Below are 71,682 nucleotides of genomic sequence, written 5' to 3' on the forward strand. Positions count from 1 at the left end.
CAGCAAGGCTTGTTCTTCTATGTGCTTAGTTAATCTAGCTTTAATCATACTTTCTACCAGTTTTCCAGGGACAGAAGTTAAGCTAACTGGCCTGTAATTTCCGGGATCCCCTCTGGATCCCTTTTTGAAGATTGGCGTTACATTTGCCACTTTCCAGTCCTCAGGCACGGAGGAGGACCCGAGGGACAAGTAACATATTTTAGTTAGCAGATCAGCAATTTCACCTTTGAGTTCTTTGAGAACTCTCGGGTGCATGCCATCCGGGCCCGGTGATTTGTCAGTTTTTATATTGTCCATTAAGCCTAGAACTTCCTCTCTCGTTACCACTATTTGTCTCAGTTCCTCAGAATCCCTTCCTGCAAATGTTAGTTCAGGTTCAGGGATCTGCCCTATATCTTCCACTGTGAAGAATTCATTTAGCTTCTCTGCAATCTCCTTATCGTTCTTTAGGACACCTTTGACTCCCTTATCATCCAAGGGTCCAATCGCCTCCCTAGATGGTCTCCTGCTTTGAATGTATTGATAGAATTTTTTGTTGTTGGTTTTTATGTTCTTAGCAATATGCTCCTCAAATTCTTTTTTAGCATCCCTTATTGTCTTCTTGCATTTATTTTGCCAGAGTTTGTGTTCTTTTTTATTTTCTTCATTCGGACAAGACTTCCATTTTCTGAATGGGTAATAAATCTTAGGATTATGTCAGGCCCTAAGATGACGGAAACCTGTCATTTACCAATACAGAACTGAGCATTTAATAAGAAAAAGTTAGGTGAGAGAAAAAGACAAATCAGAATGCAGAAATGTTTGGCTGTCTCTGGAGATCAAAAGAAGACTATACTCAGTGCTAGAACTCACTATTATTTGATTTAGAACACCTAAACCCTGCTTTTCAGCCAAAAAGGCTCCCAGAGTAGCATAGATACAATCAATTAGATACAGTCCCTGCCCATAGGCTTACAATTTTAAAAAATTACACACGAGGGAAGAGAGAAAAAGCAAACTCAGGCACCAGTTCTTAGTTCTTGCGATACTCTTACAAAAAGTTCTTGCTGCTGCTTCGCTTCAGTATATTTTTGCTTTAACTCCAGGTTCTTCTACTAGATTTTTGGTTGTTCTGGGGCCTTTGCAACCCAGCTTGGCTTTTGCCTTCTCTTTCAGAGAAGGGATTTCTTGGTGTGAACCTGTCCCGTCTTCATTTTTGAAGTTGTTTGTGGCCAGCCTCCTCTAAGTCCTTTGGGGCTGGAGCTTTGGCTAGATACTGCTTTTCTAGTGTTCATATATATAAGTTTCTTATATTAATCTTTTTTCTTAATCCCAGGTGAGGTTTCTATTTTGCTCTTTTATTTTTCCAACCTTTCCCTTTCATCTCTGTTTTTCTGGATCCAATCCATAGGACCCTACATTCAGCTGGGTCCTTTGAATGCCTGCTTGGGTAGGTAGCTATCCTATTCTTTCTGTTCTCTTAATAGTGAGGATGAATGCTTATTTAGCTGATATATAGTAAAGCTTTACCTACTTTGGACTGGTGGAAGGAGGTAAATAAAAGTAGAATTGCATAATAGTTGAAATGATTGCTAGCTTTGTATGCTGTAGGGGGGGAAATTCTTCAAGACATCTAGATGTAAAACCAAGGAGCTTAGTGTGGCATGCCCCATTCCCCTGTCCCATAATTCTTGCCTCATACCCTTGCTCTATATGGTTCATTGCTTTGGCAAACTGCTTGCATAGTACTGGAGTCAGAAAGCTGTTCAAGAAATTGCAGGCTTTCTGAAAAGCTGGGAAGGATCTTGTTTGTCTCGGCTGATGCTGACAGCAGAAGGTGGGACAAGACAATTTAATTAGTCAAATCAAACAGCATGAGCTCACACTAGGGTTGCCAGGTTCAGGGCCTGAGACTGATCCTGTATCTTTAGGAGAAGGGAAAGTCAGCCAAGTGCAGGTGTTCTTGCAGCTCTGTAATGGGAAAAACCACAAGGTGGAATTCTCCCTTCCGCCTACCAGGAGGGCATAAGGAAATTTCTGAAACTATTCAAGGATTGCTGAAGGTGGGGGGGTATTAAACCAGCAGTATTTATTTATTTATTAAATTTCTATACCGCCCCATAGCCGAAGCTCTCTGGGCGGTTCACAACAGAATAAAACATCAATATACAATTAAAACCACATATATAATTCAAAACACACAGAAATACAAAATATTAAAATACTAATATATTAAAAATACTGAAAGTATTAAATGTGAAAAACGAATATGTTATAATGTTACATAATTAAATTAAAATGCCTGAGAGAAGAGGAAGGTTTTAACCTGGCGCCGAAAAGATAATAACATTGGCGCCAGGCGTAGTTCAAGGGGGAGATAGTTCCATAGTTCGGGGGCCACCACTGAGAAGGCCCTTTTTCTTGTTGCTACCCTCCGAGCTTCCCTCTGAGTAGGCGCCCGGAGGAGGGCCTTCGATGTTGAACGAAGTGTACGGGTAGGTTCATATCGGGAGAGGCGTTCCATCAGGTATTGTGGTCCCAGGCCGTGTAAGGCTTTATAGGTTAAAACCAGCACCTTGAATTGGGCCCGGAAACATATAGGCAGCCAGTGCAAGCGGGCCAGAATCGGTGTTATATGTTCGGACCGCCTGGTCCCTGTTAACAATCTGGCCGCTGCATATTGCACGAGCTGCAGTTTCCGAACCGTCTTCAAAGGCAGCCCCACGTAGAGCGCGTTACAGTAATCTAATTTAGTGGTTACCAGAGCATGTACAACTGAAGCAAGGTTGTCTCTCTCCAGATAGTGGCGTAGCTGGGCCACCAACCGAAGTTGGTAGAAAGCATTCCGTGCCACCGAGGCTACCTGAGCCTCAAGTGACAAGGATGGTTCGAAAAGAACACCCAAGCTACGAACCTGCTCCTTCAGGGGGAGTGCAACCCCATCCAGGACAGGTCGAACATCCATCATCTGATCAGAAGAACCACCCACTAACAGCATTTCAGTCTTGTCTGGATTGAGCCTCAGTTTGTTAGCTCTCATCCAGTCCATTGTTGCGGCCAGGCACCGGTTCAGCACATCGACAGCCTCATCTGAAAAAGATGAAAAGGAGAAGTAGAGTTGTGTGTCATCAGCATACTGGTGACAATGCACTCCAAAACTCCTGATGACCGTACCCAGTGGCTTCATGTAGATGTTAAAAAGCATGGGGGATAGAACTGACCCCTGCGGAACTCCATACTGGAGGACCCAGGGTGCCGAGCAATACTCCCCATGCGCTACCTTCTGGAGGCGACCCACCAAGTAGGAGGAGAACCACTGCCAAGCAGTACCTCCAACTCCCAAATCAGCGAGTCTCCCCAGAAGGATACCATGGTTGATGGTATCAAAGGCCGCTGATAAATCAAGGAGAATCAACAGAGTTACTCTCCCCCTGTCTTTCTCCCGACAAAGGTCATCATACAGGGTGACCAAGGCTGTCTCGGTGCCAAAACCGGGCCTGAAACCCGATTGAAATGGATCCAGATAATCGGTCTCATCCAAGAGTGTCTGGAGCTGATCCGCAACCACTCGTTCCAGGACCTTGCCCAGGAAGTATCCCCTTTTAATTCCCCCATTTGGTCCCTCAAGAAGGCGGATTTGACTTGGAGGGTCACTTTGGATTTTTGCCAGCTGAACAAGCAAGCCCCACCCCTAGCGGCAGCTGTGCCAGACATGGTAACCTTGTTGGAGCAGATAGAGGAAAATGCTGGCCCCTGGCATGCAGTTATAGATCTGGCCAATGCTGTCTTCTCTATCCCAATTGACCCTGCCTCTCAGGACCAGTTCGCTTTCACCTGGGAGGGGCAACAATACACATTCCAGGTCCTCCCCCAAGGGTACTTGCACAGTCCTACCTTGTGCCATGGGGTGGTAGCAAGGGATCTGAAACAGGTCACTTTGAGCCCAGCCTTGTTTCTGGCTCATTACATAGATGACATCATGATATCTTGACCCATGGAGGAGGAGGTGCAGCAAAGGTTACCCACTGTGATTGGCCACATGAGGTCCCAAGGATGGGAGATCAATCCTAAGAAAGTACAGGGGCCTGCCCAACAGGTGCAGTTCCTAGGGGTGGTCTGGGCAGGACCTGTGAGGCACATACCTGAGAAGGTACTCAATGTAATTGCTACCTTGCAGACTCCAACATCCAAGGTTGAAGCCCAGCGTTTAGTCAGTCTGATGGGCTTCTAGAGACAGCACTTTCCTCATCTAGCCCGGATTTTGCAGCCTATTTACCAAGTGACACTTAAGAGGGCTCAGTTTGAGTGAGGGGAGATGCAGCAACGGGCCTTGACAGCGGCTAAAGTAGCAGTGGCAGCTGCTTTGCCCTTGGGCCCCTACATTAAAGGATATCCTTTTGAACTGCAGGTCTCTTCCAATGCAGAAGTGGCTGTGTGGAGTTGATGGCAGACAGGGCCCACAGGCAAGTTAGTGCCTCCGGGATTCTGGTCCAGGCGGTTGCCTAATGTTAACTACACCCCTTTTGAGAGGCAGCTGCTAGCATGTTATTGGGCCCTGGTAGAGACTGAGAGAATGACTGGGCAGGACTCAGTCACTTTAAGGCCTTCTATTTCAATCATTGGAGGTCACTGATTCATAGGGTCGCCATAAGTCGTAATTGACTTGAAGACATATAACAACAACAACATTCCAATCATGTCATGGGTAAACGATGAGTCGGCCAGGCCTCCACAGTCAAATGGAAGTGGTATATTGCAGAAAGGGCAAAACCAGGCCCTCAGGGCATGAGTGCCTTCCAGGAGCAGATGTTAACTTTGATACCTACAGGGGAAGAGGTTCAGGAGAGTCTTGTGCAGGAACTTAAGGATGCTCCAGTGAAGGAGGCTCCACCATATGCTGACATGAGACATAATGAAACATGGTTCACAGATGGGTCAGCCCAATATCAGGGGAATGAAAGAGTATGGTGCTCTGCTGGCATCAATCCTAAAAAGCAGGTCACATTGTCTAGAGCTGGGAAAGGAAAAGCCAGTCAGTATGCTGAACTCATGGCAGTGCTGATGGTGATTGAGCATGCAGTGGGACAACAAGCTGATGAAGTATATATATATAATATACACTGATTCATGGGCAGTGTATCAAGGGTTAACAACATGGTTCCCTAAATGGAAGCAGGATGGGTTTTGCATTCACAACTGCCCTCTGTGGGGCCAAGAGTTGTGGCACATGATCAGTAATTTACTGCCACATGTACAGGCATTTGCAGGGCATGTAGATGGGCATGCTACAGGAACACCTGAAGCTTTGTACAATCAGGCTGCTGACCAGTTGGCAAAAGTTCGGGCCACCTTACCTGCCCCAGAGCAAGGAGAGGAGAGGTTAATATTAGCCAGATGGGCTCATGAAAAATAAGGGCATCGGGGTCAAGGCAACCAGAGAGTGGGCCTTGCACTGAGGTATCCCCTGCTCAGTGGATGCAGCAGCCAGTGCAGCTACAACGTGAGAGTTATGTTTAAAGCTTAAACAGATGCCTCTGTCAAAGGTTCCCATGGGCCAAGTGCATAGAGGCAAGCAACCTGGACAAATATGGCAACAACTGGACTATGTCGGACCATTGCCACAGTTTGGGAGGTGGCAATACCTGCTAACTATAGTGGACACCTATTCAGGATATCGTTTGGTATATCTATGTGCCAGGGCTACACAACAGAATCATTCATTCATTGGCGATCACTTGTGGCCAAGTAAGATTGTCTTCCAAGATAAGGTCTTTAACAGTGGGTCCGTAAGTGACTGTGGAGGCCAACACACAGCCTCCCACAGTGAGGACATATCCCAGTTCTCGATGCTCATGTTACATTTTTTTAGATTCGCTTTAAGAACATCTTTAAACCTCTTTTGCTGTCCACCAATATTCCGTTTTCCATCCTTAAGTTGGGAGTAAAGTAGGTGCTTTGGAACACAGTGATCAGGCATTTGAACAACATGGCCAGTCCAGTGAAGTTGATGTTGAAGGATCAATGTTTCAACACTGGGAGTCTTTGCTTCTTCCAAAATGCTAACATTAGTCCGTCTGTCTTCCCAAGTAATTTGCAGAATTTTTGGAGGCAGCGTTGGTGGAATCTTCCAAGAAGTTGGGAGTGGTGTTTATAAATGGTCCATGTTTCACAGGCGCACAGTAAGGTTGATAGTACAATGGCTTTGTAAATAAGCATTTTGGACTCCCTGCGAATATCCCGATCCTTGAACACTCTACACTTCATTCTGGAGAATGGGGCACTCACAGAGCTCAGACAATGTTGAATTTCAGCATCGATGTCAGCTTTTACAGAGAGATGGCGGCGAAGATAGGGGAAGTGATCAACGTTCTCTAGCGTCACACCATTAAGCTGGATTGATGGTGCTACAGAGGGACTAGTTCGCACCTGTTGATGAAGCACTTTGGTTTTTTTAATATTAAGTGAGAGCCCAAGCTTTCCATATGCTTCTGCACAGACATTTAGGATAGTTTGAAGATCTTCCTCTGAACATGCGAAGACTACATTATCATCGGCATATTGAAGTTCTACAACAGAAGTTGACATTACTTTACTTTTTGCTTTCAGCCTACTGAGATTAAAAAGCTTTCCATCTGTTCAACATATGATTTCCACACCAGTAGGAAGTTTCCCCTCAATAAGGTGTAGAATCATAGCAATGAAGATAGCAAATAAGGTCGGAGCAACTACACATCCCTGTTTTATGCCTGATCCGAATCTGAATGGATTGCTCTGAAAGCCATTGTTATCCACAATTGTCGCTGTCTTGTTGTCATGAAGGAGTTGCAAAATATTCACAAATTTAAGAACATAAGAACATAAGAAGAGCCTGCTGGATCAGGCCAGTGGCCCATCTAGTCCAGCATCCTGTTCTCACAGTGGCCAACCAGGTGCCTGGGGGAAGCCCGCAAGCAGGACCCGAGTACAAGAACACTCTCCCCTCCTGAGGCTTCCGGCAACTGGTTTTCAGAAGCATGCTGCCTCTGACTAGGCTGGCAGAGCACAGCCATCACGGCTAGTAGCCATTGATAGCCCCGTCCTCCATGAATTTGTCTAATCTTCTTTTAAAGCCATCCAAGCTGGTGGCCATTACTGCATCTTGTGGGAGCAAATTCCATAGTTAAATATGCGCTGAGTAAAGAAGTGCTTCCTTTTGTCTGTCCTGAATCTTCCAACATTCAGCTTCTTTGAATGTCCACGAGTTCTTGTATTATGAGAGAGGGAGAAGAACTTTTCTCTATCCACTTTCTCAATGCCATGCATAATTTTATACACTTCTATCATGTCTCCTCTGACCCGCCTTTTCTCTAAACTAAAAAGCCCCAAATGCTGCAACCTTTCCTCGTAAGGGAGTCGCTCCATCCCCTTGATCATTCTGGTTGCCCTCTTCTGAACCTTTTCCAACTCTATAATATCCTTTTTGAGATGAGGCGACCAGAACTGTACACAGTATTCCAAATGCGGCCGCACCATAGATTTATACAACGGCATTATGATATCGGCTGTTTTATTTTCAATACCTTTCCTAATTATCGCTAGCATGGAATTTGCCTTTTTCACAGCTGCCGCACACTGGGTTGACATTTTCATTGTGCTGCCCACTACAACCTCGAGGTCTCTCTCCTGGTCGGTCACCAGTGCCCAATTTATCAGGGCATCCAGTTTTCAGGATAGTCCAGAGAGCTGTTCGATTCACAGTGTCAAAGGCCTTAGTCAGATCAATAAATGCCATATATAAAGGTCGATTCTGCTCCTGGCATTTTTCTTGTAGCTGTCATGCAGTGAAGATCATGTCCACTGTCCCCCTGGAAGGGCGGAAACCATGTTGAGATTCGAGGAGGACTGTGATGTTCCTGTTGGTTAAGCATCTGTAAATATGGTAAGTTCGGGTCTATTAGGTGATGTATGGTAATTGACTGAGAGAGAAAGGGGGAGTACATGGGTCAGAAGCTGAAGTATGCTGGATGATGATTGGCTGAGTGGGTAGCTGGCTGAAGGTATAAATGGAGGTTTGTGAGTGATGGGGGGGCGGGGGAGTTGTTGAGTTGGTTGGAGTGAGGTTGTTTGGTGAGGGTTGGTTGGCAGAGTTCTGAGGGAAGTTTGGATTGTATTTGGCTGATATTTAAAAAGTATATATATGAACAGAAACATAAAGAGTGACCATATATGAAACCGTACGCTTGTGAAACATTCCTAAAGTAATCTTGTTATTTCCTGTTGTTAGTAAATAAATACTTATTTGGTTTACCAAAGGCCTGATCTTTGGCTGGGGGAATATACAGACCAGAAGGGAGGGCAAGGTAATTACCAAGGCTGAACAGAAACTATATCTAATGGTGGCAGCGGTGAAGGGAGATATTGTAGCAAGTCAAGTATCCAGAGCAACCCAGAGTTGTATGCTTTATATATAAAGATACAAGGGGGTTGGGAACAGCATAGGCACAGTCACAAAAGTAACAAGCTATAGAAAGACTTAGGCAAAGTCTCTGGGAGTATTGGTTACAGGAAGTGACTGGTGGTGCTGCCTAGCAGTGGGATCTAGTGAGATCTGTGCTAGAGTGGAGTGAGAAACCATATAAAGGACAGTCCTGACTGGTGGTGTTCCTGGTGGTGCCTAGCGAAAGGCAGTAGCCACAAGCAGGTGGGAACCTGACAGGGAGAACCAGGGAAGGACGTCACAATGACATCCTCTGAGATCGGCAGGAGGGGATTTGCGAGGATCCTTGCAAGGATTTTACCTGCGGTAGCAAGAAGAGATATACCACGATAGTTCCCGCAATCTGTTCTATCATCCTTCTTTAAAAGGGTGATAATTATGGCGTCCATAAAGTCTTCCAGGATCTCCTCCTTCATCCAGATTTTTTCGATGAGTTTATGAAGTTGTTGTGTAAGTTCAGGCCCACCTTCTTTAAAGACTTCAGCAGGAATCCCATCAGGTCCACTAGCTTTGTTCTTCATTTGACTGATAGCTTTACTGACTTCATCCAAATGAGGGGATACTGCAAGCTCGTCTCTAGTTTGTTGCTGTGGAATTTGTGAGAAGACCTCATCAGCCACAATAGAGTTATGATTAAGGAGGTCGTGGTAATGCTCTTTCCAGCGCAGTGCAATAGACTCTTTATCCTTAAGAAGTTTGCTACCAATCAGTGAACGTAAGGGATTCGTACCGTAATTTGTTAGTCCATAGATGGTCTTTGTGGCATTAAAAGAGCCCTGTGCATCGTGCGCATCTGCATAACCTTCTATTTTAATTTTACCTCTTTAGTCCCTTCAGCACCACTCCCCTATATATATGTGTATATGTATATATTTGTATGTGTGTATTTTATGTATTTTAATATTTTATGTATTTTAATTTGTTTTAATGTTTTTGTGATCTTTATTGTCTACAATTTTATTATGTATGTGTTTGATTTTATTGTAAGCTGCCCTGAGTGCCCTATTATGGGGTAGAAGGGTGGGATAGAAATATAACAAATAAATAAATAAATAATGGGCTCAAGGTACAGGAAGCCAGATTTTGGCTGAACATGAGGAAAACCTTCCTAACTGTTAGAGTGGTACAACAATGGTTCCAATGACCTAGGGAGGTGGTGGGCTCTCCAACACTGGAGACATTCTAGAGTCAGCTGCACAGCTACCTGTCAGGTATGCTTTAATTTGGATTCCTGCACTGAGTGGGGGGGGGTTGGACTCAATGGTCTTATAGGTCCCTTTCAATGCAACTATTCTGACTCTATGAAGTTTGTTTTTCTCTGATGAACAACTGATCACCTCTATGGTGTCAACACATGTGCCAAAGTTGAGAATGAATTTTCACACACAGCTGTAGATGCACCAAAGACAAGTCCTGCAGCATACAAAGTGTATTCCATTCTATGATACTATCAAGGGGGTTGTATTATACTGTTTAAATGGTGCTTTTATCCTTGGGACCTTCTGGTGAAATGCCAGTAAAAAACGTTCATAAGAATTCTGCTTTTAGGCTGCCATCTTAAAGAACATGTACGAAGAAGTAGAGTTAAGACTCTGAGGTCTTTATTGACCATTTGGTCTGATTTGTTTATGGGCTGGTGATATAACAAGTGATCATCCAGATTTGCTTGCAAGGGGTTTACAGGTTTTAGGAGTGCAGTGTCGGTGACCAGTACAGTAACCTTATTCAGAGAAAAAGGGGATTAGGTGGGAAATCTGTTTTTGGACTGCATCACTTCAGACTCTGGCATTTAGCCCAACCAAAACTTTCCCCTGACAACATGTTTTAAAATGTGCATATTTTTAATATGGAGTGGCACTTTTTAATGTTCAGGGGATTTAAAAACTATTGTATCCATTTATATCTATATGTATAGCTATATTATTATTATTACATTTATATCCCACCTTTCCTCCAAGGAGCTCAAGGTGGTGTACAGACTACTCCCCCTCTCCATTTTAGCCTCACAACAACCCTGTGAGGCAGGTTAGCCTGAGAGGGAGTGACTGGCCCAAGGTCACTACATGGGCTTCATGGCTGAGTTGAGATTTAAGTCATCTGTTCCCCCAGAGATGTGACCTAGTCCTGTATGGATTATTCAGCATGCAACTATTCAAATGGTTGCATTGTTGTTGTTGTTGTTGTTATTATATTAATAAAAATTTATACGCTGCCATTCCTCCCATTTGGAGTCCAGGGCGGCAAACAAAAACACTAAAAGCACTATTTTTAAAGCTTATAGTTTTGTGTGGCGGGGTTTACTTGTATTCTTAAAATCTCGTTCTTTCTTGTACACTGCTTCAACAGCTTCAGAGCTGTTCACATGTTTTGAGGAGGAGGATGATAATAATAAAATATAACAATAATATCTCTATATTATTTATTTTCGTTAGATTTATATCCCTCCATGTCTCCCACAGGAGCCAGGGCGGCAAATCTATAGGAGTGCCACAGTCCAGAAACTTGCTGCGCAACTCCCTTTGCTCTCAGCGTGAACCCTTAATGGTTAACAACAACGATAGAGTTGCTGTTCCTAGAGCGGAAGGGATGATTGTAAAATTGGGAGCTCCCTTTCCTGTCCTGGCTTTCCGGAAGAAAGTCGGCGAGTGAGTGCGTGAGTCTCCGTGTGCTTGCAGAGATGGGGGGGGAGGCTGCATGGAGGAAATCCCAAGATCAAGGGGCACAGTCTGGGGGAGGGGTGCGTAGGGAGGAGAGGGATGTTGAAGGAAAGTTCCCCCTCCACCCGATTCCCGGTGTTTGGAAATGCAACCCGCCCCGGTGGATCCTGGCTCTGCCCTACTGCTGGGTCCTATCTGCCTCCTTCCCCAACTTGCCGTGTTTGGGGCCAGGTTTGAGTATAGTGCAGAGGGGAGGAGAGCTTGGCTGGGAGTCTAGAGTCTGTGAGTTCAAATCCCCGCTCGTGTCTCCTGGGTGTCAAGGGCCACAGGGAGTGGCTCAGGGGTTACGTGCCCTGCCACCTGTGCAGCCGTGGGCAAGCTGCAGAGTCCCAAGGAACCCAGTTGCCCCAAAGCTGGCAGTTGAGGACAAGGAAGGGGCTGGCTTGTGCAGCTGTGGCAAGCTGAGCAGGCCCTAGCCAGCTGGGGAAGACTAGTCTCAGAGGGAGGCAATGGTAAACCCCCTCTGAATACCACTTACCATGAAAACCCTATTCATAGGGTTGCCATGAGTCAGGATCGACTTGAAGGCAGTCCGTTTAATTTTTTGTTTTGCCCAGCATTATTGACTTTTCCAGTGAATCACATCTTCTCGTGATGTGTCCAAGGTACGATAGCCTCAGTTTCATCATTCTAGCTTCTAGTGATAGTTCTGGATCGACTTGAAGGCAGTCCATTTTTTTTTCTCCCTTGCCAACATCTCCTAAGAACATAAGAAGAGCCTGCTGGATGAGGCCAGTGGCCCATCTAGTCCAGCATCCTGTTCTCACAGTGGCCAACCAGGTGCCTGGGGGAAGCCCGCAAGCAGGACCCGAGTGCAAGAACACTCTCCCCTCCTGAGGCTTCCGGCAACTGGTTTTCAGAAGCATGCTGTCTCTGACTAGGGTGGCACAGCACAGCCATCACGGCTAGTAGCCATTGATAGCCCTGTCCTCCATGAATTTGTCTAATCTTCTTTTAAAGCCATCCAAGCTGGTGGCCATTACTGCATCTTGTGGGAGCAAATTCCATAGTTTAACTATGCGCTGAGTAAAGAAGTACTTCCTTTTGTCTGTCCTGAATCTTCCAACATTCAGCTTCTTTGAATGTCCACGAGTTCTAGTATTATGAGAGAGGGAGAAGAACTTTTCTCTATCCACTTTCCCAATGCCATGCATAATTTTATACACTTCTATCATGTCTCCTCTGACCCGCCTTTTCTCTAAACTAAAAAGCCCCAAATGCTGCAACCTTTCCTCGTAAGGGAGTCGCTCCATCCCCTTGATCATTCTGGTTGCCCTCTTCTGAACCTTTTCCAACTCTATAATATCCTTTTTGAGATGAGGCGACCAGAACTGTACACAGTATTCCAAATGCGGCCGCACCATAGATTTATACAACGGCATTATGATATCGGCTGTTTTATTTTCAATACCTTTCCTAATTATCGCTAGCATGGAATTTGCCTTTTTCACAGCTGCCGCACACTGTGTTGACATTTTCATCGTGCTGTCCACTACAACCCCGAGGTCTCTCTCCTGGTCGGTCACCGCCAGTTCAGACCTCATGAGCGTATATGTGAAATTCAGATTTTTTGCTCCAATATGCATAATTTTACACTTGTTTATATTGAATTGCATTTGCCATTTTTCTGACCATTCACTCAGTTTGGAGAGGTCTTTTTGGAGCTCTTCGCAATCCCTTTTTGTTTTAACAACCCTGAACAATTTAGTGTCGTCAGCAAACTTGGCCACTTCACTGCTCACTCCTAATTCTAGGTCATTAATGAACAAGTTGAAAAGTACAGGTCCCAATACCGATCCTTGAGGGACTCCACTTTCTACAGCCCTCCATTGGGAGAACTGTCCGTTTATTCCTACTCTCTGCTTTCTGCTTCTTAACCAATCCCTTATCCACAAGAGGACCTCTCCTCTTATTCCATGACTGCTAAGCTTCCTCAGAAGTCTTTGGTGAGGTACCTTGTCAAACGCTTTTTGAAAGTCTAAGTACACTATATCTCCTATGAGGTTGATGATAAATAAACTGGCGCATGTAAATAGCCAGCGCCGTGTTTTTCTTCTTCAGCTTGGAATTTGATGTTGAATATAGCCCAGCTTTGGGTATATACTGTAGAATAGTTCGACTATATCCCAGTAAACAATATTGAGCTTAGAAGGTGTGACTCTATATGCTTATGATCGCAGGTGGAATTTTTTAATGTTTATGTGTTTATTAATTTATGTATAATAAACTATACTACTGTTGGTCTTCCCAGTTACCTTGTTATAAGTATGTCAATTATTGTAATTTTATAAATCCATTGGTGTTGGTGACAGAGGGACTCATGGCAGGGTCAACAAACAATGATTTCTTGAACAAGATGTAGCTTAATAGATGATGCTCTAAGGTATGCATGGGTGGCATCTCGTAGAACACATGCTCACACGGGACACCGTTCCCTTTCCTGGGGTGTATGATTTGTCCTGGGCCAGAGCAGATTTTGTGGTGGGCACCCCCAGTTACTTACTTATTTATTTATTACGTTTGTATACTGTCCCATAGCCGAAGCTCTCTGGGCGGTTTACAACAATTAAAGACATTAAAAACAAATATAGAAATTTAAAAACACATTTTTAAAAACAATTTAAAAAACAATTTTTAAAAAATTATGTGTTTCTGCATGCTGTTCTCTATTTTGGTTGTGCATAGATGCACTTATTTGTGCCCTGAGGCCAGCACAACCTCCAGGCCAGGCACTGACCAGTGGTATCTGATAGAGGACACCCTCCCCTTCCCTGCGGTGTATGATTTGTCCTGGCACAGTGGTGATTTTCGGATGGCAACCTTGGTTACATTTCCCCCCCTGCATGTTTTTGTCTACTTTGGTCGTGCAGAGATGACTTTATCCATGCCCTGCGCCCAGCAGAAACTGTAGGCCAGGCGGGAAGCGCTGGCATCTCATAGAGGACACATGGCAAATTTGTAGTGGGCACCTCCAGTTACTTATTGTTTTCTGCATGTTTCTGCATCTATTTTGACTGTCAATTGATGCTCTTATCTATGCCCTGCGCCCAACAGAAGGTCTGATCCAGGTGGGAAGCACTGGCATCTCATAGAGGACACCTTGCCCGTTCCTGGGGTGTATGATTTGTCCTGTCCCAGAGCAGATTTTGGGGTGTGCAACCTCAGATACTATTTTTTTGTGATTTTATATCATTATGCTTTAATGAGGATTTCAGAAGCCTGATAATTTTGATGCAACAGAAATTATTATTGTTCTTGACGCGGAGAATCCCCAGATCACGGAGATATGTGATATGAGGTACCACAACATACGTTTTGGGGTTTAGAGACATGTTAACTTTTCTTTGGAGTTGCTGTAGCTGTGAACTTTTTTAGTATTCTGAATGTTCAAGCAAATAAGGGACTGGGAACCAGTAACCAACTTCAGCGTCATTAGCAAATGAAGCTTTTCGTGAAACTGATGCAAATTAGTGGGCAAGACTTCCCACTCTCTCTTCCTACAGGCCAGGTGTAAGAGCCCTGCTGAATCAGAGCCTGCTATCCGGTTTAATGTACATTTCAAGCACATGGCTTCCCCCAAACAATTCTGGGAGCTGTAGTTTATGAAGGGTGCTGGGCACTTGCTGTGTGAGCAGTAAACTACAAATCCCAAGATTCTTTAGGGGAAGCCATATGCTTAAATGTATGGTGCAGCTGCTGATGCAGGCTAATTCAGAATGAATCTATGAAACTCAAGTTCTGTTGAAAGACCGTGAGGTTTGGGAATTCAGATTTTTTCAGTATGGTAGGAGATACTGTTGAGTTAATCGTAATATGTGAAGAAGGTATAATTTGCTTCTTGATCCTAATGTTTTTAATAATGTTTTTAACGCTTTTTTAAAGTTGTTTTTTTATTGCTGTTTTGTTTTAATGTATTTTAAGATCCGTTTTTATGATGTTTTAAAGTGTTTTAATGCTTTGTTTGCCACCCTGGGCTCCTGCTGGGAGGAAGGGCGGGATACAAATAAAATAAATAAATAATATGTCAAGAAGATATAATTTGCTTCTTGATCCTAAGGCTGTTTTCTTGAGTTATGGAAAAGGATGATTGAACTCAAAAGACTGGAAGTTTATTACAAATCTATGGGCTGCAGTTATAATAATGTGGGCTCAGAAATGTTATTTCCTTGTTCCAGGGACCAGTGACCTTTGAAGAGGTGTCCTTGCATTACACCGAGGAGGTCTCGCTGCATCCAGGCCAAAGAGCTCTGTACAAGGAGGTCATATGGAAGATCCATGAGATGGCAACCTCTCTAGGTAAGTCCTTTTGCCCTTAATAGCTATGCACGGTATGAATTTTGGTGGTGGTGTTACCAGTGAGATCGTTAGAAAGGTGCAGATGGACTTAGCCAGGGCATAAGAATATATGAAGAAACCCGGCATATCAAGCCAAAGGCCTCTGTAGTCCAGGATTCTGTTTTCAGAGTGGCCAGCCAGATGCCCCTAGGAAGCAATGCTCTCCTCGCACATGATCCCTATACTGCCTCGGAAAATGGTGACAAATGGATGCATCTGCTATGAGTTATTTCTCTTGATTCTCTTTCTCCAGGCCAAACAGCTCTCTTGTTGGGAATGGGGAGTGGGAAACTTCCCATTCTTTCAGAGTACACAGCACAAAGACAGACAGACACAAGTGGCCGGCAGGAAGAGGTAGGGGTGAGGCAGCAGGTTGTTTGGGGCTGTGTGGGCACACCAAGTGGAGCACCAGATTGCCTCCACCAGTGTGCATGCGCAGCCCTGCCTCTACCTTGGTTCCCTTCCTTATGGAAATTGGCAGCAAAGTCACTGGTGAGTGACACCCCTCTGAGTTGGTCCTGGGTAGTGCAAAAGACTGATGCTTTTTGAAGCAAATTCATGTTTATATGTTTTTTCATTGAAAAAGGACATCTGAGTTGAAAACCTAACCTCATCTCCAGGCTGGAAGAAGATGAAGGAGATGACCCCTTTGTAAGAGATGTTTCCCCCAACAGCACTGCCTAGCACAGAGGTTCCTAAACTTTCTGCCCCCAGGGCCGGCTTGGAACACCAGAAAATTACTGAAGCCCGCCTGTCACAAAATGGTGGCAGATGGAAGTAAAACATGGCATAATGAGTTAGTACTTACTGCCATTAGCAACTAATCCATCTTTGGAAATAGCTAGATTCTTTGAAATAACACTTACATTGTGGCAAGGAGTTCGATTTGCATTATGTCAATGAGTTTCCTCAAGCTGACATTTGCTATGGTGATAGAAAAAACACAAGACATGAATAAGATGGTGGAACAATCCATCTCTTTAAAAAGGCTGCAATGTCAAAAAGCCTCCAAAACCTGAGAGCCAAATGCTTGGGACAAAAGGAATATTTTTGTCTAGCACCTAAATATAGATAGTGATGGTGCTAGGCATGCCTCTCTGGAGAGAGTGTTCCATAACCGGGGGGCCACCACTGAGAAGGCACGTGCTCGTGTTGCCACCCTCCACACCTCCCTTGGCGGAGACACACAAAGAAAGACCTCAGATGCTGAAAGCAAGGTCCAGGTTGGTTCATATGGGGAGAGGCGGTCCTTCAGGTATTGGAGTCCTGAGCCTTATAAGGTTTCATAGGTCAAAACCAGCACTTTGAATTGCGCCCATAAAGCTAATTGGTAGTCAGTGCAGTTGTGCCTGAATTGGTGTTTTGTGCTCAGACTGTCTTGCCCTGCTGAGCAATCTGGCTCCTGAATCTATCACCAGCTGCAGTTTCTGAGCTGTTATCAAAAGCAGCCTGTCACCCCAGCTCAGATGTTCCTCCCGCCTTGTGTGGTCAGTGCTGCTGCTGCTGGGTGTCCTTGAGTGCAGACAGATCCACCTGTGCCAAAAGCCTACTGGCAAATCAAGCCAGAGTCAGCCGCCTTACACGGCTAGTAGAGAAGCTGTTGTGTCCCCTGATCCCTCCTGGGTTTGAGGCTGTGGTATCTGCAGTGATGGCTCTGCAGTGCGGTGGAGCTCAGGACAGGAGTTACTTATGCTTATGGGATGACTTCTCACCGGGATGGGGTCCTTTGAGGGTGGATAAGATTTGCTCTTACGTACTTTAGAGCTTTTTGGCTATGAGAGTAAAGTGTGTCTTCCAGCTTCAGCGATCGTTTTAAAAACACACACATGCACTTCAGGTATCATTCTAAGTCTGGCGAATAAGGATCTTTAGACATTGGCAATAGTGTGTCTTGGCGGAGTTACCCAGTCACTTACACTCACAAAGTGTAAGTTCTTAAAAATTGGGATATTTATTGAGTACACAAACACGGAATCAAAATATACACATTCCTTCATGGGTAATAGCTCAGTAACAATTCATATCTATTAACATCCGTGGGGGAAGTTCAGTAAAAATATTCTCAGTCACCATAACTAAAGTCACGCACACACACTCAACATTCGCTCACACGAAGGAGCAAGTGCACAAGGCATGAAAGGAGATGGAGGAGGGGACTGAGTTCAGCGCGACTGAGGAAGGCACACTAGGCTGCCCTTTCTCCGGGCTCCCTTTGCAGACTAGGCCTCAGTCATGTACAGCTGGGCAGGGAGGAGTGGAGGGCGGCTCCTGAAACAGTCTCTCCCACATACAAAGATTGGTACAGGGAGTCAGATATGGAGGCTACATATTTTAGGGAAAGGACCTCTGGAAGACTGCAGAGAGAACAAGATAGGCCTTTCCCAGCCCTGGTGGGCAATCTGGAAGTGGTAGAACAGGGGTGCATTGAAATTCCTGGGTCAGTCAGGAAGACAGCAAAGGCAGCAGGCAGGCCCTATGAATGGCTTCTTGGATCTCTGCTTCAGCTGGCAAAGGTCCAGGATAAAGCAGGAGAAGTAGTGGAGCCCTGAAAGGGGCTTTTGAAGCAGCTGCAGCAAGAGGGGACCTCTGCTTCAGCATCAGGGGCCAGAGGTAGTGGAAGAAAAGCACGGGCGTCAGACCGCTGGGTTCTGGCTGGCCAAGTGATTGAGCAAGTGACCTCGGGCAGAGCAATACTCAGCAGAGTGGATCTAGGGAGCCAGGGCCTGCACAATTGATTCAGCAAGTGATTTCATAGTGGAACTGGATAACCAGAACCCAGAACCAAAAAATGGTGCCAAGGGTCTGGTTTTTATATCCTCTGGAGAAAACCCCCAAATGAAATTCCAGCGTTGATGGGCTCAAGGGAGTGTCATTTCGCCTTTCTTTCTTTCTTTCTTTCTTTCTTTCTTTCTTTCTTTCTTTCTTTCTTTCTTTCTTTCTTTCTTTCTTTCTTTCTTTCTTTCTTTCTTTCTTTCTAATATGTATATCCCGCTCTTCCTCCCAGTAGGAGCCCAGGTTCCTATACCTAGTATGAGTCATGTGGTCAGGCAGGTGGTGATATTCACCCTTCAGCTACTTTGATTAGATCTAGATTTTAACAATGGGCTCCTCTCCTGAGGGCCAAACTCTTACAATTCTTTTTGGATTGCATTGATGGGGTTGCCAAAGGTCATGCCTTGTGCTTATGATCAGTGACATCATCTCAACTGAGGTGACAAACGTAACTCTTTCCACCACTTTTCCCATCGGATCTCAAACAGCCTCTTTGCAAAGCGAACCAAACTGAAGCCATTTTAAAAATCATATTGGCAATGCTGGGGTGGAGTGTCTTCCAGGTTTCTCAGCTAGTAGCCAACTTGCCACCACTCTGGTCTCCACTGTCACCCCAGCTGTCTCTGGCCTCTGCCTCACTCCTCTCTCATCAACTACCTTTCCCAACTGACGGTTAACTGCCCATCCTTTGCTCTCCAGAACCTCCAGCTAATCAGAGCATGTTGTTTTCCAGACCGTCCAAAATGAATTTACTTGATCCAGGCTAAAATAGGTCTTGTAACATAGTAACTGTAGAAGGCCTTGAATTTTGACAATTACACTCTGACATCAAGAGAGCAAACAAATATTATTTCAAAGTACAAATCAAAAACAGACACATATATAAACAGTATATCTCCACAGAGCTATACCAACCTGCTTTTTATTCCCTCAGGAGATCTCCAGGGGATCACAGAAGTGACACGGGGAACAACTGAGCAGAAGAAGGAGTGGGAATTGGGGGGTCAAGATGAAGGAAAGAGACAAATGCAAAAGCTGTGGGATGAATCCAGTGCTTCTCAAGGTGGTAAAAATAAAAGTCGAGGGAGTATTCATTACCTAAAGGAAACAAGAATGTCTCCTGAGTGCAATGCAAACATAAATGGCCAGAACCCCCTAAGTACATATTGGAGAAGGCATACAGGAATGAAACCATATAAATGCTTAAAATCTGGACACACAGGGGACAAACATTGTAAATGCCTGGAGTGTGGAAAGAGCTTCATTGACAGTGGTGCACTTACTGTGCATCAAAGAATTCATACAGGGGACAAGCCTTATAAATGCTTGGAGTGTGCAAAGAGTTTCAGTCAGAGAGGCACATTGTCTAGACATCAAAGAACTCATACCGGAGACAAACCTTATAAATGCTTGGAGTGTGGAAGGAGCTTTAGAGAGAATGGTGCTCTTCAGGTACATCAACGCATCCATACAGGGGACAAACCTTATCAGTGCTTGGAGTGTGGAAAGAGCTTTGCACAGAGTGCAGCCCTTAAAGTACATCAAAGAACTCATACAGGAAACAAACCATATAAATGTTTGGAGTGTGGAAAAGACTTCAGTCAGAGTGGCACCCTTGCTAAACATCAAAGAACACATACAGGGGACAAACCTTTTGAATGCTTGGAGTGTGGAAAGACCTTCGCTCACAGTAACTCTCTTACTCTGCATCAGAGAACTCATACAGGAGAAAAACCTCATAAATGCTTGGAGTGTGGAAAGAGCTGCAGTACACGTAGTGCCCTTGCTTCACATCAAAGTACTCATACAGGGGACAAACCTCATAAATGTTTGGAGTGTGGAAAGAGCTTCAGTCGCAGTAGATCTCTTACTACACATCACAGAACTCATACAGGGGACAAACCTTATAAATGCTTGGAGTGTGGAAAGAGCTTCAGTGACAGTAGCACCCTTACTAAACATCAAAGAACCCATACAGGGGAGAAACCATATAAATGCTTAGAGTGTGGAAAGGGCTTCACTCGGAGTACCTCTGTTACTTTACATCAAAGAACTCATACAGGAGAGAAACCTTATGAATGCATGGAGTGTGGAAAGAAGTTTAAACAGAATGGCGATCTTCAGGCACATCAAAGGACTCATACAGGGGAGAAACCTTACAAATGCTTGGAGTGTGGAAAGAGTTGCAGTACGAATAGTGCCCTTACTACACATCAAAGAACTCATACAGGGGACAGACCTTATAAATGCTTGGAGTGTGGAAAGAGTTGCAGTACGAATAGTGCCCTTACTACACATCAAAGAACCCATACAGGGGTGAAACCTTACAAATGCTTGGAGTGTGGAAAGAGCTTCAGTTGGAATGGTGCCCTTACTGTGCATCAAAGAACTCATACAGGGGACAAACCTTATAAGTGCTTGGAGTGTGGAAAGAGCTTCAGTCAGAGTGGCACACTTTCTAGACATCAAAGAACTCATATCAGCACAAACCTTGTCGCTGCTTGGACTGTGGAAGGAACTTCAGTCATTGCCACCAATTTACTTCACATCTAATTACTCATGTAGGGGACAGACCTTATTAATGCTTGGAGTGTGGAGAGAGATTCAGTGAGCATGGCCATCTTTTTGGACATCAAAGGATCCATACAGGGGGAAAGCCTTACAATATTTGGAATTTGGAAAGAGCTTTAGTCAGTATCACACCTCTGTGACTCATGGAAAAAAACCGCGTTCTGTGGAAAACCATGTAACTGTCCAGAGTGTGGAAGGAGTTTCATTTAGCATACCTGCAACTGTTGTTGTTTATTGTTACATGCCTTCAAGTTGACTTATGGCGACCCTATGAATCAGCGACCTCCAATAGCAATACCTGCTGTATTTTTCATCAAATAATTCATAGGACGAAAAGGCTTGATATTTTCATCCACATTGAAGGATTATTAAAAGGGAGAAACCATAAAATACTGAAATAGTAGAAAGAGCGTCAGTCATAGACAGTATCTTAGATAAGCATCAATACCTCTGTACGAAGAAGAGGCATAATAGTTAATTTTCGAATTGTAAAAACTTTGGCCATTCACCTTTCGTTCCGCCTCCCCTATATAATAGATGCCTCTGGTAGATACCTTTTGATGATTCCTTCAACTGATTTGGTCTCTTGGGAAAGCTGCAGTGAAGCTTATTACTGTTCTCAGTTTTGGGGGCAAATTGTTGTGCGTAGTGAAGGAGACGTGGAATGAAAGAGCTATGGAGTGAATTGGAAGAAAAACTGGTCAAGAAATTTATGCCTAATGTGGGCCTGAATACTTGCATTGAGGGTAGAAATGTTTTTCTTCCTGTAGTGTGAGAAGCAGAAATGCGGACAAGGAGACCTTTGTGAATCTCCCTGCACCCTCACAAGGCTTAGGATCATCATCTAGGAGAAGATGCAGTAACTCAGTCATATCAGGCTAACTGATAGAAAAACAGACAACTCTGTTTGTTGTTAAGACCAATAGGAAATACTTTAATTTGTGGTTCCAAAATGCTTCTCTCTTAAGCAATAAATTAGTGAGTCATGTTTAACTGAAGTTGACTGGACATATTCCAATGCAAAAAATCTTAACAAATCCATGGAATGGTGATGTTGAATAAAATGCCTGGTGAGAGGAGCTTCTGTAGTGTGGGTGCAAATTTTGCTTTTATGCTGTATAATCCTAAGTCTCAAAGATCTTGAAGTCTGTCCCACACACCACTTGGAACAAGACGACTGTACACGTGGACATCACCAAATGGTCAATATAGGAATCAAACTGATTATATAATTGGTAGCAGAAGATGGAGAAGTTACATAGTTTCTGCAAAAACAAGACCAGGAGCAGACTGCGAAATAGATCATGAACTGGTAATATCGAAAATTGGTGTAAAGATAAAGAAGAAGAACAAAGCAATCATAATACCAAAATTAAATAACATCCCAGAAGAATATAAAGATCAAATAAGGAACAGATTTGAGGCCTTGAACTTAGTTGACAGAGAACCAGAAGAGACTTCAGGGAAGAATGTAAAAAGACAATGTTGTTGTTATGTGCCTTCAAGTCAATTACGACTTATGGCGACCCTATGAATCCACAACCTCCAATAGCATCTGTTACAAACCACCCTGTTTAGATCTTGTAAGTTCAGGTCTGTGGCTTCCTTTATGGAATCAATCCATCTCTTGTCTCTTGCCAGTGTTCAGGGATGATTGGGGGGGCTAATCCAGCAACATTTGGAGTTCCAGAAGGTCCCCATCCCTGATAGAACTGATGCATATATACACAATTAACATGTAAAAATGTTTCTGGCTTCCAACTTGTAAAAAAATTCTTTGAACATGTGATAGGTCTGTTAAGCCTCATTAAAAAGTTTTTTGGCAACATTTTGTTTCTATGTTTGTCAAGTAGTCTGGGCTGATAATGTTTTAACTGCTTTTGGCCTCGTATACCTGAATGTTTAAAAACGTGTAATAAACTTCACGACCTAGTGCAGAAAGAAAGCATAGCAGTTTAGAAGGTGCATTCATTTTCCAGGCTGTGTCCAGGCTAGGGTGATTCATCCTCACTTGAGCACTTTCAATTTTACGATACCCAAATCTGGGATTTCCTGTCCGGACTAGTGGGCGGTGCTTGACAGGATGTGTCTGTGCTGTGCGTTGTTGTGCCCTCCTGTCAATTAGTACTTTCCCTGCCCACCGTAAGTTCTCGAAACCTGAAGTCTATTGCGCACGCACATGCAGGTATTTGTTTACCTATGTGCACGCAAGCTTTTATATGTACCAGATTCACAGAAAGACAACTTAAACTTTTTTTTTAACAAGTATTTCCTCCTGTGAGCAAGGAAAACAGAGGCTCCTTGTGGGCACAAACAGGGATACTTGTTGACCTGTGCACATGCACCTGTTTTTTAAATATATGTTTCTACACCTTTTTTGATGTACCGGATTTGCACGAAAGAGTATTCAAATATTTTAAAACTATGTGTGTTGCTCTATGGCAGGCAAATATTTGGATTTATTCCCCTTTTCCTTTCCTGTACCTGCAAGGGTAAATTCTAGTTTTAATTTAGTAAATTCTAGTTTTAATTTCAATTTTTACAGCTGTTTTGGCTAGGATAAGTTCTCTGCAAGAGCTTTTTAAAAAAAAATTAAATGAAATTGCCACCAATGTCCCTTCAGCAACAACCAGTGGGAAAAGGCAGGCGGCCTCCTTTCCTTTAGGCTTTAGGAAACAAAATGGAAGTCGGGGTGAGTGGCAATAGATGGCACTCTGTGAAACACCAACACATAAGTACCCCCCCATACACAACCCACTTCAGTCCCACCACAGTAGGGTAACATGCAATTTTAGATGGGGTTTTTTGCACATTATTGGGTTATCTGCAAATTGGGAAAATCTCATTTTTGCAGGGAAGGGGAGTGCCACTTGGATGAGGAGGAACTTGTGTGGATGCCTCAAATATCAATAATTGAGACACAAGCAGCTTCAAATCTACATTAAACGCCACCCTGGACAAGCTCTGAATTCAAGTGTAGTATAGATCTGACATCTCAAAAATTCCCCACTGGGAAGACTCTGAAGAACTCTTCAGGGTATCTCTAAGTCTAGGTGGTAAAGCTGCGCCTGGGCACTGATGTTTGAGCTTGGGGCTCCCTACTAAGATAAATACATCCTTGCACCTCGTTTTCTTCTATGTGGAGAGAGTTCCTCTTTATGGAGGGTTTTTGGCTCATGGGCTGCATGCACTGTTAGTTGTCTGCAGAGCAGAGCCATTGTGATTAATAGGCATGACTAACTTCAGTTCATTAATACCAATGGGTCTACTCTGAGTATAAATTAGTTGGACACAACTCCACGTGACCTTCTCTACCCCCCATCTGCAGGAGCGGTTTGCCCAGTGGATGGAGCTGCAGCACTAACCGCCCAACAGGGGCAACTTGGCAGGGAGGCTGGGGATGAACTGGCAAGGGATTTGCTGCAGCTCCGCCCCACCAGCCGAGCTGCTCCTGGCTCTCTCCCAAGTTTCCCACCTCAGTAAATACTTTTCCCGAAGGCCCTGCTTTTCCCAGCCTGGAGATAAAAAGTGATGATGAAAAAGAATACACCCAATTCATTGACGTGTGCAAGGCAGAGATCCATGGAGGGCAAGGCTGCCAACGGCTACTAGCCAGAGCGGCTATGTTCTGCCTCTATTGTCAAGGGCAGCGTGCCACCAAATACCAGTTGCTGGTAATCCCCATTGGGGAGGGGGCTGTTGTCTGGAACAGCTGGTCCTCACTGGACCTGGTGGGGCTGCTAGGAGGTCACAGGGACATGGCCACGTTTGGGTTTTCTCCCCACCCTCCTTTGCAAAGATACTGCGGACACTTAAGCACCGCAGTTTTGCCACAGCACCTAATTCAACGGAGAAGCGTTTTACTTTGGTTCAGAAGGGATCCCTGCTGTCCCACTTGCTTCCCTGGCTGGGAGAAAAATTGTGGGGGGGCCCTCACCCATTCTGATTCTCTCCCTATCCTTTGCAAACAAACCAGACACCTAAATACCCGGTGCAGAAGTGGCCACTGCTGTCACAATTTCTAATGTGGGTTCATACTACAATAACTCTCGTCCAGGTCCTGATGCTGGAAAGCATCCCCAAACCATGACTCTCCCACCACCATGCTTGACTGTTAGTATGAGGTTCTTCATGTGGAATGCAGTGTTTGGTTTTTGCAGAAAATTAAGCAACACCCAGTTCCCTCATGTGAGAAAGTAATTGCCCCCTTAGACTCAAAACCTGGTTATGCCACCTTTAGCATCAATGACTGAAAGCTAACGCTTCCTGTAGTTCCTGATCAGTCTCTCACAGTGGTGTGTTGAACTTTTGGCCCACTCCTTCATGCAGAACTGCTTTATCTCAGTGACATTTGTTGGTTTTTGAACATGAACTGCTCCTTTCAGGTCCTGCCACAACATCTCAATGGGGTTTAGGGCTGGACTTTGACTAGGCCATTAAATTTCTTGTTCCTCAACCATTCTGATGTAGCCTTGCTTGTGTGTTTTGGATTGTTGTCTTGCGGCGTGACCCAGCTGTGCTTCAGCTGATGGACAGATGGCCTGACATTCGCCTGTAGAATTCTCTGCAGAATTCATGGTTCGTCCATGTCCTGATGCAGCAAAGCATCCCCAAACCATGACTCTCCCACCACCATGCTTGACTGTTGGTGTGAGGTTCTTCATGTGGAATGCAGTGTTTGGTTTTCGCAGATATAACAAGGCCCATGTCGCCCAAAAAGTTCCATCTTTGACTCATCTGTCCATAGAACATTGTTCCAGAACTCTTGAGGATCACCCAGGTGCTATTTGGCAAACTCTAGATGAGCATTCATGTTCTTAGTGAGCAGCAGTTTCCGCCTTGCTACTCTGCCATGAATCCCATGTTTGCACAGTATCTTTCTGATGGTGGAATCATGAACACTGACCTTGGCTGAGGTGAGAGAGGCCTATAGATCCCTGGATTATGTTCTAGGGTCCTTTGTGACTTCCCGGGTAGTTTTATGCCTTGCTCTTGGAGGGATTTTGGCAGGAAGGCCACTCCTGGGAAGATTCACTACTGTCCGAAATCTTCTCCATTTGGTCAATATGGCTCTGTCTGTGGTTCGGTGGAGCCCCAGAGCCTTAGAAATGGCTTCGTAACCCTTTCCAGACTGATATGCATCAACAACTATTTTCCTGAGGTGTTCGGGAATTTCTTTTGATTGTGGCATGATGTGGCTTTGGAACCTGTATGCTGGCAACTTCAATTTGATGGCAAGGGCCAAAATTAGTCAATTTATATTGGGAAGGGCTGGCCCAAAGCAAGCCTGATTGTTTACCAAAGTATTCAAACACCTGGCCCGAATAATCCCCTTCATTGGATTGAGTTCATAGCGGGGCAATTAGTTTTTCACACAGGGGCTTTGGGTGTTGCCTAACTTTCTTTAATAAATAAATGAAATGAGTATTTTCTGTTGTTTGTTCACTCAAGATCCCTTTCCCCTAATACTAGGTTTGGTTCAAGATCTGACAACAGTCAGTGCCAAAAATACGCAACGATGCAGAAAATCCGACGGGACAAATACTTTTTCACGGCACTGTAACACAGTCTCTTATGCCTGAATGCTGTTTTAAAGCATCTATAATAAACCTCACGACCTTGTCAAGAAAGAAACCATAACAATTTAGAAAGTGCATTCAGTTTCCAGGCTGCATCCACGCTACGGTGTTAACATATAGGTGTGTTTCTGTTTCTGTCTGCATTTGTGCACATTCATCCACACATGAGCACTTTCAGTTTCATTCCTGCAAACTCTATCTGTAAAAGTACCACACAGCCATGGCAAAATTAAGCCATGTACATACTACATACTAACGTCAGCAGTGTAGTGGATTGGAGGAATGGTGACCAGTTACGTGAACCTTCACAGTGACATATCATAGCTGCTATAAAGATATATTGATAGTCAGGCCTCTGTAAAAGGCCCTCTGGAGTCTCTTGTCTTCAGAGTAATTGTGTAGAGAAGGAGGTAAGCGGCAGGGAATGTAACAATTTGGCTGGTTGCCTAGCTCTGCTGCAAGTAAGGGGGAGCTCATGAAAAGTTCAGACCCTTCTCTTGAGAAATAAATGCCCCTCTTCTGGCAAAGGTGTTTGTGACAGACTCCAGAAGAAGGGGGAGAAAGAGATGAATTAAAATCCTAAACGCAGCTAACTTTTCTTGGTTCTCTGTTGGCAGGCGGATTGAGCAGCTTACTTGTCTGCAAGGCAGGCGTCAGGGGCAACAAAATTCAAAGGGATCTTGATAGGCTGGACCATTGGGCTGAAAACAACAGAATGAAATTTAACAGGGATAAGGTCAAAGTTCTGCACCTGGGAAAAAGAAACCAAATGCAGTTATAAGATGGGGGATACTTGGCTCAGCAATACTACATGCAAAAAGGATCAAAAAGCTGAATATGAGCCAACAGTGTGTTGTGACTGCAAAAATGGCAAATGCTATTTTAAGCTGCATTAACAGAAGTATAGTTTCCAAATCCCATGAAGTATTGGTTCCCCTCTATTTGGCACTGGTTAGGCCTCATGTTGAGTACTGCATCCAGTTCTGGACACTGCACTTCAAGAAAGATGCAGACAAACGAACGAGTTCAGAGGAGAGCAAAGAAGATGATCAGGGGACTATAAATAAAGCCCTATGAGGAGACACTGAAAGAACCGGGCATGTTTAGTGTCCCATTTGGAACCCAGGGTGGCAAACAAAAACATTAAAATCACTATTTAAAGCCTGTATGAATAGTTTTGTGGGTTTTTTTACTTGAAAGCTTAAAAATCTCATTTTTAACCTCTATACAGCTTCAACAGCTTCAGACCGGTTTATCTGTTTTCAGGATGGTGATAGTATTAACAATAATAACTCTATATTATTTCTTTTCGTTAGATTTATATTCCTCCATGTCTCCCACATGAGCGCCACAGTCCACAAACTCGCCGACCACCTCCCTTTGCTCTCAGCGTGAACCCTTTAATGGTTAACAACAACGATAGAGCTGCCGTTCCTAGAGCAGAAGGGACGATTGCAAAAGAGGGACTTCCCTTTCCTGTCCGGCCTCTCCGGAAGAAAGGCGGCGAGTGAGCGAGAGAGGCAGCGTTTTATTGATTTTGTAGGGGTTCTTCTTAAGGTTTGTAATCTTAGCCCTTTTGTGGTCTCTGCCATGTGGCAATTTTTCCGTGATTGTGGTTTGGTGGGTCTTTTGTGATTGCTGTATGTTTATGTGTGTGAGACTGTAGTTCTCTCTTGTCAGTAGGTGGCAATAATAGGGCCTTTGGCCTTGCTTCGCCATTAAACCCCACTAGATGAAGAAGAAGAAGAGAGAGTCTCTGTACGGTTGCAGAAATGGGGAGGGAGGCTGCTTGGAGGAAGCCCCAAGATCAAGGGGCACAATTTGGGGGTCGGTGGGTGGGTAGGGAGGAGGGGGTGTTGAAGGAAAATCCCCCCCACATGCAACTCCCAGTGTTCAGAAACGCAAGCCGGGTGGCTCCTGGTCTGCCCTACTGCTGGGTCCCATCTGCCTCCTTCCCGAAGGCTATCGTGTTTGGGGCCAGGTTTGCGTCTCTCTTGCCAACATCTCCTATGTTGGGTGAGGAATAAACTGGCGCATGTAAATAGCCAGCGCCGCGTTTTTCTTCTTCAGCTTGGAATTTGATGTTGAATATAGCCTAGCTTTGGATATATACGGTAGAATAGTTCGAATATATCCCAGTAGCCAATATTGAGCTTAAAAGGTGTGATTCCATATGCTTATGATCTCGGGTGGAATTTTTTAATGTTTGATTTATGTATTGGTCATTCCTGTTACTTACCTTGTTATAGCTCAATTATTATTTTAAAAAGTCATTGGTGTTGGTGGCAGAGGGACTCGTGGCAGGGTCAACAAGTAATGATTTCTTGAACAAGATGTGGTTTCATACATGACGCCTAAAGTGTGCATGGCTGGAATCTCGTAGAACACACTCTCACACAGGACACCTTTCCCTTTCCTGGGGTGTATGATTTGTCCTCGACCAGAGCAGATTTTGTGGTGGGCACCCCCAGTTACTTATTTTTTTCTGCATGCTTTTTTCTATTGTGGTTGTGCATAGATGCACTTATTTGTGCCCTGGGCTCAGCAGAAGCTCTGGGTCAAGCAGCGAGCACTGGCATTTGGACACCCTCTCCTTTCCTGGGGTGTATGATTTGACCTGATTTCCGGGTGGGCAATCTCAGTTACTTATTTTTTTCTGCATGTTTTTGTCTATTTTGGTTGTGCAAAGATGCCTTTATCCATGCCCTGTGCCCAGCAGAAACTCTGGGCCACGCGGAAGCGCTGGCATCACATAGAGGACACCCTCCCCTTTCCTGGGATGTATGATTTGTCTTGGCCTAGAGCAGATTTTGTGGTTGGAAGTTACTTATTGTTTTCTGCATATTTTGTCTATTTTGATTGTCCATTGATGCCCTTATCTATTGTCCATTGATGCCCTGCGCTCCACAGAAGGTCTGGGCCAGGCAGGAAGCACTGGCATCTCGTAGAGGACACCTGGCCCTTTATGTATGGATGTGAAAGTTGGACAATGAAAAAAACCGGTAAGAGAAAAATCAATTCATTTGAAATGTGGTGTTGGAGGAGAGCTTTGCGCATACCATGGACTGCAAAAAAGACAAATAATTGGGTGTTGGAACAAATCAAGCCAGAACTGTCACTAGAAGCTAAAATGATGAAACTGAGGCTATCATACTTTGCACACATAGTGAGAAGACATAATTCATTAGAAAAGACCATAATGCTGGGAAAAACAGAAGGGAGTAGAAAAAGAGGAAGGCCAAAGAAGGGATGGATTGATTCCATAAAGGAAGCCACAGACCTGAACTTACAAGATCTGAACAGGGTGGTTCATGACAGATGCTCTTGGAGGTCACTGATTCATAGCATTGCCATAAGTTGTAATCAACTTGAAGGCACATAACAACAACAACAAGGATTTTGAGCAGATTTTGGGGTGGGCAACCTCAGATACTTTTTTGGGTGATTTTATGACATCATTATGCACTAATGAGGATTATGCACTAATGAGGATTTCAGAAACCCGATAATTTTGATGCAAAAAACTATTATTGTTCTTGACGGGGAGAGTCCCCGGATCATGGAGACATAGCATTTGTTTTGGGGTTCAGAGACATGTTAACTTTGCTTTGGAATTGCTCTAGCTGTGAACTTTCCGTGTTTTTGGTATTCTGAATGTTCAAGCAAATAAGGAACTGGGAACTAGTAACTGACTTCAGTTCATTTTCCTGAAACCTTAGAAGGCTTTTCCTGAAACTGATGCAAATTGGTTGGGCAGGACTTCCCACTCTCTCTTCCTACAGGTGAGGTGTAAGAGCCCTCCTGAATCAAAGCCTGCTATCCAGTTTAATGTACATTTCAAGCACATGGCTTCCCCCAAACAATTCTGGGAGCTGTAGTTTATTAAGGGTGCTGGGCACTGTTGCTGTGTGAGCAGTAAACTACAAATCCCAAGATTCTTTAGGGGAAGCCATGTGCTTAAATGTATGGTGTGGCTGCTGATGCAGCCTAATTAAAAATGAATCTATGAAACTCAAGTTCTGTTGAAAGACCGTGAGGTTTGGGAATTCAGATTTTTTCAGTATGTAGGAGATACTGTTGAGTTAATCATAATATGTCAGGAAGATGTAATTTGCTTCTAGACTGGAAGTTTATTACAAATCTGTGAGCTGCAGTTATAATAATGTGGGCTCAGAAATGGAAGCCAGCTAATGCCCAGCACCACTACCTAGAGAAATAGGAAGTTACCCTATACTGGGTCAGATCATTCGTCCATCTAGCTTAGTATATTCTATGCCACTGTTCTTCAATTTTGGGTCCCCAAATGTTGCTGGACAACAACTCCCATAATCTTTGACCATTGACCATGCTGGGATGATGGGAGTTGTAGTCCAACAACATCTGGGGATCCAAGGTTGAAGCGCAGTGGTCTGCACTGACTGGCAGCAGCTGTCCAGGATTTCAGACAGGGAGTCTGTCCCATCCCTGCCTGGAGATGCCGGGGATTGAACCTGGGATCTTCTGCGCGCCAGACAGATGGTCTACCACTAGGCTACAACCTTTCCCATAGAACTGGTTCACAAGCAATGGAATGGAACCAATTACCTAGAGAGGTAGTGGGCTCTCTGACACTGGAGGCATTCAAGAGGCAGCTGGACAGCCATCTGTCGGGAATGCTTTGATTTGGATTCCTGCATTGAGCAGGGGGTTGGACTCGATGGCCTTATTAGACCCCTTCCAACGCTACTATTCTATGATACCATAGAATATAAACAGTCAACAGACAAGTGGACGTTGTTGATATGATCATCTATCAACATAACACAAAATTAAAGGCTCAGGCATCTTAAGATTTCTTTCAGTAACACTGTTGACTACAACAACCCAGCCACAATGGCAAATGGGGTGTGTGGGGAAAAAGCTGGAACCCTGGCCAAAACACCATGATGAAAATTGGTGCTGATCCTTGCACTGACTGAGGCTTTCTGTGAGCAAAATGCAAGTCAGGGAGGGAGGTGGGGGCCCAAGTTATTGGAACATTGGGTGGCAGGCGCTGGAAGGGTGCTGCTGGCAGACCACGCCAGAATAGGGGAACAGGGGATAGATGTGTTATACCCATCCCCTGTTCCGGGTCTGTCCAGAACCAGACGAAAACTGGGGGACGTAAGGTTCCTGCCGACCTTCGACTGTTGTTGTGTAATGCCAGGTCTGTGGCACAAAAAACTTCGCTCATCCATGATATGATCTTGGATGAGCGTGCAGACCTGGCATGTATTACGGAAACTTGGCTGGACGAGGCCTCTGCTCCCATTCTCGAGGCCATGTGTCCACCAGGTTTCCGTTATGCACAACAGCCGAGGGTAGGCAGGCGGGGAGGGGGTGTGGCAGTCATCTTTCGAGAGTCTTTGGTTTTTGCCAAACTCCCTCTCCATAGGACTCAATGTGTTGATTGCATGTACTGGAGGTTGGGCCCGAAGGGCAGTTTAGGGATCCTGCTGGTGTACCGCCCACCACGCTGCACAGCAGACTCCCTGGCCGAGGTGCTGGAGGTGGTCTCGGCTGTACGGGTGTTGTCCCCAGAATTGTTAGTACTGGGTGACTTCAACGTGCATGCCGAGTCCACTCTCACTGGAGCCCCTCGGGATTTCCTGGAAACCATGGCTTCCTGGGAACTGTGCCTTAGTAATAGGGGACCCACCCATGTAGCCGGTCATGCTCTCGACCTTATGTTTGTCCTGGGAGGGGAGAGAAGTGCTCTGAAGTTGGGAGCGGTTTATTCCACCCCCGTGTCATGGTCAGATCACTACCTGGTAAGCATAGACTTCTCAATGCCACACACCCTCTGCAGGGGTAAAGGACCTATTAGAATGGTCCGCCCCAGGCGCCTGATGGATCCAAAAGAATTCCTAACTGCGCTTGGGGAATTGGAACCTGCTGAAGGCCGCCCGGTCGAAACCCTGGTGAGGGAGTGGAATGATGGGATCATCAGGGCATTAGACCGGGTGGCTCCGAAACGTCCTCTCCCTCTGAATAGAACTCAGTTAGCACCGTGGTATACACCACGGTTGCGTTCGCTGAGACAGGAGTTGAGACGACTAGAACGCCGGTGGCGGAAATCCCACTCCGAAGATGTCCGGACACAGGTTAGAGCAGCAGTAGCTGCCTACCAAGTGGCAATAAGGGCAGGAAAGAAAGCGTTCTTTGCTGCCTCTATTGCGTCTGCGGAGTGCTGTCCCAGGAGGCTGTTCCAGGTGGTCCGAAGCCTGGTCGGTCCAGTTGCTCAGGAACCCTTGGAACAGTCAAAAGCCTCCTGTGACAGATTGGCAAAGCACTTCACCGATAAAATCGAACACTTGCGGAGCTCGATCCCGTGCGCTGTGGACACAGTAAATGAACTAGAGTTGGCCAGTTGCAAGCCGGTAAGTTGGGATCGATTTCAGCTTCTCCCTTCTGAGGATGTGGACAAGGTGCTCTCAACTGTGAAGCCTACCACTTGCCTGAATGATCCTTGCCCATCATGGCTCCTTGTGAGCTGCAAAGAGAAATTGGGCACGGGGATTAAAGCGGTGGTAAACACATCCTTGCAAGAGGGTGTGATGCCATCAGCTTTCAAGGAGGCAATTGTAAAGCCCATCTTAAAGAAGCCCTCCTTGGATCCTCAAGTTCTTAATAACTTTCGCCCAATTTCGAATCTTCCATTCTTGGGCAAGGTCATTGAGCGAGTGGTGGCCAACCAGTTGTCAGCACACTTGGATGAAACGGATTATTTGGATCCATACCAATCGGGTTTCAGGACTGGTCACGGAACTGAAACAGCCTTGGTCGCTCTGGTAGATGATATGAGGAGGGCATTAGATAGGGGAGAATCCACCTTTCTTGTCCTCCTTGATCTCTCAGTGGCTTTTGATACTGTCAACCACAGTATCCTTTTACATCGCCTGGAGGGATTGGGAATTGGAGGCACTGTATTACAGTGGTTCCGTTCCTTTCTCTCCGATAGGTACCAACAGGTAGCATTGGGGGAGGAGGTTTCAGACCCTTGGCCTCTCAATTGTGGTGTGCCACAGGGCTCTATCCTCTCTCCCATGCTATTTAATATTTATATAAAGCCGCTGGGGACAATCATTAGGAGATTTGGGCTGCAGTGTCACCAATATGCAGATGACACTCAGCTCTATCTCTCATTTAAATCTTCACCAGAGTCGGCTGTGGAGACCTTGTCCAAGTGCCTGGAGTCCGTGAGTGGTTGGATGAGGAGGAACAGGCTGAAGTTGAACCACGATAAGTCCGAGGTATTGCTTGTGGGGGATAAGAGAAGGTTGGGAGATGTTGACCTGAAGTTCAACGGGGTAAGTCTACCCCTGAAGGACCAGGTCCGCAGCCTCGGGGTTGTACTTGATTCCAGGCTGTCCATGGAGGCTCAGATTTCGGCAGTGAGCCGGGCAGCCTGGTATCAACTACACCTTATACGAAGGCTGCAGCCCTACCTTCCTGATCATCAACTCCCACTAGTAGTACATGCCCTGGTCACCTCTCAACTGGATTACTGTAATGCGCTCTACTTGGGGTTACCCTTGAAAACGGTCCGGAAACTACAACTTATACAAAACGCGGCGGCTCGATTACTTACGAATAGTCGCCGCCGGGATCACATCACGCCTGTGTTGTTCGATCTACACTGGCTTCCTGTTGTTTCCGGGCCCAATTCAAGGTGTTGGTATTAACCTTTAAATCCCTATACGGTATCGGCCCAGTCTATCTAAAGGAGCGCCTGCAACGCCACCAATTATGCCGCCCGACAAGATCTGCCACACAGGGCCTTCTCTCAATCCCGCCGACAAAAACAGCTCAATTGGCGGGAACCAGAGAGAGGGCATTCTCAGTGGCGGCCCCCACTCTTTGGAACTCCCTCCCACAAGATCTACGGCACGCCTCTTCCCTAAATACATTTCGTAAAGCCTTAAAGACCTGGCTCTTTCAATAGGCCTTTGGGACTTCCGGGGAGGGTTAACTGTTATGATCAAATGCCTTATACCCTTTGTTATTATTATTGTTGCTGCATTGTCTTATTTTATTATTGTATTTTATTGTATTGTATTTTAACTCTTCATGTACGTCGCCTAGAGTGGTCTTTGGTCAGATAGGCGACATATAAATTAAATTTATTATTATTTATTATAAATTTTGAAATTAACTTCATTTTGAGACATGAGGATGCAAGATACTGACAATTTTACAAAATGGGCAACTTTAGCATTTTTTTCCCCCGTAGAAGAAGTTACTTCAGTTAATGTCTGTGCAGTTTAGCTTCCTTTGGGTAGGGAAACGGTAAACAAAATAATGCCACTGATGATATTGAAATTAAGGGCCTTTTGTTGGGGTCCAAGCTAGCAAAAACCACAATTCTTTTTCTATGTTTACTGCTCACCCTGTACTTGCTGTAGCTAACAATTATATTGTTGTTGTTGTTATTATTATTATTATTAAATTTTATATACCACCCTTCCTCCCAGTAGGCTATGACTTCCAGGCTATGAGGAATAAAACCTCTTTTGGCTGAAGTTGATATCATGACAACAACAAAATAGAAGCAGAGAAATTAAAGATAATGCAAACTTTTGGGGCTACCAGTTTTTAGATGACCCCCCTTTCTAACCCCCTGTGTTTAACTGTGTTTTTGGTGTCTCAACGTGGGTGGGTATTTTTTAGAATTGTTTTAAAATGATGCAGCAACTACTTATATTCAAATCCATTGAAATCTACTGGAATGACTCCTGCGTTTGCCTGGTGTTCATTAGTTTGTAATTATAACATGTCTGCATGGTGTATAATGTTTGCCTGAGACAGAGGGTTTAGCCATGAGATGTGTGCCTTTCCTTATAGGGCAGATGCTCGGGTGGGTGCCATCTGGACTTCAGATGATTTGTAAACAATGAAAAATCCCCACTTGCCATATCTCTCTTCAGACTGTGAGTTGAGGGCCGGTGATGTCCACACCTTGACTGGGAGCGTTTATGAGGAAGGCAATTATTTTCTTCTTCCAGGGACCGGTGGCATTTGGAGAGGTGTCCTTGCATTTCACTGAGGAGGAGTGGGTCCTGCTGGATCCAGACCAGAGAGCTCTGTACACCGAGATCATATGGGAGATCCATGAGATGGCAACCTCTCTTGGTAAGAGTCCTTTTGCCCTGAATAGCTATGGAAGGTTAAAATTCTTGGTGGTGGTGTTACTAATGAGATCATTAGGGAAGTGCTGATGGACTTAGCCAGGGCATAAGAATATATGAAGAAACCTGGTGGATCAAACACTTAATCAAGCACTTAATAAAATAATAGCTTGACAGATACGAGAGACTGGGCCTTTTCTTTGTTGGCCTCTCAAATGTGGAATCTGCGTCTGTCAGTGGCTACTAGCCATGATAGCTATGTTCTACCTCCACTGTCAGAGGCAGTATGCTTCTGAATACCAGTTGCTGGAAACCACAGGAGGGGAGAGTGCTCTTGCACTCAGGTCCTGCCTGCGGGCTTCCTGTGGGCATCTGGTTGGCCACTGTGAGAACAGGATGCTGGACTACATGGACCACTGGCCTAATCCAGCAGGCTCTTATGTTCTTATGTAATACTTGGTTATCCTTCCGAAGAGAAACTTACAGCTGGTTTCATTAGGGCTTTCCAAAAGGTTTAATTTTATTTATTTATTTATTTATTTATTAAATGTATTGGTTACTTTTCTACATAAAAATGAACCCATTACAAGAGTAAACCCAATACAAAACTAACAGAGATGTGAAAAAACACAATACACCAGAAAATTACTGAAGCCCGTGTGACGTCCTTCCCTGGTTCTCCCTGTCAGGTTCCCACCTGCTTGTGGCTACTGCCTTTCACTAGGCACCACCAGGGATACCACCAGTCCGGACCGTCCTTTATATGGTTTCTCACTCCGCTCTAGCACAGATCTCACTAGATCCCCCTGCTAGGCAGCACCACCAGTCACGTCCTATAACCAATACTCCCAGAGACTTTGCCTGAGTCTCTCTCTAGCTGGTTACTTTTGTGACTGCGTGCTTATGCTGTTCCCAACCCCCTTGTATCTTTATAGATAACGCATACAACTCTGGGTTGCTCTGGATACTTGAATTGTTATTATTCCTCCCTTCACTGCTGCCACCATTAGATACTGTTTCTGTTCAGCCTTGGTAATTACCTTGCCCTCCCTTCTGGTCTGTATATCCCCCAGCCAAGGATCAGGCCTTTGGTAAACCAAATAAGTATTTATTAAATATCAGGAATAACAAGATTAGTTTTAGAATGTTTCACAAGCGTATGGTTTCATCTATTCCTGTTTTGTACTTGACTTATTAATCAGAACTCCAACTCCCTCTTTCTCCACACTCTTGACCTCCACACTCCCAACATCCCCCCTCAAACACCTGTCATTCTTCCATTTATACTCCCAGCCACTCAAACGCTCAGCCAATCATCCAGCATTCTACTGCTCATGTACTCCCCCCTCCTCTTTCACTCCACTTACCATATGTCTTCTATATAAACAGCACTTACCATATTTACACTAAAGCAGGAACATCACAGCCCGCCTGTCACAAAATTGTGGCAGATGGAAGTAAAACTGCCATTATCATCTAATCCATCTTTGGAAATAGCTAGATTCTTTGAAATAACACATTTTGGCAAGGGGTTCAATTTGCATTATGTCAATGAGTTTCCTCAAGCTGACATTTGCTATGGTGATAGAAAAAACACAAGACATGAATAAGATGATGGAACAATCCATCTCCTAAAAAAGACTGCAATGTCAAAAAGCCTCCAAAACCTGAGAGCCAAATGCTTGGGACAAAAGGAATATTTTTGTCTAGCACCTAAATATAGATAGTGATGGTGCTAGGCATGCCTCTCTGGAGAGAGTGTTCCATAACTGGGGGGCCACCACTGAGAAGGCACGTGCTCGTGTTGCCACCCTCCACACCTCCCTTGGCAGAGGCACACAAAGAAAGGCCTCAGATGCTGAAAGCAAGGTCCAGGTTGGTTCATATGGGGAGAGGCGGTCCTTCAGGTATTGGAGTTCTGAGCTTTATAAGGTTTCATAGCTCAAAACCAGCACTTTGAATTGCGCCCATAAAGCTAATTGGTAGTCAGTGCAGTTGTGCCTGAATTGGTGTTTTGTGCTCAGACTGTCTTGCCCTGGTGAGCAATGTGGCTGCTGAATTCATCACCAGCTGCAATTTCTGAACTGTCTTCAAAAGCAGCCCCATGTTGCAGTAATCTAGCCTACAAGTTACCACAGCGTAGACAACAAGACATCAGGCGATCCCTGTCCAGATAGGGTCGTAGCTGGGTCACCATCTGGTGGAAGGCACTCCTTGCCACTGAGCCAACTGAGCCTCAAGTGACAGTAATGGGTCCAGAAGGACCCCCAAGCTATGCACCTGCTCCTTCAGAGGAAGTATAACCCCATCAAGAGCAGGCCACATCCCCAACATCCGTTCTTGGGAACCACCCATTAACAGCGCTTCAGTCTTTGCTAGATTGAGCTAGAGTTTACTGGCTCTCGTCCAGTGCATTACTGAGGCAAGATATCCGTCTAGCACTTCCACTGCTACATCTGGAGATGTAAAGGAGATAGAGTTGTGTGTCATCAGGATATTGCTGACAACTCTAGAGTTCCTCAGCATGATTCTTTTCTGCTGCCACCATTCCCCTAGAATGCCTTTAAAACCTTCTAGCAGATTGGTAGAAGATGGTTGAGCATGAGATGGAGACCAACACTGCAAATAGGATGCGCTTGATGACAGTTTTGAACAGCTTGGGAGATGCTGTTGCTGATGCTGCTTCTAAGTGGCTTTTACTCACCACAAGGTCCAACTACTGGGGATAACCCTCCAACCCTTAACGTTCCTGGGGTAAGATCTTTGCAAAGGCAGCTTCTCAGCCTCACACGGCCACAGGCTCCCTTCTTATCTTCATCAGCCAAGTATTGTTAACACATTTGGTATGAATAGCTTCATATTCAGGCCTCCTGTTGGGAAGCCTTCTCAGTACACACATTTATTTATATATTATTTATTATTAGAATTTGTATGCCACTTTTCTGTATAAACATGCTCAGAGCGGCTCACAACAAAACAACAACAAAGGAAATTGTTACATTGGTAATAGTTAAATAGTAAATCGTATTCAAAATGTAGCAATCATACAAATAGTTTGATTACTTGAGCATGACAACATTTAAAAGTCATCATGGAACAAACTATCAATCAGTTAAAATGTATCAATTAACATCATAAACATCCCAATAAAAGGAAAACAGCCTGTCACCCCAGCTCAGATGTTACAGCCTCTGCTGGTTGCTGTCAGTGTTGCTGCTGTTGAGAAAGGGTTCAGAGCAGTGCCTCCTTTTATCTCTCATAAGCCCAGAGCTGGCTCAGGTGTTCCTGGTGTGGAAATCCTCTCCCTTCACTTGCACTCTTGAGCTGCCAGAAAAGTCTCCACTGGACTTCAAGTGCCACTAGTCCTCAGCAGGGCAGATGTTTCAGCAGCATGGGGAAATATTCAAGGAAACAGCCTGTCACCCCAGCTCAGATGTTCCTCCCGCCTTGTGTGGTCAGTGCTGCTGCTGCTGGGTGTCCTTGAGTGCAGACAGATCCACCTGTGCCAAAAGCCTACCGGCAAATCAAGCCAGAGTCAGCAGCTTTACAGGGCTAGTAGAGAAGCTGTTGTGTCCCCTGATCCCTCCTGGGTTTGAGGCTGTGGTATCTGCAGTGATGGCTCTGCAGTGCGGTGGAGCTCAGGACGGGAGTTACTTATGCTTATGGGATGACTTCTCACAGGGATGGGGTCCTTTGAGGGTGGATAAGACTTGCTGTTATGTACTTCAGATCTTTTTGGCTATAAGAATAAAGTGTGTCTTCCCGCTTGAGTGACCGCTTTAAAACAAAACAAAAAGCACGCACTTCAGGTATCATTCAGAGTTACCCAGTCACTTACACTCTCAAAGGTGTTAAAAATGGGGATATTTATTGAGTTAAAAATGGGGATATTTATTGAGTACACAAACACAGAATCAAAATATACACACTTCTTCACAGGTAATGGCTCAGTAACAATTCATATCTATCAACGTTAGAAGTTCAGTAAAAATATTCTCAGTCAGCATAACCAAAGTAACACACACACACACACTCAACATTCGCTCACACAAAGGAGCAAGTGCACAAGGCATGAAAGGAGATGGAGGAGGGGACTGAGTTCAGCACGACTGAGGAAGGCACACTAGGCTGCCCTTTCTCTCTCCGGGCTCCCTTTGCAGACTAGGCCTCTGTCATGTGCAGCTGGGCAGGGAGGACTGGAGGGAGGACATGCTCCTGAAACAGTCTTTCACACATACAAAATTGTCACAGGGAGCCGAAGTGGAGTCTACATTTTTTACGGAAAGGACCTCCAGAAGATTGCAGAGAGAACAAAATAGGCCGTTCCCAGCCCTGGTGGGCAATCTGGAAGTAGTAGGGGTGCGCTGAAATTCCTGGGTCAGTCAGGGAGACAGCAGAGGTAGCAGGCAGGCCCTGCGAATGGCTTCTTGGATGTCTGCTTCAGCTGGCAAAGGTCCAGGATAAAGCAGGAGGAGAAGTAGTGGAGCCCTGAAAGGGGCTTTTGAAGCAGCTGCAGCAAGTGGGGACCTCTCCTTCAACATCAGTGGTCCAGACATAGAGTGAAAGCAGGGGAATCAGACCGCTGGGTTCTGGCTGGCCAAGTGATTCAGCAAGTGACCTCAGGCAGAACGATACTCAGCAGAGTGGATCTGGGGAGCCAGGGCCTGCACAATTGATTCAGCAAGTGATTTGATAGTGGAACTCAATAGCCAGCATGTTGTTTTCCAGACCGACCAAAATGAATTTACTTGATCCAGGCTAAAACCGGGCTGTAACATAGTAGGCCTTGAATTTTGACAATTACTCTCTGACATCATGAGAGCAAACAAATATTTTTTCAAAGTACAAATCATAAACTGACACATGTATAAAGGCATATCTCCACAGCACTTATCAAGCCTTCCTTTTTATTCCCTCAGGAGATGTCCAGGGGATCACAGAAGTGTTACTGGGAACATCTGAGGAGCAGAAGGGGGAATGGAAATTGACGAGTCAAGATTATGCAAAGAGACAAGAAGGGAGAAAAATGCAAATGCCAGGGGATGAATCCAGTGTTTCCCAAAGTGGTGAAAATAAAATTAAAGGGAGTATTCATTACCTAAAGGAAATACGAATGTCTCCTAAGTGCAGTAAAAAGATAAATGGCCAGAAACCCCAGAGAACATATTGGAGGAGGCATACGGGAAAGAAACCATCTAAATGCTTAAAATGTGGGAAGGGATTTTTTGATAAACCAACCCTTAGACATCAGACAGTTTACACAAGAAAGGAACCAAATACATCCTTAGGCTGTGGGGAAAGTATCAGCCAGAGTGGAAGTCTTGCTTCCTGTGAAAAGAAACTTATGGGGGAGAAACGATATACATTTTCCAAAGGTAGCAAGAGCTGTTCTAATCAGTCAGTGATTGCTAGCCATGATAGAATCCACACAACAGGGAAATCATATAAATGTATGGACTGTGGCAAGAGTTTTAGGCAGGTTTATCACCTGGCTAGACATCAGAGAACTCGCCTAGAGGAAAATAGGAAAGTGCACACAGGGGGAAAACCTTATAAATGCTTGGAATGTGGAAAGAGCTTCTGTGGTAAAAGTGCCCTTAATATGCATAAAAGAATTCATACAGGGGACAAGCGCTATAAATGCTTGGTGTGTGGAAAGAGCTTCAGTCAGAGTAGCACATTTTCTAGACATCAAAGAACTCATTCTGGAGACAAACCTTATCAGTGCTTGGAGTGTAGAAAGAGATTTGCACAGAGTGGAGCCCTTAAAGTACATCAAAGAACTCATACAGGAAACAAACCATATAAATGCTTGGAGTGTGGAAAGAGTTGCAGTACCAATAGTGCCCTTACTGCACATCAAAGAACTCATACAGAGGAGAAACCTTATAAATGTTTGGAGTGCGGAAAGAGCTTTAGACAGAATGGTGCTCTTCGGGTACATCAACGTATCCATACAGGGAACAAACCTTATAAATGCTTGGAGTGTGGAAAGGGTTTCACTCGGAGTAGCTCTGTTACTTTACATCAAAGAACTCATACAGGGGAGAAACCTTACGAATGCATGGAGTGTGGAAAGAGCTTTAATCAGAATGGCGATCTTCAGGTACATCAAAGAACTCATACAGGGGAGAAACCTTACAAATGCTTGGAGTGTGGAAAGAGTTGCAGTACGAATACTGCCCTTACTGCACATCAAAGAACACATACAGGTGACAAACCATATAAATGCTTGGAGTGTGGAAAGAACTTCAGTGAGAGTAGCACCCTTACTAGACATCAAAGAACTCATACAGGGGAGAAACCATATAAATGCTTAGAGTGTGGAAAGGGCTTTAGTTGGAGTACCTCTGTTACTTTACATCAAAGGACTCATACCGGGGAGAAACCTTATGAATGCATGGAGTGTGGAAAGTGCTTTAGTCAGAATGGTGATCTTCAGGTACATCGAAGAACTCATACAGGGGAAAAACCTTATAAATGCTTAGAGTGTGGAAAGAGCTTTAGTCAGAATTGCAATCTTCAGGTACATCAAAGAACTCATACAGGGGAGAAACCTTACAAATGCTTGGAGTGTGGAAAGAGTTGCAGTACAAATAGTGCCCTTACTGCACATCAAAGAATTCATACAGGGGAGAAACCTTATAAATGCAAGGAGTGTGGAAAGAGCTTTCGTCAGAATGGTGATCTTCAGGTACATCAAAGAACTCATACAGAAGAGAAACCTTACAAATGCTTTGAGTGTGGAAAGAGTTGCAGTACGAATAGTGCCCTTACTGTGCATCAAAGAACTCATACAGGGGAGAAACCTTATAAATGCTTGGAGTGTGGAAAGAACTTCAGCGAGAGTAGCACCCTTACTAGACATCAAAGAACTCATACAGGGGAGAAACCTTACAAATGTTTGGAGTGTGGAAGGAACTTTAGTCGTAGCCACCACCTTACCTCACATCTAATTACTCATATGGGGACAAACCTTATTAATGTATGGAGTGTGGAGAGAAGTTCAGTCAGCATGGCCACCTTTTTGGACGTCAAAGGATCCATGCAGGGGGAAAGCCTTACAATGTCTGGAATGTGGAAAGAGCTTCAGTCAGTGTCACACCCTTGCTAACTAAAAAAAAGCATACTGGGGGAAAACCATATAACTGTACAGAGTGTAGCATACCTGCTGTGTTTTGCATCAAATAATTCATAGGAGGAAATAGCTTGAAATTCTTCATTCACATTGAAGGATTCTTAAGAGGGAAAATCCATAAAATGCTGAAGGAGCGGAAAGAGCTTCAGTCATAGACACTATCTTAGACAAGCATCAATACCTCTGTATGAAGAAGAGGCATAACTGTGTGAAAGGAATTCTGATTTTTATTACCTCAGAACTGCTGTATTCTGTTTGGTTTGCTGTGATTTTAACATATAACTGTTTGCAGTGTTAGAAGAAGCAAAATTGTTTTGATGCCTTTGTAACAGTTAGGAAGAAGCGATTGTGGTTTGTGGTTAGCATTTCCTGAGTCCGTTGTCAGGGTAACACAGTACTAAAAGGAACTAGCTACAGAATGTTTTCTTTGGAGAAACTACATATGCTGATCATATATTGAGTGAGGTTTTGAAAAATGTTTATCTTTGGCTGTTTTTGAATGTCTTGCCTTGTACCTTATGAAATGTCAAAATAGGGGTTAAAGATGTAAAAGTTCTTCCTCTTTTTATGTACGGACGGAAAAAAAATGGGATGCGTAGGCCAAGAGCCTGCCCTCAGGGGAGGATACCATGGTGGGGATTGGCACTAAAGGGTCAGGACGTACAATGTATATATGACGTATTGATTATTATAAAAAGCTCTGTATTACCTGATATGGGCAGAGTGTGGGTGGTTCGAATGGACCCCTCCCCTCCCATTAGCACTACTGGTCTTTGTATTTTTATTGATCAATAAATATCTGTCTTTTGGAGCACAATCTGGTTTGGAAAGTTTTTCCTTCAACAACAGTTAATGTTCAAATTGGTGAAAACTTTGTCCATTCACATCTCATTCCACCTCCTATATAAAAGATGCCTCTAGTAGATACCAGTTTAAGGAACCATTAAAAGGTTTCAGCTCTTGGGAAAGCTTCAGTGAAGCTTGTTACTGTGCTCAGTTTTGGGGGCAAATTAGTGTGCATAGTGAAGGTGAAGTGGAACGAAAGAGCTGTGGAGTGGAATGGAAGAAAAACTGGTCAAGAAATTTATGGCTAATGTGGGTCGAATGCCTGCATTGAGGGTAGAACTGTTTTTCTTCTTGTAGTGTGAGAAGCAGAAATGCTGACAAGGGGACCTTTGTGAGTCTCCCTGCACCCTCACAAGGCTTAGGATCATCATCTAGGAGAAGATGCAGTGACTCAGTCATATCAGACTAATTGATAGAAAAATAGACAAATCTTGTTTGTCGTTAGTGTTGCGCTGTGTGTAGTTGTGTGTGCTTATTGTTGTTGTTATGTGCCTCCAAGTCGACTACGACTTAAGGTGACCCTATGAATCAATGACCTCCAAGAGCATCTGTCATGAACCACCCTGTTCAGATCTTGTAAGTTCAGGTCTGTGGCTTCCTTTATGGAATCAATCCATCTCTTGTTTGGCCTTCCTCTTTTTCTACTTCCTTCTGGTTTTCCCAGCATTATTGTCTTTTCTAGTGAATCATGTCTTCTCATGATGTGTCCAAAGTATGATAGCCTCAGTTTCATCATTTTAGCTTCTAGTGACAGTTCTGGTTTAGTTTGTTCTGACACCCAATTATTTGTCTTTTTCGCAGTCCATGGTATGCACAAAGCTCTCCTCCAGCACCACATTTCAAATGAGTTGATTTTTCTCTTATCCGCCTTTTTCACTGTCCAACTTTCACATCCATACATAGAGATTGGGAATACCATGGCCTGAATGGTCCTGACTTTGGGTGTTCAGTGATACATCTTTGCATTTGAGGACCTTTTCTAGTTCTCTCACAGCTGCCCTCCCCAGTCCTAGCCTTCTTCTGATTTCTTGACTATTGTCTCCATTTTGGATAATGACTGTACCAAGGTATTGATAATCCTTGACAGGTTCAATGTCCTCATTGTCAACTTTAAAGTTACATAAATCTTCTTTTGTCATTACTTTAGTCTTTTTGACGTTCAGCTGTAGTCCTGCTTTTGTGCTTTCTTCTTTAACTTTCATCAGCATTTGTTGCAAATTATTACTGGTTTCTGCTAAGAGTATGGTATCGTCTGCATATCTTAAATTATTGATGTTTCTCCCTCCAATTTTCACATCTTCATCTTGGTCCAATCCCGCTTTCCGTATGATATGTTCTGCGTACAAATTAAACAAATACGGTGATAAAATACACCCCTGTTTCACATCCTTTCTGATTGGGAATCAATCGGTTTCTCCATATTCTGTCCTTACAGTAGCCTCTTGTCCAGAGTATAGGTTGAGCATCAGGACAATCAGATGCTGTGGCATCCCCATTTCTTTTAAAGCATTCCATAGTTTTTCATGATCTACACATGATCATTTGCTTGAATCTATAAAGCACAGGGTGATTTTCTTCTGAAATTCCTTGCTCCGTTCCATTATCCAACGTATGTTTGCAATATGATCTCTGGTGCCTCTTTCCTTTCTAAATCCAGCTTGGACGTCTGGCATTTCTTGCTTATATGGTAAGAGCCTTTGTTGTAGAATCTTGAGCATTACTTTACTTGCATGGGATATTAAGGCAATAGTTCAGTAATTACTGCATTCTCTGGGATCCCCTTTCTTTCGAAGTGGGATATATATTGAACGCTTCCAGTCTGTGCACCATTGTTTAGTTTTCCATATTTCTTGACAAATGTTTGTCAAAATGTGGACAGATTCAGTCTCAGTAGCTTGTAGCAGCTCTATTGGTATGCCACCTGTTCCTGGTGATCTTAGTAAAATAAGAAAAGCTACTTTATTTAGAGAAATACATAGTAGATAGAAAAGGCATACCTAGTTCTAACTAACTAGCTAAGTTGGAGGCATAACGCCTAGGTGCTGGAGTTAGCCTCATGCTTGGAGAGAGCAGAGACAAAGGGATGTCTCCTCTCTCCCGGACAGCCAGAGGACAAAGGAGTGGAAAGGGCAGAAGGAGGAGGGGCAGGTAAGCTTCCCTAAAGGCGTCACAGTCTAGTGACAGAAGGAAGTCAGTCAGAGCATCACAGGTAAAGGTAAACAAGCCTATCCATCTGGAGGACCCCAGCTCTATCTTCCCTCTGGAGCACAAATAAAAGAACAAAACAGGAGTTGCTCTTGCCCCACTTCCAACAGTTAGGACTCTAGGAAATGAAGACTTTAATTTGTGGTTCCAAAATGCCTCTCTCTTAAGCAGTAAATTAGTGAGTCACATTTAAATGAAGTTGATTGGACATGTTCTAGTGCAAAAAATTTTAACGAATCCATGGAATGTTGTTGTTGAATAAAATGCATGGTGAGGGGAACTTCCGTATTCTGGGTGGAGATTTTGCTTTTATGCTCTGTAATCCTTGAAGTCTGTCTCATATACCACTTGGAAGAAGAACTTGTAATAATATAAACTAAATGTAAATGGACTGCCTTGAAGTTGATTCCGACTTATGGTGACCGTATGAACAGGGTTTTCATGGTAAGCGGTATTCAGAGGGGGTTTACCATTGCCTGCCTCTGAGGCTGAGGTTACTTTGCTTTTTATTTTGGGCTTTTCCCATTATTTCAAATCTGCCTCCTCCCTCATTTCAAATTTGGGGGACAGGTAGGCCAGAGAGAAACTTTAATTATTCCTTATTTACCAGTATTACCTTTATATCCATTCCACCTTTTTCTCCGAGGAGCCCAAGACAGCATTCATGGATCTCCTTTTCCCCAGACCTGGATGGGGTTGCACTCCCTCTGAAAGAGCAGGTATGCAGTGTGGGGTGCTTCTGGATGCAACGCTGTCACTGGAAGCCCAGGTAATCTCGGTGGTTAGAAGATCCTTTTATCAGCTGCCTCTGGTGAGACAACTATGACCTGGCCTGGCGCCAGTGGGGCACAGTCTCAAGGACCCCGGCCACTCCTGAGGGGCTCCTGCCTAGATGTACCAGCTGGGAGGGTGAAGCTCCATGGTGCCATTGGGTCATGGAGTGTGATTTGTGGCTGGATGTTGTGCCCCACAACCTGCCACTCATCACGGAGTGAGTGCTCTACCACCCTGCCAGACAACACTCCCTCCCATGGCTGCTACAGGCTTCCACATCATGTCAGCGCGTGCTCACGCAGAGTGCTGACATTATGACAGGGGAGGTGGGGCAGCCAGGCCTATTTAGGCTCACCCCACTTACGGGGTGTGTGTTGGTGCCTGAGAGCCCACCTTGACCTGGTGTTGGCCCTGACTATGACCATTCTGGGACCGGGAGTGCTTTGACCACAGTAGTTCAGGCATCAGTGACTTCAAGACCAGATTATCTTTTCCAGTTGGTTAATACATAGGAAGCTGTCTTCTATCAAACGAGGTCCATCTTGTTCAATACTGTCTACCCTGACTGGCAGCAGCTCTTCATGGTTTCAGGCAGGAGTTTCTCCCTGCCCATCCTGGAGATGCCATTTGGGGTTGAACCTGGGACCTTCTGTGTGCAAGGCGGATCCTCTGTCACTGAGCTATGGCCCTTCCCCAAATACATTTGCAGGTTTTAATGCCTAGATACGTAAAAGATTTTTGACAGTTGTGTAAGCTGGTATTTTTTGTAAGTAGGTGTTGGAGGGGTGGAATATTCAAACAAATCATTTCTCTTTTTTGACAATTTATTTTTCATCCTGCTACAGCATCATAGTCTTTTATTACTTGTATTACAATTGGAATTATATTTCGTGGGTCAGGTATCATTAAAAAAACCTCTCAAGGCTAACTAGAGGCTGAGGGTAAAAATTGGTTCCAGTAGGGTTGCTAGATGTCCGGTTTTCACCCAGAGACTCCAGTTTTGTGGGGGTCCTTTCCGGGTCTCTGGGTGAGTCACCTTAATATCCGGACACTTAGCTTTCATTTAAAAAAAAGAATTAAGTTTCTAGGTGGTCTGGTTCAAAAGATATAAACCAAAGTGTCAGCCGCCGCCCCCTGCAACTTCTGTTAGTACTGGCTGCTCTAACCCCTGCCCTTCAGGTTTTTAGCCAATAAGTGAAGTCAGGGTTGTGACTGACACTAGCAATAGCTAAACCTCATTTCAGGTTCTGAGAACAGTTTCCTTTTCTTGTTTGTCTCACATCAGGAATTCAGTAATATGTAGCTTTCAGCACCATAAAGAGTACTTTCTCTGTACAGGATTGGGACTTGCTTCTGAGTAAACATGCTTAGGATTGCACTACAACAGAAAATCACAGCAGTATCTTGGTAAGCATAGAAGTGTACATGTAGGGTTTTTTTAATTGCAAAAAATGGCATATTATACATTTCATCTTTCAAATGATTTTTGAACAGAAGATTTAAAAAGTGTACATGCTGCAGTGTTATACCTTTCTAATTAAGGAGTCAAACAAGTTTAAATTTTACTGGAAGAGAGCAGTTTATTTGTCGTATTCATAACCTGTTTTGAAACCTTCCCAGTGTGAAGCTTTTCTGGGAGTAAAGCTGCAATGCTAATTCCACATACCTGGGAGCTAACCCCATCGAATTCAGTAGGACTTACTTTTGAGTAGACATGGTTAGGATTGTGCTGAAAATCAGTGGGACTTTTGAGTGAACATAGAAAAGGATTGTGCTGTAAATCTTTCTCTCCCCCTCCAATCCTTTTTAAAAAAAAGCAGTTAAACAGGCTTACTTAGGTGTCACTGTTTTTATTTGGCAGGAAACTCTTTAAAAAAAATGTTCTGCAATGGCCAACTGGTTTTGACAATAAACTATTATATGGAGTGTATGTATTTTTACATCTCCTGTGTGTGTGTAATATATGGAGTCTTTCCAACAACCTTGTGAGGTAGGGTTGGAAACTAAGGCAGCTCACAACAAGAAATAAAGCCTTGTAAAATCCAATAACCATACAAGTATAAAACAGTCGCAAAACAGCTTAACGTGGCATGATTCTGAATTTTGGATTGCGTGAGTGAAGTTCCTTATCACTGAACTGCAGTCCGATGCATGCTTTCCTGTCTGAGTAAGACTCGTTGAATATTGCATCTGAGTAAACATGCATAGGATTGCACCTTGGGGTGGTCATGGTCCGACTCTGTTGTTTTCACCCTGAGGGGCAGATTAGGCTGAGAGATGGTGCGTAGCCCATGGTCACCCAGTAAACTTCGTATCTTATTTCCATTTTAAAAATTAATTAATGATCTATATGCAGGCAAAGTTTATGAAGTAATGTAGATCCACATAATACATTTAAAGCACATCCAACCCACATATAAAGTGCACTACTTCCCCCAAAGAATCCTGGGAAGTGTAGTTTCCCCCTTACAGTTATAGTCCCCACCACCCTTAACAAACTACAATTCCCAGGATTCTGTGGTGGGATTCATGTGCTTTAGATGTATTATGTGGATCGGCCCTAGTATGCTATGAACTCATTAGTGAAATGGAAACAACAATTTTAAGATGCCTTTTTAAATAGGGCTGTAGTTCAGTGGTAGGGCTCATGCTTTGCATGCAAAGGTCCACAATTCAATCTCTGGAATAGACTCTTGCCTTTTCAGTTTTAATGAAACTACTCCTGTTACACATTTTTAAAATTTATTTGGTAGCAGTTTTGAATTTTTATTATCAAATTCATAATGTTTGGTTTCAGAATTGTAAATTGTTTAAAAGTTTTATTGATATCTGAAGAATTTAATTCTGCCCGATTCCTGGCTTCAGAAATGAAGAATGATAGAATCACAGAACAGTAGAGTTGGAAGGGGCCTATAAGGCAGTCGAGTCCAACCTCCTGCTCAGTGCAGGAACCTTTCAAGTACTTGAAGAGTGCTATCACATCTCCCCTCAGGCTTCTCAAGGATAAACATGCCCAGTTCTTTCAGTCTCCTCACAGGGCTTTGTTTCCAGCCCCCTGATCATCCTTGCTGCCCTCCTCTGAACCAGTTCCAGTTTGTCTGCATCCTTCTTGAAGTGCGGAGACCAGAACTGGACACAGTACTCAAGATGAGGCCTAACTAGCACCGAATAGAGGGGAACTAGTACTTCATGCAATTTGCAAATGCAACCTCTTTTAATGCAGCCTAAAAAGTATTTGCCTTTTTCACAGCCACATCGCACTGTTGGCTCATACTCAGCTTGTAATTAACAACAATCCCAAGACCCTTCTCACATATTGTATTGCTGAGCCAAGTATCCCCCATGTTGTAATTGTGCATTTGGTTTCTCTTTCCTAGGTGTAGAACTTTGCCCTTATCCCTGTTAAAATTCATTCTGTTGTTTTCAGCTCAATGCTCCAGCTTACCACGGTCACTTTGAATTGTGCGTCTGTCCTCCAGGATATTAGCTATCCCTCCTAATTTTGTATCATCTGAAAATTTGGTAAGCATTCCTGCACCTCTTCATACAAATAATTAAATAAAAATGTTGACGAGCGCTGGGCCCAGGACCAAACCCTGCAGTATCCTACTTGTTCTCTCCCCCCCCTTAGAGAAGCACTCCAAGCACTCTTTGAGTACAATTCTGTAGCCAACTGCGGATCCACCGGATAGTTGTTCCATCTAGCGCACATTTATTATTATTATTATTTATTAAATTTATTAGTCGCCCATCTGGCTGGCTGTCCAGTCACTCTGGGCGACGTACAAAATAAAAACATACAAATACATTAAAACATTAAAAATCTCAACAATAATAATAAAACCTAACCCAGTCAGAAGTGATTAGGTATTCCTTGACCATTTGTCGATCAATCTCAAGTTGCAATCCTGGCTCTTCAACTTGACCTTTACCAGGAGGGTCATAGACACTCTTCTGGGAGAAGACTGAGCCAAAGTAGGAATCGAGCACTTCTGCCTTTTCTTTGTCATCTGTTAAAATTTTTGCCATCCTCGTTGAGTAGCTGTAGGACCATTTATTTTGTTTTTTACTATGGATGTACCTGAAGAAAGTTTTTTGTTACTTTAGCCATCCCTCGCTAACCTCAGCTCATTCTTAGCTTTACCCTTCCTGACGCCATCCCTGCAATTCTGTGCAACCTGTCTGTACTCTTCTTTTGTGACCTGGCCTTCCTTCCCCTTCCTGTTGTGTCTTTTTTTGTTTTCAGGTTATCTCTAAGCTTTGTGTGAAGCTATGTTGGCTTCTTCTGCTGTCTTCCACCTTATTTCTTTGTTGGAATGGTTTGCAATTGCGCCTTTAGAATTTCCTTTTAGAAACTCCCACCCATCTTGGAATCCTTTTCTCATTAGGGTTGCTTGCCATGGAACCTTATCATTGTTCTGATTAAAACGGACTTTCCTGAAGTCCAGAGTATGCTTATGGCTACTCTCAGCTTTTGCTTCTTTTAAAATCAAAAACTCAAGTGTAACATGGTCATTTTGCCCCAGACTTCCCGTAACTGTCATTTCTTCCACTAAGTCATCTCTATTGGTTAGAATCAGAGGTGTAGTCATCCAGGGTCTCAGAGGGTTGTAGACCCTTTACTTTTTGGGAGCAGGGGCCCAGTAGGGGTCCTACATCTCCGGCATCCTATGAACTAATTAGCATGAAAGGGGAGTGTGTTAGCCACTTGAGAAGAGTATTTTCAGTAGCTAACACCAGGGTGTAGTCGGCCGGGGTCCCCTTACTTTTTTCGGAGCAGGATGTCAGCAGGGTCCCGATGTCTCCAGCATCCTATGAGACAATCAGCATGAAAGGGGAGTGTGTTAACCAGTGAGAAGAGTCTTCTAAAATGCTTCCTTGTCCTTTCCTGATTATTGGAGACAATCAGAGTGACAGGGTGAGTTAGCCACTGAGAAGAGTCCTCGCAGTAGCTGACACTCTCACCTTTTATGCTTCTTGGCTCCTAGGGATATCTGTTGCTGCGGGAGAAGGCATTGACTAGGATCTCTTGTATATTTGTTTTTAATGTTTTTAGTTACTGTAAACCGCCCAGAAAGCTTTGGCTATGGGGCGGTATACAAATACAATCAAGCAATCAATATCTCATTTTCAACCCTGCAGCAAAAAGGAAGGGAAGGGCATGGCTATGACAAACATGAAGGGATCCTGCACTGAGGAATTTGCCATTTACTACTGGAGGAGGCCCATTGAAAATAGTTGATGGGGAGGTCTTTCACAACAAACTGCCTTCCCCAATACACTGGACTTTTTGTGAAAAGGGAAGTGGGAGAAAAATGCACTGGAAAGTTTGGGATAATGGTTGATGCATTTTCTAACTTCCCCAGAAACAAACCAGGTTGAATGCTCAATAAACAGGTCATCTAGAAGCGTCCTTCATTTATAAAAAGAAAAAGGAAGTAAGAAGCGATAATAGAGGTGCATAAAATTATGCATGATATGAATAGGGGAAAGTTTTTATCTCTGTCATAAGAACTCTGGGCCATCCAATGAAGCTAAAGGTTGGCCACCTGTTTTTTAAAAAGGTGCATGTGCACAGGTCAACAAATATCCCATTTGTGCCCACAAGGGGGCCTCTGTCTTCCTGGCTCACAGGAGCAAATAACTTAAAAAAAACCTTTTGAGTGGCCTTCTGTGTGAATCTAGTACATATAAATGCTTGCGTGCAGATAGGTAAACAAATGAATGTGCACAATGGACTTCATGTTTCAAGAACTTGTAGTGGGCAGGGAAAGTATTAATTAGGGTGAGGAGACAACAACACACAGCACAGACACATCCCATCAAGCATTGCACAGTAGTCTGGACAAGAAACAGCGAGACAGATCTAGGAATCATAACATTGAAAGTGCTCAAGTGAGGATGACTCACTGTAGTCTGGACACAAATCGGAAAATGAATGCACCTTCTGAACTGTTATGGGGATCCCAGGGAATGCAGTCATTATTGAACTATTGCCCTAATATCCCATGCAGGTAAAGTAATGCTCAAGATCCTACAACAAAGGCTCTTACCATATATGGAGCGAGAAATGCCAGATGTCCAAGCTGGATTTAGAAAGGGAAGAGGCACCAGAGATCATATTGCAAACATACATTGGATAATGGAACGGAGCAAGGAATTTCAGAAGGAAATCACCCTGTGCTTTATAGATTACAGCAAAGCCTTTGACTGTGTAGATCATGAAAAACTATGGAATGCTTTAAAAGAAATGGGAGTGCCACAGCATCTGATTGTCCTGATGCTCAACCTATACTCTGGACAAGAGGCTATTGTAAGGACAGAATATGGAGAAGATATCATACAGAAAGCGGGATTGGACCAAGGGCTGTGGAGTCGGAGTCGTGGAGTCGGAAGCAATTATGGGTGGAGTTGGAGTTGGTAGAAATGTACCGACTCCAGCTTCAAAATAAAATTAATAATTTAATATTTTTGTTTTAATGTATTTTAAGGTCTTTTTATGATGTCTTAAAGTGTCTTTAGCGTTTCTGTTTGCCACCCTGGGCTCCTGTTGGGAGGAAGGGCAGGATATAAATAACATAATTAATTAATTAATTAAATAATATACATTTGCCATTTATGAAGGAGTCGGAGTTGAACAGTAGAAAAATAGAGGAGTCTGAATCGGAGGTTTGACGTACCGACTCCACAGCCCTGATTGGACCAAGATGAAGGAGGTGTGAAAGTTGGAGGGAGAAATATCAATAACTTAAGATATGCAGATGATACCATACTACTAGCAGAAACCAGTAATGATTTGAAACGAATACTGATGAAAGTTCAAGAGGAAAGCACAAAAGCAGGACTTACAGCTGAATGTCAAGAAGGCTAAAGTAATGACTACAGAAGATTTATGTAACTTTGAAGTTGTCAACGAGGACTTTGAACTTGTCAAGGATTATCTTTTTTTTTTTTTTTTACAATAATTTTTATTCAAATTTTCATAAAACATACAAAACAAAATCATAAAACATTCAAAGACAAAAAATAAAACAAAACAAAAATGATTAAACAAAAAAATAAAATGTTGACTTCCCATTTGTCGCAGATCAAATCAGTTATAGGTCTACAATATATAACAATCCTGTCTCTTAAATTATATTATAAAATCACTTTCCTCCAGTAGTTATCTTAATTAATCATCAAATCTCATAAACATTACTTTATTCTTTCCACGAAAAGTCAAAGAGAGGTTTCAATTCTTTAAGAAATATATCTATCAATTGTTCTCCTAATAAACATGACGATTAATCCATCTCAATAATAATAATAATCTTATTGTCATAACCATAGTCCAAATAAACATATCGATTAATCCATCTCATCAAAATCTGTTAGGTCCAATAATTTCAATAGCCATTATTCCATTATCCATATTAATTCCATCTTCCATCTTCAATAGTCCTGTTAAGTCCAGTAATTTCAGTGTCCAATCTTCCATTATCAGTATTCCATAATAATCTTGCTGTCATAACCATAGTCATATAATAAGAGTCTGATGGGAATTTCCTCTATCCCAAATATTTTCTTGCCATCCATTCTAAATAAGTTGCTGAAATATTGTTGTAAAGTCATATCTCTGTTCTTCTTTTTTACAAAATACACTGGCTCATCTCTTGAGAGTTTTTCCATTGTCACATGGCTGCAGTTAATTCCATATATTTTCTCTATATCAAGCTCCATCACGTCATTCCAGTCCAGAAGATTATCCAAGCCATTGATAACTTTATCTCTAATATCTTCATTAATTTCTTCAGAGATAACGTTAAATTCCAAACAGTAGATTTTATTTCTGATATCCATAAACTCCAGATCTTTTTCCAATTCCACATTTGTTCCAATCTCCAGGGCTTGTATCTTCCCTTTATTTTTTCTTTTCTCATCTCTGATCTCATTCTCCTCTCTCACAGGATCCCCTATTTCTTTAAGCTCCTGCGTCATTTTGCTCAGTTCAATTTTCAGCTCCTTACTGCCCTGTCGCAGGGTTTGTTTCGTTATCTCAATCTCATCCATTATTTTCTGAAACATAATTACTTCCAGATTCTCAGCCACTTTCTTGATTGCCATTTTTAAAACCACGAAAACAAAACAAAACAAAAATAAAGAAGAACCACTTCTTATTTCAGCAACAATTGGGTTAATATTCCAGGCTTGATGACATCACAGTATAAACAGAGCAGCCTGCCTTATCTCTCTATGTTCAAGAATACAAAACAAATTTAGTTCCCAGCATCAAAACAGTTAGTGGAGTCGTGAAGAAGCAGATTCGTCAAAATAAAATAGACCAAAAAGAGAATAGTCCCAGACAATATAATGTTCCTCGGAATAGAAATCCCTCTTCTGTTTATATCTTTAGAATGCACTTCCAGGACAGCTTTTTGCAATAGAAACAGAGATAAGCTGTTAATTTCGTGAATAACAGAGAAGAGTTATAGCTCACCCAGAAGTTCTTTAAAGCTGATTCATTTGACAAATCTCTTTTTGCTGCAACAATTTAAACCAAGTAAAAAAAATAATAGAAAGAAGGGTGCTTGCCTGTTAGTCCGTTTTCTCTTTGAAGAAAAGATAAACGTATCGCATTAATCAGATAGAGCTTGTTCGGAAGTCCGTCCGGCATTGCTGGCTGGACCTTTTCTCATAAATTAATGAAATCTAGTCCTCCCAACAAAAACAGGCTTTTGAGGTTGATCTCTACGTTTCTCCCTGCCCGGGAGAAATTTCATCAGTCAAAAAAAAAATGTTCTGACTGATTTATATCTGAATAAGCTTCTTTTGAGGCGGGAGCCCGTCTCAAAAGCAGGCACAAGCGAAGTCACCCTTCCCGGAAGTCGTCTTTTCCCTTTTCAAGTTCAGTAGGGAACCTTTTCTTATATGCTGGGTCTTGTTATTGCTTATATTTTGACAACTAGGCGTTCAACCTTGCCTGGCTCAGTGTACTAAGTAAGCGGATGGAATTAGAGTTCCCTCCCTTTTATTAATTCTCATTCATAGGACTGCCATTATATCAAATTGAGATTTAAGGGCAGAGTCATCCCTCAATACAAGGCATATGGTTTTTTCAGAGCATCTTTTTAGAGTTGGTAGCAAAGTCATTCAAGATGAGATAGAGCTTATATTATTGATGGAAGATGAACATTACAGTACTTGGTGCGAGTGAATTAAAATGGATGGGAATGGGACATTTTCAATCTGGCAACTACAAAATACTTTATGCAGGAAATGAGAATTTAAGAAGAAACGGGGTTGCTTTAATAGTGAGAAGTGATGTAGTAAAAGCAATTAGGACCTATAACGCAAGGTCTGAGCAAGTTATATCAATGAGATTAAATGGGAAACCTATTAACATAACCATCATCCAAGTCTATCCTCCAACAGCAAGAGGAATTGGAGAGATTTTATGCAGAGGTACAAGAAGAAATTCTTCACACGTCGAAACAAGATGTGCTGATAATTATGGGGGACTAGAATGCAAAAGTAGGGAACAGAGAACTAGGAATTGTGGGGAAATGGGGCTTAGGAGACAGAAATGAAGCAGGAGAAAGACTTACTCAATTCTGTGAAGCCAGTGATTTGTTTCTTGCCAACACGTTTTTTGAGCAACCAAAATGACGACTTTACGTGTGGACATCACCAAATGGTCAATATAGGAATCAAATTGATTATATAATTGGAAGCAGAAGATGGAGAAGTTCCATACTTTCTGCAAAAACAAGACCAGGAGCAGACTGCGGTTGTTGTTGTTGTTGTGTGCCTTCAAGTCGACTACGACTTATGGCGACCTTATGAATCAGTGACCTCCAAGAGCATCTGTCATGATCCACCCTGTTCAGATCTTGTAAGTTCAGGTCTGTGGCTTCCTTGATGGAATCAATCCTTCTCAACACAACAACAAAACTTTATTGCGTATGGCCATAGAGGCCTTTGCAAAATACGACATAACACAAATACACATCGAAAGGCTAAAATGTTTGTACAAATTTAAAACGATTACAAGATGTTAAAAGTCTTAATGTGGTTCGCCCGTAATTTCCTAGCAGCAAAGGCGAAGTTGGCTGCTGCAACTGTTGTTTGTTTACTGCTATCGGCCAGTAATTCAACGACCATATCTCGGGGGCTTTTCCCTGCACGCATAAGCAGGCGGATACGGTAAGCTAGGAATTTCCTTCTTGGGTCCTCATATAGGGGGCAGAATAGCAAGTAGTGGATGATGTCCTCTAACCAGTTGCATCCAAAGATGCATCTCCGCTCCTTAACTGGGATGCCCAGGTATCTCCCGTCCAGATAGGCCGAGGGCATCAGTTGGAACCTGAGTTCCGTGAACGCCCTGCGCAGGTGGGCTTGCGTCAGGACTTCAAAATGAAAGGGTCTAGCGTGATTGAGTTTGACTAGGGGGAACCAGGGGGAGAAAGGGGCTACTGCAATTACTGCCCGATCTTGACTCGCGTCGTGACTGAAGACCCAGTTTCTGAGCGCGTGCGGGCTGAGGCTCAGATATTTCCCCATGGAGAGATTTTAGGTCTCTAGTTTTGCTTGGATCATGTGTGCCCATCCCCTGGTCTTATGTTGCTCCGTCCAACAAAGTACGGGTAAGGAGCATTCATCCAACCTAAGTAGTTTCCGCCAGAATCTGAAATGTGCTAGGTCTATTCTTGCTGCGAGGGAGGGGAATCCAAGCTCCGCTCTCAGATGGGCTGCCGGGACCCCCTGAGGCAAACCCAAGATCTGCTGTAAGAACTTGTTTTGGAGGACTTCCACTGCCTGCTTCACCGACTCCCCCCACAGTTCGGCCCCATAAAGGATTTGGGGTAGGATTTTTGCCACGTAGACTTTAAGCACGGGGTTAATTAGTTGCCCACCTTGGGTATAAAAGAAACGTCTAATGTGGCCGATTGCTCTGGAGCAAGAGAGTTTAGTTGCCACCAGGTGGTGTTTCCATGAGAGTTTCTCGCTGAAATGCACGCCCAGGTATTTGAATGAGTGCGCCTGCTCTAATTTGTGCCCATTCAGAGACCAGGTCGACTTGGGGCTCTTCTTGCCAAAGATCATAATCTTAGATTTGGAATGGTTAATGGTCAGGTGATGAGCATCCTTTTTAGACCGATTTTATTCAGAGAGAGTAAAACCAGATCGTCGGCATAAAGCAGGGACGAGATCTTACGATTCCCAGCCGATGGTGGGAAAAAGGAAGGGGAAGCCAACTCTGGAATAATGTCATTGAGAAAGAGCAACTGATTTGAAATGTGGTGTTGGAGGAGAGTTTTCTGCATACCATGGACTGTGAAAAAGACAAATAATTGGGTGTCAGAACAAATTAAACCAGAACTGTCACTAGAAGCTAAAATGATGAAACTAAGATTATCATACTTTGGACACATCATGAGAAGACATGATTCACTAGAAAAGACAATAATGGTGGGAAAAACAGAAGGGAGTAGAAAAAGAAGAAGGCCAAACAAGAGATGGATTGATTCCATAAAGGAAGCCACAGACCCGAACGTACAAGATCTGAACAGGGTGGTTCAGGACAGATGCTCTTGGAGGTCACTGATTCATAGGGTTGCCATAAGTCATGATCGACTTGAAGGCACGTAACAACAACAGCAACCCCATCCAAAGCAGGCAACTGACCAATTATCTGAACTCGGGAACCACCAACCCACAGCGCCTCTGTCTTGCTAGGATTCAAACTCAGTTTATTGGCCGTCATCCAGCCCACCACAGAGTCCAAGCGGCAGTCCAGGGCTTGCACGGCCTCTCCTGATTCAGATGTTACAGAGAAATAGAGCCAGGTATCTTCAGCGTACTGCTGACACCTCACCCCAAATCTCCAGACGACCCCGAGAGGCCAAACCTCCAGGGAGGGGCCATAGCTCAGTGAGTAGAGCAGCTGCTTTGCATGCAGAAGGTCCCACGTTCAGTCCCCAAAGGCATCTCCAGGTAGGGCTGGGACTGGGAGACTCCTTGTCTGAAACAGAGAGCTGCTGCCAGTCAGTGCAGCCAGCACTGAGCTAGATGGGCCCCATGCTCTGACTCAGTACAGGGCAAGATCTCCGTGCCTTCCTCTGTTCTGCGCAATGTCTCTTTCCTCCTTGACTCCTGCTTTGAGAGACCATCAGGCGGCTTGACTTCGTGAGGGTTAAAATATACAATATGAGATTCCTAGAGAGGAGGAGGAGGTGCGGGAGCCTTCAAAGAAAATGCGGCTCCTCTCCCTCTGACGTCACTTTCTGCCTGGATCTTCCATTGGAGGAAAGGGGCTCCCTGGTGAAGCGCGTAGTTTGATCCGCCATTAAACACCAGCAGAAGGAGAAGAAAAAGCAGCTCGGCAGCGTCGTTGGGCATTCTGTGGTCTGGTAAGCCTCTAGTCCCTGTTGTGCATTTGGCCGAAGGGGAGTCCCAGGACAGCTGGGGAGGGCAGAGAGGAGGAATTGCAAGGCGGGGGAAGCCCCAGATTGCAGCCTCAGCCGGTGCATGCAGAGAAAAGGATGAAGGAATAGCAAGGGAGACCCTCACCCTGTAAGGAGGTGGCCCGTGTTCAGCTGACCCTTGCAGGATCTCCCATCAGGATATCCACCACCAGGGAGCAAAGCTTCCTTCCCCCCCTGTTTCTATTGCAAAAAGCTGTCCTGGAAGTGCATTCTAAAGATATAAACAGAAGAGGGATTTCTATTCCGAGGAACATTATATTGTCTGGGACTATTCTCTTTTTGGTCTATTTTATTTTGACGAATCTGCTTCTTCACAACGCCACTAACTGTTTTGATGCTGGGAACTAAATTTGTTTTGTATTCTTGAACATAGAGAGATAAGGCAGGCTGCTCTGTTTATACTGTGATGTCATCAAGCCTGGAATATTAACCCAATTGTTGCTGAAATAAGAAGTGGTTCTTCTTTATTTTTGTTTTGTTTTGTTTTCGTGGTTTTAAAAATGGCAATCAAGAAAGTGGCTGAGAATCTGGAAGTAATTATGTTTCAGAAAATAATGGATGAGATTGAGATAACGAAACAAACCCAGCAAATCATCCCTGAACACTGGCCATGCTGACAGGGCTGGCCGGAGTTGGGGACAAACAATATCTGGAGGGCCAGACGTTACAGAATTAGGTAAGGAAGAAAGTCATCAAGCTGTGACACTAACACTGACTAGACCCTGTTCCTCACATCCTGGCTCTGATGGTAGCTGGATCATGTTTTCCATTTTTGCTTGGAGACAGGCAATCCCAACAGGAAGGACTTCCACCTGAAGATTCCCTCAGCTGCAGCAGTGACAAAATTCAGCTCCTGTCCTGTGCAAGTTCTTTCATCAGTTAAGAGGAGTGGTCTGAAAGGCTCTACTCCCTTTAAAGATTTACTTTAAATAAATCAGGAGAATACCAGCAAATGCATTTCAGTCAATGAATAGTAAGAGCATGATAATATCAAAAAGAAAGTAACAGCACATTATCGAACCTTGGGAAAGTGAGAAATAAGGATCAGTAGCTGCAAATAATGATTACTGGAAAAACAGAATAGAATATGCATATATAAATTTCTCTGCTCAGAACAGTGTGCAACTTAACTCTTACAATTATTATGGCATGCAAAGGTAGTAATAATTTCAACTATTATGCAATTCTACTTTCATTTACCTCCTTCCTCAGTCCAAAGTAGGTAAAGCTTTACTATGCATCAGCTATATAAGCATTCATCCTCACTATTAAGAAAAGAGAACAGAAAGAAAGGATAGCTACATATCCAAGGAGGCATTCAAAGGACCCAGCTGAATGTAGGGTCCTATGGAATGGATCCAGAAGAACAGAGATGAAGGGAAAAGGTTGGAAAAGATAAAAGAGCAAAATAGAAACCCCACCTGGGATTAAGAAAAGATATTAAAACAAGAAACGGAACACTAGAAAAGCAATATCTGCTCCAAGTTTTTATGAGCCAGAGCTCCAGCCCCAAAGGTTCGACTTAGAGGAGACTGGCCACAAACAGTGTTGAACCTCGGCTTTCCCTTCAGGGGCAGGAAGGGGGGAGGCATGAGTTGCAGGCACCTCAACTGTCTGAGGGCACAGAAGACCCAGGAATTATTGAGTCTGAGCAGGACCTTGGGGGGGGAAGCGAGCCTGAATTTGAGCCAATTCCCACTGATAGCGCGATCTCAGAAGAGGAGAGCGTGCCGCCCCCAGTTGTCGCAGAGGAGCCGTTGGGGGAAGCTCAGGAGAATGTGCCAACTCCTCCCCTGCCAAGCAGTTCTCAGGATGCCACCAGTGTGACCCAGCCTCCTGACCTCCAGCCTACTCCGGAGCAGGTGTCTTCTGATGAACCGTTGGAAACACGCCCCCCGTCGCCTCGCTCCCGCTGCCATGAGAAGCGGACAGGGTAGAGGCAGGACTTGCAAAGGAGTCAGAGATTTCGCTCGAAAACGTTCCCTACTTAAGCTGGCAGCGCACAGGGGGGGGGTTGCTGAGTCAACTTTCTTCACACGTCGCAGAGCATGTGTAGAGTGTAGTTAGGGATTCAAGTGAGCCAGTACAGGTGTTTCTTTTGAAGCGCAATGCCTTTGATGTATCCATTACTTTAATAAAATGAGATTTAATTGCACCCGCGCCTCAGTCTCGTGGATCCGGCTCTGGACGGGACAAACAGCCTCAAAACTGAAGGAGGGACAGGTTCAAAGCAAGAAATCCCTTCCTCTGAAAGGGAAGGCAAAAAGACAAGCTGGGTTGCAAAGGTCCCAGAAAAACAAATAATCTAGTGCCCCCAAATTGTCTCCCCTTGCAAATAGCCTGGATAGCCTTGGTGACAGTCCCCCTGGGTTGAAATTGCTGCTCATGAATGCCAGGTCGGTGAATGGTAAAACAACGGACATTCAAGACTTGATCCTGGTTGAGCACGCCGACCTGGCTTGTATTACAGAGACCTGGTTGGATAAAGCTGGGGGGGTTAATCTCTCTCAGCTGTGCCCGCCAGGTTTCTCTGTGCAGCAGCAGGCGAGACCTGGGGGGCGGGGAGGTGGAGTTGCAGTGGTCTATCGGGATACCATTTCCCTGACCAGGTGCGCTATCCCACAGTATCCAGGGTTCGAGTGTGTGTATCTGAAGTTGGTCGGGACAGAATAGGGATTCTGTTGGTGTACCGCCCACCCCGCTGCTCCACAGTCTCCCTTCCTGAGCTAGCCGGGGTGGTCTCGGGGTTGATGTTGCAGTCCTCTTGGCTTGTGGTGCTGGGGGACCAACATCCATGCCGAGTCCGCCCTGTGTGGAGTGGCTCAGGACTTTATGACTTCCATGACAGCCATGGGTCTGTCCCAAGTAATATCTGGCCCCACTCATGTTGCTGGCCACACCCTGGACCTTGTTTTCTGTGTGGAGGGGGATTATGGTGATCTTGGTGTGGAGGAACTTTCTGTAGTTCCATTGTCATGGACAGACCACTACCTGGTTGGGTTTAGACTCACTGGGACTCAGAACCTCTGCAGGGGTGGGGGACCGATTAGGATGGTCCGCCCCAGGAGGCTGATGGATCCGGATGGTTTCCTGATGGTTCTTGGGGATTTTCCTGTCACCTCGGCAGGCGATTCTGTCAAAGCTCTGGTTGACCTCTGGAATGGGGAAATGGCCAGGGCGGTGGACACGATCGCTCCTGAGCGTTCCCTCTCACGAAGTGGAGCCAGACCAGCCCCTTGGTTTACCAAGGAGCTGGCGGTGATGAAACGAATGAGACGGAGACTAGAGCGATGTTGGCGGAAGGCTCGGAGCGAGTCTGATCGAACACGGGCTAGAGCCTATTTGAAGGCCTACTCCGTGGCAGTACGGGCAGCAAAGAAAGCATTCTTTTCTGCCACCATTGTGTCTGCAGGGAGCCGTCCAGCGGAGCTGTTTTGAGTGGTCAGAGGTCTTCTACATCTTGGCCCCCATAGGGATAATATAGACCATTCAACAGGCCGCTGCCAAGAATTTGCACAGCACTTTGCAGATAAAATCACTCAGATTCGTTCCGACTTGGATGCTATAGTTGATACAGTCTCAGTGGATGTAACTTTGGCTCCTGCCTGTCCGATAATAATGGATTCTTTTCCATTTGTACAGCTCGAGGATGTGGACAGGATCCTTGGAGAGGTGAGAGCCACCACATGTCTTCTAGACCCCTGCCCTTCCTGGCTCATTAAATGCGCCAGAGAGGGACTGGCTGAGTGGGTGAAGGGAGTGATCAATGCCTCCTTACAACAAGGCAGAGTTCCAGTGTGCCTAAAGGAGGCAGTTGTAAGGCCTTTGTTGAAAAAGGCATCCCTGGATCCCTCCATAATGGATAATTATCAGCCAGTGTCCAATATCCCATTTTGGGGCAAGGTAATAGAGCGTGTGGTGGCCTCCCAACTACAGGGATTCCTGGATGAAACGGAGTATCTAGATCCATTTCAGTCTGGTTTCAGGCCTGGTTATGGGACGGAGACGGCTTTGGTCGCCTTGGTGGACGACCTACGCAGAGAACTGGACAGGGGGAGTGTGTCCCTGTTGGTTCTGCTGGACCTCTCAGCGGCTTTCGATACCATCGACCATGGTATCCTTCTGGGCTGCCTTGCTGGGATGGGACTTGGGGGCACTGTTTTACAGTGGGTCCGTTCCTTCCTGGAGGGACGAACCCAGAAAGTGGTGCTGGGGGATTCCTGTTCAGCTCCTTGGCCGTTGGCCTGTGGGGTCCCTCAGGGCTCAGTTTTGTCCCCCATGCTATTTAACATCTACATGAAACCACTGGGAGAGGTTGTCCGGGGGTTTGGGGTTCGGTGCCATCAGTATGCTGACACCCAACTCTACTTCTCCTTTCCACCTAACTCCAAGGAAGCTGCCTTGGTTTTAAACTGGTGTCTGTCATCAGTGGTGGACTGGATGAGGGCGAACAAATTGAAGCTTAATCCAGACAAGACAGAGGTGCTCTTGGCAGTCGAAAGGCAAATCAGGGAATAGGGATTCAGCCTGTGCTGGATGGGGTTACACTCCCCCTGAAGACACAGGTTCGCAGTTTGGGTGTGCTCCTGGACTCAGCTTTAAATTTGGAGGCCCAGGTTTCTGCGGTGGCCAGGAGTGCTTTTGCACAATTAAGATTAGTGCGCCAACTGCGCCCGTTCCTTGAGCCGTCTGATCTGGCCACAGTGACACATGCCTTAGTTACATCCCGTTTAGATTACTGTAATGCGCTCTACGTGGGGCTGCCTCTGAAGACTGTTCGGAAACTTCAGTTGGTGCAACGTGCTGCAGCCAGAATGTTAACTGGGGCTGGTTACAGGGACCATACGACTCCCCTGTTACAAAAGCTCCACTGGTTGCCACTCTGTTTCCGGACACAATTCAAAGTGCTGGTGATGACCTATAAAGCCCTATATGGCTTAGGTCCAGGCTATCTGTCAGACCGTATCTCCCTATATGAGCCTGCCCGGCCCCTGAGATCCTCAGGAGAGGCCCTTCTCTCGATACCTACGTCCTCACAAGCACGACTAGTGGGGACGCGAGATAGGGCCTTTTCAGTGGCTGCTCCGAGGCTTTGGAACTCCCTTCCTAGGGAAGCAAGAATGGCCCCCTCCTTGCAGTCCTTCCGTCGGCAAGCAAAGACTTTTTTATTTCAACAAGCCTTTGGAAGTGAAAGCTGTTAAGGACAGGTCTTGAAGGGTGCTGCATTGCTGTTGCCTAACTGTATTATTTTAAACTGAGTTTGAATGATTTTAACTGTATGTATGAATGGTTTCAATACTGTAAATTGTTTGATTTGATTTTAATCTAGACTTTTGTATGTTTTTAATTATATGTGTGCTTTTAGCTGGAAGCCGCCGTGAGTTCCAGTTTTGGAAAAAGGGCGGGGTAGAAATAATAATAAAAATGAAAATATAAATAAAAATAGAAGAACCTGGAATCAAAGCAAAAAAATAATGAAGGGAAGAAGCAGTAAGAACATTTTATAAGAACATGGCAAGTGCTACTGTTTAAGAATTGGTGCCCGAGTTTGCTTTTTCTCTCTACGCTCATGTGTCACTGTTTACCTTGCAAGCCTATGGGCAGGGATTGTATCTACTTGTATGTATCTAAGCAGCTCTGAGAGCCTTTCTGGCTGAACAGCAAGGTTCAGGTGCTCTAAAACAAAGAAGAATCGTGAGTATAGTCTTCTTTTCATCTCCACAGACACTCCAACTGTTCTGCATTCCGGTTTCTCTTTTTCTCTCACCTCACTTTTCCTTATTAAATGTTCACTTCTGTATTGGTAAATGACAGGTCACGGGACAAAACACCCGTGTTTCTGTCATTACTAAACCTTATCACCCTATCGATAACATTATTATTATTATTATTATTATTATTATTTTCAGGACTAATTGCCTATTACTCTGAACTGTTATCATTCCTATTTATAGTTTCCTTGTTATATTGTATTTTATGTGTATTTTATTGTGCTGCATTTACTGCAACTGATTTGTACGTCGCCTAGAGTGGCCATTGGCCAGATATGCTCAGAGGCACATGTTACCAAATTCTTCCAAGCTACACAGCAAGTGGATTGGACTGTGAAAGACCGACCCATATTGTGTTTGCATTTTGACAACTTCGTAGGGCAGTACAATATCTCAGAGAGGAGGTCAGGTCTCCTGCTCCCCTGGTGCATTCACTATAGCTGCCCAATTTCCCTGCTTTTTAAAGTTTGATAGAAATGTCTGTGGGCTATAGGTACATTCTTAAACCGCAAGGTTTTTTGCTTATTAGTGAATATGACTGAGTTACTACATCTTCTCCTAGTTGATGATCCTAAGCCTTGTGAGGGTACAGGGAGACTCACAAAGGTCCCCTAGTCAGCATTTCTGCTTCTCACAATACAGGAAGAAAAACATCTCTGCCATCAATGCAGGTATTTGGGCCCACATTAGTCATAAATTTCTTGACCATTTTTTAATCCATTCCACTCCACAGCTCTTTCATTCCACATCACCTTCACTATTTGCCCCCAAAGCTGAGCACAGAAAATAAGCTTCACTGCAGCTTTCCCAAGGGACCAATTCACTTTAAGGAATCATTAAAAGGTATCTGCTAGAGGCATCTTTTATATAGGGGAGGTGGAATGAGAGGTGAATGGCCAAAGTTTTTACAATTTGAACATTAACTATTATGCCTCTTCTTCATACAGAGGTATTGATGCTTATCTAAAGTAGTGTCTATGACTGACGCTCTTTCTACTATTTCAATATTTTATGGTTTCTCCCTTTTAATACATTCCTTCAATGTGAGTGAAGAATGTCAAGCCGTTTCCTCCTATGAATTATTTGATGCAAAATACAGCAGGTATGCTAAATGAAACTCCTTCCACACCCTGGACAGTTATATGGTTTCCTCCAGTGTGCTTTTTTTTAATGAGTAGCAAGGGTGAGACACTGACTAAAGCTCTTTCCACATTCCAGACATTGTAAGGTTTTTCCTCTGCATGGATCCTTTGATGTTGTATTGCCCTGACCGTGGGCTTTCAGGTTTCAGAGATACCAAGGAGGCAATAAGACAGATTCAGGTCTGTTTACAAGGAGAGTTTATTGAGCAATTTGCAGCATGCGTACCCAATGGATCAGACTGCAAGGTCCTGCACAAACCGTTGACCAGCCTGAACACCCAAACTGGGTATCAAGGGTGCTTATATAACATTTACAAGCATCACAATGATCTTTGAAGCATCATAGCATTTGATTGATTGCCTTGTTTTTGCGGAATCAAACTGATAAGGCATTGCACTAATAAGCACTACTAACAAGTAGGTCATCTTGACATCTTGGAGCTACTCTTCCTGGCAGCACATCAGACCACTCCCTGGCAAGCTTGTTAGACCCTCAGATAAGGTTCTGAAAGGTTCCTTCTGACTGGTGCCTATGGGAGGTTACCTAAGCAGGGTTCCATTGCTTTGCAGCTGATGCTATTCTCTCTAAGGAGAGACGAGACTTCAACCAACTACCTCCTATGTAAGTAGATAGGTTAGCTAGGTTGTTATTTTCTTGTTGTGTGAAAGAATTCTCCTATGTGTACCTAAACCCGTTTGGGTGTATGGTCTTAAAGAATTGTTTGCTGCTATATTTTAATGTGCACTTATATTTTTGAATAAAGTTACTTCTATTTAACCTGGTGTGTTCATTGAGGGTAAGGGTGGTTCTAAATGCAGCACCTTGACCATTCAGCTACACAACTACCAAGAGAGAAAAGGAGTAAAAGCTTAATTCTAATTTGTGGGGTTTTACCAGAGGTTTCTTGACAAGAAGTGTAACTTTGGCTCTTGTCTTATAGGACCTTGGTTTACCTATTTTCTGGGCTCAGAGTTCCCCTAGCTCTGAGTTGAACCAGTGACAGGGGTGGTGGCAGCCTACTTTCTACCTTGTGGGGTTGGCTTTATTTTATACAACCTTGGCAAGAGGAAATTTGGTATTTGGGTTCCAGAACAATTGCCCTAAGGGTGGGAATTGGGTCTGAAGCATGGTCCTCGCGCCTTAATTAACCAATCAGGAGGTTTCTGATGTAATCCTTTTCTAGATGTTTCTCTACTTTTTCGCACCTTCCAGGCCCCCCTCCCAACGGTGTTTCAATCTTCACAGGCTAGGATGGCCTTGAGTGCCAGGCTCTTACTGATTAGCACAGATAACCAGGTGCTTCTGTTTAGGCCTCCCTTAACTGTCTTCAGCTGGAAACCGAAACTTAACATTTTTACCCTTTCAGAGGCCTATTTTCCAACAAGATGGAACTCCCAGAGCTCTTTGCACTGAGCCATGATGTTACATATAATTTTAACACTTCATAAAAATATATAAGTTCATGACACGCCCCTTTTTCGGGAAGATGACGTCAGAACTCAAACAGTTCTGCTTCATCGCCAACAGCAACCAGGGATAAAGGGAAAACATCAAAACTAAACATAGCAATACATCAAAAAAACACATTGCATTAAAAGGAAACATTTCATTAGTACATCAAGCAAGTGTGCTACTCCCGGTCTTATGCCTTCTAAATAGGTTTCATTAGTTATCAAAAGAAAGTTTGCAAAATAACAATACTTAAAGAGAAAAAAGGACCCCTAAAATACCCACAAAATTTAAGATAATAAAAAGAAAGACTTTATTAGAAAAATAAAGAGGTAGACTAAAAATGGGCAGTTCAAAAGCCGGTCCAAATCCAAACATAGGTCATAAGCCATAAAAATCTTATCAAAATCCAAAAGTCAGGTTAAAATCGTAAAACAGTAAAAGCAGCGTCCAAAACAAGCCATAGGTCATCAGAGCCGAAAAATCAATCATCTGGAACAGGTATACGTTTCCTAGAAAAATATTGCTTCATCATGTTAACATGGAAAATTTTAGGTTTTTTATTTGAGTCAGGGTAGGCAAGCAAATAGTTAGTGTCACTCAACTGAGCTTTAACAATAAGTGGGCCCTGCCAGACAACAGATAGCTTATTGTCCACTTGGGCCTTCAGCACCAAGACTTCTGAACCAACAGCAAATTGCCTTGCTTTTGTATGTACATCACAATGGGCCTTCTGTTGTTGTTGAGCCTCACCCAGATTTTCATGGGCAACTGTCAAAACATCCCTCAAAATATTCTGCAGCTTTTGCAAGTACGTTACTACAGGTACAGGTAAAGAGTCCAACTTTCCTTCCCATTCAGTCCTGAGCAAAGACAAAGGTCCTACCAAATCTCTTCCAAAGACTAGTTGGTTAGGACTAAAGCCCAGACTAGCAGAAGGTGTAGCTCTATATGCAAACATCAAAAAAGGTAAAGCCACATCCCAATCCCTAGGATGCTCTAACACATAGGCTTTCAGCATTCTGTTGATAGTCAAATTCATTCTCTCACATAAACCATTCGAAGAATGATGTCCAGCAATTAAGAACATAAGAAGAGCCTGCTGGATCAGGCCAGTGGCCCATCTAGTCCAGCATCCTGTTCTCACAGTGGCCAACCAGGTGCCTGGGGGAAGCCCGCAAGCAGGACCCGAGTGCAAGAACACTCTCCCCTCCTGAGGCTTCCGGCAACTGGTTTTCAGAAGCATGCTGCCTCTGACTAGGGTGGCACAGCACAGCCATCATGGCTAGTAGCCATTGATAGCCCTGTCCTCCATGAATTTGTCTAATCTTCTTTTAAAGCCATCCAAGCTGGTGGCCATTACTGCATCTTGTGGGAGCAAATTCCATAGTTTAACTATGCGCTGAGTAAAGAAGTGTGGCGAATTGCGTGTGTAGGTCAGACATGGTTTGAATCCAAAAGCCGTTTAGAACAGGAATAAGACAGGCCAGGCAAGTTTCATGTAAGAGTCTTTACTAGGCAAAGACATTAGAGACATCTTCCTCCATTGACATTTCTTCCCCCACACTCTGAGTTCCTGACAGTTCCCATCTTATCACACTCTCAGCCAGCCACTCTGACCTTGATTGTCTGGAACTCTGTTCTCACAGCTTAACCCTTCTGCTTCAGGTTTCTCTCTCTCTGCTAAAAACCTTGTCTGTGAGTCTCACAACCTGCGTCACTGACCAACAAGAAGTACTTCCTTTTGTCTGTCCTGAATCTTCCAACATTCAGCTTCTTTGAATGTCCACGAGTTCTAGTATTGTGAGAGAGGGAGAAGAACTTTTCTCTATCCACTTTCTCAATGCCATGCATAATTTTATACACTTCTATCATGTCTCCTCTGACCCGCCTTTTCTCTAAACTAAAAAGCCCCAAATGCTGCAACCTTTCCTCGTAAGGGAGTCGCTCCATCCCCTTGATCATTCTGGTTGCCCTCTTCTGAACCTTTTCCAACTCTATAATATCCTTTTTGAGATGAGGCGACCAGAACTGTACACAGTATTCCAAATGCAGCCGCACCATAGATTTATACAACGACATTATGATATCGGCTGTTTTATTTTCAATACCTTTCCTAATTATCGCTAGCATGGAATTTGCCTTTTTCACAGCTGCCGCACACTGGGTCGACATTTTCATTGTGTTGTCCACTACAACCCCGAGGTCTCTCTCCTGGTCGGTCACCGCCAGTTCAGACCCCATGAGCGTATATGTGAAATTCAGATTTTTTGCTCCAATATGCATAATTTTACACTTGTTTATATTGAATTGCATTTGCCATTTTTCCGCCCATTCACTCAGTTTGGAGAGATCTTTTTGGAGCTCTTCACAATCCCTTTTTGTTTTAACAACCCTGAACAATTTAGTGTCGTCAGCAAACTTGGCCACTTCACTGCTCACTGCTAATTCTAGGTCATTAATGAACAAGTTGAAAAGTACAGGTCCCAATACCGATCCTTGAGGGACTCCACTTTCTACAGCCCTCCATTGGGAGAACTGTCCGTTTATTCCTACTCTCTGCTTTCTGCTTCTTAACCAATTCCTTATCCACAAGAGGACCTCTCCTCTTATTCCATGACTGCTAAGCTTCCTCAGAAGCCTTTGGTGAGGTACCTTGTCAAACGCTTTTTGAAAGTCTAAGTACACTATGTCCACTGGATCACCTCTATCTATATGCTTGTTGACACTCTCAAAGAATTCTAATAGGTTACTGAGACAGAACTTTCCCTTACAGAAGCCATGCTGGCTCTGCTTCAGCAAGGCTTGTTCTTCTATGTGCTTAGTTAATCTAGCTTTAATAATACTTTCTACCAGTTTTCCAGGGACAGGTTAAGCTAACTGGCCTGTAATTTCCAGGATCCCCTCTGGATCCCTTTTTGAAGATTGGCGTTACATTTGCCACTTTCCAGTCCTCAGGCACGGAGGAGGACCCGAGGGACAAGTTACATATTTTAGTTAGCAGATCAGCAATTTCACATCTGAGTTCTTTGAGAACTCTCGGGTGGATGCCATCCAGGCCCGGTGATTTGTCAGTCTTTATATTGTCCATTAAGCCTAGAACTTCCTCTCTCGTTACCACTATTTGTCTCAGTTCCTCAGAATCCCTTCCTATTGTAGTGAGCTGCTCAATTCCAGCAAGCTCCCAAAGCTTTTGAGTTAACTTAGCAACAAATCCAGGTCCTTGATTGGACAAAATAGTCTTAGGGCAACCCCAACGTGAAAATAACTCTAACAGAGCTCTTGCTATAGTTGGAGCAGTGATAGAACTTAAAGGAATAGCTTCAGCAAACCTCGTAGCAAAGTCAATGACTGTCAAAATAAACTTTTTCCCAGTAGTAGAGGGATAAAAAGGGCCTATCACATCCACGGCCACCTTAGAAAATGTGGGCTATGAGCTAAGCCAACGGTACATTGACCATTCTTTGACCTATCTTCCAAGCTGCCAGGAAAATAGCTCAACTAGCAGGTGCTAAAGAATCAGAAGATAACATTACAAGCCTTCATATCTAAAAGCAACTATATTTTTGCCTTTACAATGGCTACAGATGTCCAAAAAGGTGGCCATGCTAACTGAAGCTCTCTCCACACTCCATGCATTAATGAGGTTTGTCCCCTACATGAGTAATTAGATGTGAAGTAAGGTGGTGGCTAAGACTAAAGTTCTTTCCACACTCCAAGCATTTGTAAGGTTTCTCCCCTGTATGAGTTCTTTGATGTCTAGAAAATGTGCTACTCTGAGTGAAGCTGTTCCCACACTCCAAGCACATATAAGGTTTGTCCCCCGTATGAGTTCTTTGATGCACACTAAGGGCGGCACTGGTACTGCAGCTCTTTCCACACACTAAGCATTTATAAGGTTTCTCCCCTGTATGGGTTCTTTTATGTTTAGTAAGGGTGCTACTTGCACTGCAGCTCTTTCCACACTCCAAGCATTTGTAAGGTTTCTCTCCTGTATGAGATCTTTGATGCACAGTAAGGGCGCCACTCGTTCTGCAGCTCTTTCCACACTCCAAACATATATGAGGTTTGTCCTCTGTATGAGTTCTTTGATGTGCAGTAAGGGCAGTATTCGTACTGCAACTCTTTCCACACTCCAAGCATTTGTAAGGTTTCTCCCCTGTATGAGTTCTTTGATGTTTAGTAAGGGCGCCATTCTCACTGAAGTTCTTTCCACACTCCAAGCATTTATAAGGTTTCTCCCCTGTATGAGTTCTTTGATGTCTCCAAAGTGTGCCACTCTGACTGAAAGCTTTTCCACACTCCAAGCATATA

At 44.0% G+C, this 71,682-nt stretch overlaps 3 protein-coding genes across 3 annotated transcripts in view; 2 read left to right on the top strand and 1 right to left on the bottom strand.

The window, feature by feature from the left end:
- The first annotated feature begins 4,764 nt into the window (after positions 1-4,764).
- Positions 4,765-22,648, top strand: LOC133378889 (zinc finger protein 883-like). Its single transcript, XM_061613503.1, has 4 exons — positions 4,765-5,079; positions 11,032-11,100; positions 15,348-15,468; positions 19,214-22,648. Exons 1-4 carry the CDS (start codon positions 4,765-4,767, stop codon positions 20,830-20,832), a joined length of 2,124 nt encoding a protein of 707 aa, XP_061469487.1. The 3' UTR covers positions 20,833-22,648.
- LOC133381277 (zinc finger protein 345-like) lies at positions 15,383-43,519 on the top strand. The gene is made up of 5 exons (XM_061620178.1): positions 15,383-15,468; positions 27,746-27,986; positions 29,340-29,431; positions 35,453-35,579; positions 40,495-43,519. The coding sequence occupies exons 4-5, from the start codon at positions 35,564-35,566 to the stop codon at positions 42,687-42,689; spliced, it is 2,211 nt and encodes a 736-aa protein (XP_061476162.1). The 5' UTR covers positions 15,383-15,468; positions 27,746-27,986; positions 29,340-29,431; positions 35,453-35,563; the 3' UTR covers positions 42,690-43,519.
- A 27,487-nt stretch (positions 43,520-71,006) lies between these two features.
- LOC133378890 (zinc finger protein 135-like) overlaps positions 71,007-71,682 on the bottom strand; it is a 4,176-nt gene continuing 3,500 nt past the window's right edge. Inside the window, exon 4 of the mRNA XM_061613505.1 lies at positions 71,007-71,417. Within this exon, the coding sequence (XP_061469489.1) occupies positions 71,007-71,417 (411 nt within the window). The remainder of the gene's footprint in view (positions 71,418-71,682) is intronic.

The sequence above is a fragment of the Rhineura floridana genome, chromosome 3, assembly GCF_030035675.1.
Source record: "Rhineura floridana isolate rRhiFlo1 chromosome 3, rRhiFlo1.hap2, whole genome shotgun sequence".
Classification (NCBI taxonomy): domain Eukaryota; kingdom Metazoa; phylum Chordata; class Lepidosauria; order Squamata; family Rhineuridae; genus Rhineura; species Rhineura floridana.

Excerpts from the sequence above, each read along its gene's own strand:
- LOC133378889 (XM_061613503.1), top strand. The coding sequence starts at position 4,765 with ATGAGTGCCTTCCAGGAGCAGATGTTAACTTTGATACCTACAGGGGAA. Across the intron at positions 5,080-11,031 it reads TGGGACAACAAGCTGATGAA|AGCGGAAGGGATGATTGTAA; the intron begins GTATATATATAT and ends TGCTGTTCCTAG. Across the intron at positions 11,101-15,347 it reads TTCCGGAAGAAAGTCGGCGA|GGACCAGTGACCTTTGAAGA; the intron begins GTGAGTGCGTGA and ends TCCTTGTTCCAG.